The sequence below is a fragment of the Numenius arquata genome, chromosome 11 (genome assembly GCF_964106895.1).
Source record: "Numenius arquata chromosome 11, bNumArq3.hap1.1, whole genome shotgun sequence".
Classification (NCBI taxonomy): Eukaryota; Metazoa; Chordata; class Aves; order Charadriiformes; family Scolopacidae; genus Numenius; species Numenius arquata.
This window is the reverse complement of record NC_133586.1, coordinates 23,494,634-23,549,037: the sequence shown is the minus strand read 5'-3', so window position 1 is coordinate 23,549,037 and position 54,404 is coordinate 23,494,634. Positions and strand designations below refer to the sequence as shown.

The 54,404-nt window shown below is 52.3% G+C and overlaps 1 protein-coding gene across 3 annotated transcripts; it reads right to left on the bottom strand.

Moving 5' to 3' along the window:
* Positions 1 to 20,335: 20,335 nt before the first annotated feature.
* On the bottom strand, positions 20,336 to 50,874 carry RBPMS2 (RNA binding protein, mRNA processing factor 2). Of its 3 annotated transcripts, XR_012463480.1 has the most exons (9): positions 50,495 to 50,858; positions 36,620 to 36,697; positions 35,915 to 35,953; positions 35,278 to 35,340; positions 33,506 to 33,656; positions 33,203 to 33,351; positions 30,176 to 30,338; positions 21,847 to 21,920; positions 20,337 to 21,581 (listed from the first exon to the last, which is right to left on the bottom strand). XR_012463480.1 is itself a non-coding variant. In XM_074155686.1 (8 exons), the coding sequence occupies exons 1-7, from the start codon at positions 50,552 to 50,554 to the stop codon at positions 21,858 to 21,860; spliced, it is 603 nt and encodes a 200-aa protein (XP_074011787.1). In that variant the 5' UTR covers positions 50,555 to 50,874; the 3' UTR covers positions 20,336 to 21,581; positions 21,847 to 21,857. The 3 variants fall into 3 exon arrangements, 2 of the variants coding, with proteins under 2 accessions (XP_074011787.1, XP_074011788.1); XM_074155686.1 differs by lacking the exon at positions 30,176 to 30,338 and having other exon boundaries at positions 20,336 to 21,581; positions 50,495 to 50,874; XM_074155687.1 differs by lacking the exon at positions 30,176 to 30,338 and having other exon boundaries at positions 20,343 to 21,686.
* Positions 50,875 to 54,404: the final 3,530 nt, after the last annotated feature.

Genomic DNA, 54,404 nt, shown 5'->3' with positions numbered 1-54,404 from the left:
AGCCTCAGGTGTAGTGTTGGCCTGGGCACCCTGTGTGAAGCCACCAAATACCTGCTGTTAAGCATCACATGTCAGTGCAAACCTCTGCCTGATCCAAAACATAACCTGAATTCCCTGTAGCCTGAGCCCAGTCTCTCCACCTTCATGAGTTCTCCACCTCCATGCACAGTTCAAGCAGGATTTACATTGGAGGCAGTTACTTCTATTCACATCCCCTTATTTACCCTATAAAGGATTTCCATGTTTGCCTGGGAGGTGTTGTCACCCTCAACAGGGACCCTCTGAAGCTGCTTACACTTCCCAGCATAGCAATTCTATTTCTGACCAACTAGATCAACTGTTTTCTCCTAAATGTAGGCAGAAAATTTGAAGATGCCTGCCCAGATCTACCAGGACTTTTGACAAGTTAGAAAAGGAAATAAATTTAAAAATAGAGTAATAACTTCTTCTTTCTCCCAAAGAGAGGAGATGCCATAACAGCACCTCAACCGTAGAGCCACCATCCTGCAACAGCCTCCCCTCTCCTCCAAATCAAAGTGAGCACAAGTGTTAGGGCTGAGTAAGGTAGGTCACAGCCACTCGACCTAGATTCAGATTAAATCTGCAAATGAAGTTCAATAATCTGATGGAACAGCTCCAAGTATGGGCAACTATATTCTGAAATAACAACACTGGTTTGTATTTTGAACTATTAACTCCCTGCAGAGACAAGCCCTCAGATAATTTTATCTTGAGAGGATTTGTTCCAAAAAGAAGAGCCTCTGTTGCTCAACCTGCCAACAGGGATGCAGCTCAAAATACCTATCAACAATCCTTATTTTTAAATATTTACTCATATCCCCAAACCCCTTTGCTGTTTTGGGGCTTTGAGTGCACCACCTTGTCCTCTGAGCACTTCACAAGATGCTCTAGTGGGAACATAAATAGAGGAATATATTGGGATCCAGCATTTCCAACTGACCAGCTGGTTGAGGGCAGAAGATCCTGGGAGCCTTTGTTGCTGCTGGTTATAAATTTTTGCAGCGTTGTCCTGTTCAGGGTCAAGAACTCCAGCCATCCCTGCACGTACGTGTGGCCACTCACTCCACCTTTGTAGGGACGCCGTGATTTGATTGATCAGACATTTCCTCGACACGTAGTTATTTGCATTGCTCAGATTTATGATTTCCAAAGAAGCCATCCTCAGCCGCTGACTTCCTCGTACCTGCTTGCATCCTTGCACACTGATAAGACACCACACTTCATATAATCCCTGGGCCTCCATATCATATCTGGGACATGTGGTGTTGGTGCTGGCGCATATGTCCACCTATTTTCTTTTGTGTGTCCTTCCTTGGAATATCCCAAGGCCACATACACAGTAGTGTGAGTCACCCAAGAGGCTGTCCAAGGGCAACGTACAAACTGCCAGGTAGTCACCCAAGACAGTTTGGTGGAGTTCAGGGTTTTGAAGCCAGGGCCACAACCCAGAGAAACTCTGCTTTACTCCGTGAGTAACTCCAACTTTGCATGCCCAGAAACACCCCTCTTCAGACAGATTTGCTAAGCCATTGGACAGTGGCAGAGCTCTGTAACTTTACATACGTGCCCCGTTGTTAAAGCACTGGCTCAAGTACAAGTATGGAGGGGACAGAACCCAAGGCTGATGGGAGCAGAGAGCCTTGAGCTCTGGTCCTGCTCCCGAGACCTTATACGGACAAACCATTCTCCCATACATCTGCAGTCATAAAACAGCTTTGCAAGCTGCAAGATCTTCTTGTTCATGTATTTTGAAGTTCCCTGTACCAATTCCTTCCTTGCTTTGACATTGCTGCCCCAAGAGCAGGTAAATCCCACCCTACCATATCCATGCAACAGCTTCTTTCTGTTAACAGTGTTGCTGTGCTCCCATCTGCCTGCTCTGAACCCCTTCTGTTTGAAGTACAATTTTACTGACTTTATGGCCACTTTTTACTCAAGAGCCTACCTGAAAGGAGAGGGACGTCAGTCTCCTCTCCCAAGTAACAGGCAATGGGACAAGAGGAATTGGCCTCAAGTTGTGTCAGGGGAGGTTTAGGATGGATATTGGAAAAAATTTCTTCACCCAAAGGATTGTCAAGCATTGGAACAGGCTGCCCAGGGCAGTGATGGAATTGCTTCCCTGGAGGTATTTAAAAGATGGGTAGATGTGGTGCTGAGGGATGTGGTTTAGTGGTGGACTTGGCAGTGTTGGGTTGATGGGTGGACTGGATGGGTCACTTCCAACCTAGAAAATTCTATGGTTCTACATCTCCTCTGTCAACTGCCTCCCCAGCCTTGCTACCGTTCCTGGGAGCCAAGTGCTAGTATCAGTTCCCTGAGCGAGTAGTCTGCCTGCGTGTGCTCGTGCTGCACCTTGGTGGACCATAACCAGATCTGATGGCCCAAACCAACAGAACATAGCACTTGGGCAGCAGGTGTTTAATACAGGAAACTTGTCTGGATTAATCATTAATGTTTAATCTGTGACCCCCAAATGCCATAGCCATGCAATAACCTACTGAAATTCCTTCCTGAATTTCAAATGTGGTATTAACCCTGCACAAGTGAGCAACAGACACCAGCAGTCGTGTTTTAAATGCCTAAGAGACCTAACTAAGAGACCAATGTCCTTTGCCCATATCCCCTTTCTAGCTGTGGCTAATCTGCAGTGTATCACAGCAGTAAATAAAACCCAACTATCTGACCCTTTCTGGCCCCACAGGGCCCTTACAAGATAAGTGGGACAAAGAAACGCAGTCATCGGAACCTGTCACCATATAATCGCAGAGATTTAGCTTACAAGGACCTACTGGGGGGTCTTGCATCCATCTCCTGGCCAAAGCAGCGTTAACTTCAAAGACACATGAGATTGCTCAGGGCCTTGTCCAGCCCAGCGGTGATGTTCTTATGGTTGGTTATCCCTTTCCAAATCTTTGGGCCCGTCGCACAGCTGCACTGTGCTTACGGTGAGCAACTTTTTTCCTTTCCTAGAGTGTCCCTACTGCAGTTTGAGCTGTTGCCTCTTGTCCTTTCTCTGGGCATCTCTGAGAAAAGTCTGGGTCTGTCTTCTGTATATCCTTCCTCTAGGTAATTAAAGGCAACAATTATATTCCCTAGAAACCTTATTTTCTCCTGTGAGACAAGTCCAGCTCCTTCAGTGTCTCCTCATATTCCAAGTATTCCAGTCTCAACCATCTTAGTGACCCTCCATTGGACTTTGCAGTTGACCAACCTTTCCAACATCCCTCTGGAAGGATATACGTAAAGTCTTGCTTCCATGAACACGGGCGAAATCAAGTGGTCAGTGATGTCACTTCCCCTCCATTGCAGCATCCCTTTCTCCCTGTACCACCCTGAAGCCATCTGTCTGCAGAAGTATGACTATCTTGTTCACATTTTTGACTTTTTCTGGTTTTTTATTGCTACTTGTCACACACCATTGACTCCAAAATGGCTTAAGACCCAGCCACATGGAACTCACATTCAACTCCAGAGAAGTGGTTTGGTCCAGACTCACCAGTGCAGTCAATGGCCTATGTTTTGGGCTTCTAGTATTTCTGTTTTTTCCATAGGAAAGGACCATGACTTTTGATGAAGAAAGGACAGAGAAGCTCCCTCGATGCTTCTCAGAACTTTTCCCAAGTTCATGATGTAGCCCTCTCTGAAATCACCATTAAGTCCTTATGGGCAGCTGGGCCTTGATAGACCTATGTGGGAGAGATGAGGCCAGTTTTGGGGGAGCTGTCTCCTACCTGGGGGACCGGCTGAAAGGGCAGCAAGCTCCCTGTGGGTGAAGCAGAGAAATGGGACAACAGAGGGGCTTGGTGAGAGATGTGAATCAGTAACTGGAGAAGGACTAGCTACAAGGAGGCCTGAAGGCAGAGGGGACCCTGAACCATGCTGCGCTGGAGACAGGGAGGGTAGTGAGGAGCTACAGTGGAGCTTGGCTAATGCATAAGGAAGCTGCTACGTTCTCTACGCAGGCTATGTGGGAGGTCCAGCTACTTCTCAGCAGGGATCAATACTCCAAGATAGGCTCCTGGTGATATGGCATTTTTACACTTTGTCTCTCTCTCGTGCTGGGTGTGTTTCCTGGCCTTATTTAGCACTAGCAGCACCGGGCTGGAGGCAGTCGTTTGCTTTGGTTTGGTTTGTAGCCATATCTAATCAACGCCTCCACCATCCACCACTAGATTCAGTGCCAGCCGTATGAAGGAATACTATGAAAAAACCCACACATCTTTAAACACATCTCAAATAACTAAGCACTGTGGAATGAATCATAAACCACACTCCCTTGACAGATGAGGAAACACAGAGAAACAAAAACATCAAATGCAGCAAGGAAGGTGCTACTAGCTTGTTGTCCTACCCTTCAAGGTTTGTTTGGGAAGTTAATAAAAATGTGTTGACGTTCTTCCTTGTTAGACAAGGTGACCTATTTACAATAAATCTGACCACCCAGGGCTAGAAATGAATGCTCAATCTCACAGGGGACTGAGTAACTTCCTCTTCTCAAGGGGTGAAGTTCTTGTTTCTAATGTGGCATGGACCCCATTTCTGAGACAGGTATGAGCAGGAGGGCAAGTATTTGTCCCAGTGGAATTTCTCTATCTCGGCCCTTGGATAGCATTAATAGCCCATATGGGCAAAAGAGGTTGAGACTTAGGGTATTTGGGTGTATGTCTGGGGGAACATGCTGGGAGAAGAAACAAGGTCTGCACCATGATTAGATGAGATGAATGCAAGTGGTCCATGCTGTGAACATCTTTGTGCCCAGCAGCAGGGACTTGGATACACCAGGAGCAGGGACAGGCTCCTGAATGCCTCCTGGGTTTAGTGGGGACAATACCAGGATGCCACTGATATAAAAATCTATCCAGACAGCAGGAGCTCTGCTTGGAGAGTAAAACCCAAAGACAGACTGAAGACATATTGCAAGTCCAGTAATAACCTGGGGAGCTGCAGTGTCCAGGTTTCTCCTTCCTCTGGCATCACCAGATGCCTGGAGAGCTTGCCCAATGTCACCAAAAAAGGCCTCGGACAGCACAGCAATTTCCTGTTCACTGGTCTTCCCAGAAACCTGGGGAGCCTAGCAGTGAAGTCTCCCAGGAGGGTTCTCCTCCTTGCTTAATCTTATCCTGAGTACATAGAGGTGTGACATTCTTGTCCTTCTCTGGTCTCCTCCGAAGGAGGGAAAAGATTAATCAAACATCATCTATAGTAACCATTGGGGTGGATTGTGGCAATGCTCATCCGTGCTCCAAGCCTGATGGATGTCAAGAGCAAAGGGCACCTTATGACATACATTTCTGCAGAAAGTAACCAGAGTTGCTCTAAAATTAGACAAACATGGACAAACCCTGGTGCTACCTTATCTCTGCCTCATTGCTGCACAAAACTCCAGTTCCCAAAGCACCAGAATGACTTGGAGAAACCTCTCTTACTGATGAGAATAGTAGGACTTGGGGAGAAATAAACTCCTCCTTTCCAAAGACTGTGGATCGTCTAACAACAGATGTTTATGTAGTTCTTGCCTGCTGGCCAAACTGCCAACGACTTGAGGAGCACCGCTGCCAAGGGAAGGGAGCAGCCCAGGGCGATCACAAAATCACTGCCCACCCTGAAATCTTCCGCCACAGAGGAAACATGGTTCCCATTCAGTCCCTCTCTTATCTACTGCTAAAGGGCCATTCCCATTTATAAGCCTGGGATGATATCCTAAGGACAGGAATGGCCTGTCCTACATATTTTTCATAAAAGTAATGCATAGTATCTGCCACCTCCTAATGCAAACACCTTAGGAAAAAAGTCGGTATCAGAATGAACAAATGTGTAACAAAGCAAATATGTGAGAGTTCAGCAGCTTCTCACCTCTAGAGGTGTTCAGAGGAGAACATGGGAACAGTAGGAGCATCCCACCCTTCCAGATCTCACCCTTGGACAAGTTCTTCCCTTTCCAGTCAGCCCCAAATGTCCTTCTTGGCAACCTCCTCTTCTCCTTCAAGGCCTCCTGCTCTCCTTCCTCTCAAATCTTTTGCCCCTTTGGGGTTGTGTATAGAGTCACAGACAGCCCTGTTCCTTGCCCTCAAGACTAACACCCACACAGTAAACATCTGTCCTTGCAATCACCCCCTCCCTCATTCCCCATACCTGCCAGACCTCTCCCTTGGCTTACCCTTTTGGTTCCTCCTAGTCTTGTCACCTACAGGCGTTGGGCAGGCTTCCTGTCCCTTCTGCAAGAGGTAGGGAGTCCCCATACCTCAGTGTCTCTACCATGCAGCTCAGCATCACTGAGGGCTACAAAAAACCTCTGCTGTCTTCGTCTTGGGTGGTTCTTTACCAGTCTGTAGGGATCATTGATTAAATTTTCCCCATCCAAGAGCTGTTCAACATAGTATCATTTCAGACAGTCTTGGGGTATCTCTGGTTTTTGGAAATGGCCATGATGAGGTGCTCTGACATTCCTAGTGTTTCCATGTTCTTCTCTGGATACCTGAGGTGAGAAGCTGCTGAACTCTCACATATTGGCTTTGTTATGCATTTGTTCCATCTAGTGCTGACTTTTTTCTAAGGTGTTAAGAGGTGGAGCAGGCTACACATTACTTTTATAAAAGATGTAGAATTTGCATACTCACCCTCACAGTGTGAGCAGCCGGCATCCTTTTGTGGCCAAATAACTAGCAGCTGGGTGTGGTTTGAAAGGCATGCTGGGCTTGGCATGACCAGCTCACTGTCTGCGTAGAATGGCATTCCTTCGGAAATGCAATGGAAAAGCAACGACTGAAGGAGGAGGCTGAGCATGGAAAGCCATCTTGAGTTGAGCTGGGGAGAAAGCCTAGCACGCCAGAATGTTAGAGCAAGAGCTCTCCCAAGGTTGGGAGCGGGCTAGAGCCCATCAAGCCACAAGCCAGAGATGTTGGACTGCCAGACAGAATACAAGGTAGCTCCTCTGCACCCACCTGAAGACCAGTGGGGCTGCAACTGAGGAATGTTCAGCTTTTTTCCGCATGTGTGCTACAGACTTTCTCCCAGTGGCGGAAGACATTCATGGGCTGTGACTTCTCTGCTGCTGCATGGCTGAACCTGTTGACCTGCACATGCATGCTGATACATCCTGCTCCGAAACTTGCTCTGGAGACCAGTCTAACAACTCATCTAGAAGGTTTCCCCCAAAAACCTCTCAGCCCTGTGCAATTTGCTTGTTCTAATTTTGCACACCATGTTCCTTTTGGAAAGCAGTGACTGGTTGGCTCCTTCCCTGAGGAGCAGCTGAGCCCAGCTGGGGAGAAAGCCCAGGAGTAATAGCCACAACAAGGAGATGAGAAGTTGCATCTCCAGAAGGAGCTGCAAGGAGGAGCAGGTAGCAGACGTTGGGGTGATGGGGAAGTACCAGTGGCCTCACACAGAGTTGAACTCAAAGCCATGGATCTGTCTAAACCCAAGTCTGGAAGCAGAGATACCTCCAAGGACACAATGCTGGAGGAAAATTTTTATAAGATTCTTGTATTTCTATTCCAGCCTTGCTAATTTGAGTTCCTTTTAGTTGAAAAGTTGAAAAGCTCTAGTTTATACCTGGCTTTGTTATGCTAGCAGTCTTTGTGGGGTGTTAGGAAGTCTGAGATCCACGCCAAGGGTTTGGCTGACTCGGGGTCGCAGCATGCCCTGGCAAGAAGTAGAAGCCTGAGGCCAAGAAAGAAACAGGGTGATGCCTTGAGAAGCCCCATAAAGACTACATCAGACTCGATTGTTGTCACAGGACGGTGACTGCTCTTTTAACCTGTAGCAGATGGCCAGCCTTTCCTTCCCTGGGCTAAGATGGAAAGAAGCCAGGAAGATGTCAAGTCTGGCCCTAACTTGCAGGCTATAGACAATTAATTTGCCTTTAGGATGCTGAGTACAGCCTTCTCATTCCCTTCTTCTTTCCAACATACCAGTTGCCTTACACATGAGATTTCAGAGTTGACTCAGTCCTGCATTTTCTTCTCTTCCAAAGCAGTGATTGAGTGGGAAGTTGTTGGTCCTATTAGAGAAGCTGTTTTGTAATTGAATGCTAAACTCCTTCCCACTCCTTCCCAAGACCTGCTCATTTCTGCACACAGGTATTCTTACGATCTTGCCCATGACCAGCTCTGCCAAGAATTCAGGGGGAAATAATTTATTTTTCTGCCATTTTTGTTATTACAGTTGTCAGGTGTTTCAAAAGACTGGTTAAAAGTGCACTTTCGGTTCCTTTGGACTGGATGACCAGCTACCCCCAGGGAGTTCAGCTTCTTGGGCTGGAAGATAAGAATGGAGAACAGAACAACTCCCCTGTAATCCATGAGGAAGTAGTTAATGATTTGCTTATGCACCTGGACACGCATAAGTCTATGGGGCCGGATGGCATTCACCCAAAGGTTCTCAGGGAGCTGGCAAGAGAGCTCACCAAGCCTCTCTCCATTATTTATCAACAATCCTGGTCAACAGGAGAGGTGCCAGATGACTGGAGGGTGGCCAATGTGACGCCCATCTACAAGAAGGGCCGGAAGGAGGATCCTGGAAACTACAGGCCTGTCAGCCTGACCTCGGTACCGGGAAAGATCATGGAGAGGATCATCCTGAGTGAGCTCTCAAGGCACGTGCAGGGCAGCCGAGGGATCAGGGCCAGCCAGCATGGGTTTATGAGAGGGAGGTCCTGCCTGACCAACTTGATCTCTTTCTATGACCATGTGACCCGCTTTCTCGATGAGGGGAAGGCTGTGGATGTTGTCTACCTGGACTTTGGTAAGGCCTTTGACACCGTCCCTCACGGCATTCTCCTGGAGAAACTGGAGAATCATGGCATAGACAAGTGTACCCTCCGCTGGATAAAAAACTGGCTGGATGGCTGTGCTCAGCGAGTTGTGATTAATGGAGCAAAATCTGGTTGGCGGCCGGTCATCAGTGGTGTCCCTCAGGGCTCAGTTTTGGGGCCAGTCTTGTTCAATATCTTCATTGATGATCTAGATAAGGGGATTGAGTGCACCCTCAGTAAGTTTGCGGATGACACCAAGCTAGGTGGGAGTGTTGATCTGCTTGAGGGTCGGCAGGCTCTACAGAGGGACCTGGACAGGTTGGACCAATGGGCCAAGGCCAATGGGATGAGGTTTAATAAGGCCAAGTGCCGGGTTCTGCATTTCGGCCACAACAACCCCAAGCAACGCTACAGGCTTGGGGAAGAGTGGCTGGAAAGCTGCCCGGCAGAAAAGGACCTGGGAGTGTTAGTGGACAGCCGGCTTAACATGAGCCAGCAGTGTGCCCAGGCAGCCAAGAAGGCCAACGGCATCCTGGCCTGTATCAGGAATAGCGTGGCCAGCAGGAGCAGGGAAGTCATCGTGCCTCTGTACTCGACACTGGTGAGGCCTCACCTCGAGTGCTGTGTTCAGTTTTGGGCCCCTCACTACAGGAAAGACATTGAAGTGCTGGAGCGTGTCCAGAGGAGAGCCACCAAGCTGGTGAGGGGTCTGGAGAACAAGTCCTATGAGGAGAGGCTGAGGGAACTGGGCATGTTTAGTTTGGAGAAGAGGAGGCTGAGGGGAGACCTCATTGCCCTCTACAACTACCTGAAAGGAGGGTGTAGAGAGGCGGGGGTTGGCCTCTTCTCCCAAGGGAATAACGACAGGACCAGAGGAAATGGTATGAAGCTGCGGCAAGGGAGGTTTAGATTAGATATTAGGAAGAATTACTTTACTGAGAGAGTGGTCAAGCACTGGAACAGCCTGCCCAGGGAGGTGGTGGAGTCACCATCCCTGGAGGTATTTAAGAAACATGTAGACGTGGCTCTTCAGGGCATGCTCTAGTGCCCGGGATTGTTGGTTTGTGGTGGGGTGTTGTGTGTGGGGTTTAGTTGATGGATGCTGCTTTTTTTTTTTTTTTTTTTTTTTTTTTTGGGGGGGGTGTTGTTGTTTGTTTGGTTTTGTGTTGTGTTTTTTTGTTTGTTTGTGTGTTTTTGTTTTTTTTTTTTTTAATGTGGTTGGACTCGATGATTTCAAAGGTCCCTTCCAACCACTAAGATTCTGTGATTCTGTGATATTTACAAGTGGCTTTGTGCAGCTAGTACTGTGCTAAGTGGCCTCAGAGGCAGGGAAAACCATTGCATTAAAATCTTTTAAATGCAATTAGCTTCACTCAGAAATGGAGCAGTAAGCATTACATCACTAAATTTCATATTTTCAGGTGCAAACCTGTTTCTCTCAATGATGCATTTCTCTGTGAGGTGTTTTAGGACTGCACAAAAGCTGTTAAGTATTGCTGATAGAGAAAATGTAGCCTTAGACTTGAGTACAGTAAGGTTCAAATCTGAGTCAAACCAAGCACATGTCATACCAAGCTTTAAAAGCCCACATTGAGCTGCTGAAGGTATTACAGCTTGAGTTTTTCTAATGTTGTTCCCCAGCCCTGCCAGGAACCCATTTGGTAAGGATGCTTGCATATCCATTGCTAGCTGAGCAGTGGGAGAAGATTTCAACAGGACAATAAAGATGATTTCGTGGGTATTTTTTACCACAGGACCTGGCATTCAACAGGGCAATCCTTTGTTCTCTGTCCAGGACTTTAGCAGAGTTTTTTTTACACAGATGATAGCTCCTAGATGAAGTCCACGTTGACATGGACGTTACAAGGACTGTGTTTCTTAGCTGGGAAAGACCAGATGGGGAAGGGGAACCGTGTGGTTTTGGAGGAGCAAGGCCAGGGAAAACCTCAGGATGCAAAAGAGTTGCTGGGTTGGAAGAAGATGAGAGGATCCCAGTCTTGCTGCAGGCAAGGATGACTCAAAGGGAAAGGCATGGTGTGGCTCCATGGGTGGAGGAGGGTGCTCCCCTCCAAGAAGGCAGCAGAGGTATTTTTTTGTTGCTACTTCAATCTGGGCTGAGTTGCCTGTTGTTTTTGTTGGACTGAAGTGGAAAGGTTGTTTTGAGACACCCAACAAGCAAGGTGGCAGCTGGGAGGCAGCACCAATCTAAAAATCTGCCATTCCCCATCACCGTCCAAGTGCTTGGCCTCCGTCAGGTCCCACCTCCTCTGGTCCCTACAGATCCTTTAAAACCTCTTGTTCTTGCAAGATGCCACCGCTGACACTAGGATGAGCATCTTGAGGGCAGAGCTTTCGCTCTGGTGCTGGAGCCTCAACAAGGAGGGTAAGTTCTGGTCTGCCAGGGCAAGAAAGGGACAATGAGAGTAAGGCAGGGGGCCGCATAAGTCACAGAGACATACCAAATTGCCTGCAGCAGTCTGAGAGTGCTCATCTGTGGCAAATGAGACCCAGTCCTTTAGTTTTGTATTTTTTTCACACTAGAAAGTATCTAGAGTGGCCACTTCTGTGTAAGTCAAGCATGACCTCGGTCCTGTGCAATGTGCCTGACTCACCAGCTCAGCTTCTGCTCTCTGCTGGAGATCTTTGTGCAGTTATTAAGAGAAATTTGATTTAGGCACATAATAGCACAGAGAGGGATTTTTGTCCTAAAATGAGGAAAATTCATTCTGTGTATTTGCTTTTACCTTTCTATTCATCTTCTTATAAGATTATTTTCAATGACCTTATTTAGAACCAAATTGCCCCTGCAGCATTTCCCTATCAAAATGCATGTTTTCCTACACAACATTTGGTCATTTCTTAGCCCAGGCTTTGCTCCTAATGGACTCAGTCATGCAAGCATCAATGCTGCTACCAAGTACCTATTCCCTCTTCCCTAGAAGGACATTTTCAAAATTATTTAAAACAGCTGACCATTTTTCGCTACAAGGGGTTAATAGGCATTTAAATAGTGACCAGAAAAATCCACAGTAGCTGGAGGTCCTAGAAAAAGAATAAAAGGGTGGGATGCAGGTGAAAATCTGTCTAAAATCCATGGGAGGGAGAGGTACGGAGGAAGACGTACATAACAGCATTTCAAGGTTCTGGAGACGAACGTGCGCATTTCTTTAGCTCCGTAATCATGGAGCAGGTTGGTTTTGCCCATGTTTACTCTCAGGCTCTGCTTCAAGCAGCAGTGGGATTCTGTGGGCAAGTCAGGACACCTCAAGGTACATCTCTGTAAGTAGAAGCAAAGACTGTCAAATGCTTTCTTGACACCAGTTGCATTTCTGAGGAGTGTCTGCCTTTGAGATCTGTTACCAGGTAAGAATCAGGCCACATACAGCTTGCTGGGTTGACATGGAGCTGGTTTCCCCCAGTCAGCTCCTCTGTTCTTTCTGGGACGGTTTTGTGGATCATCTTGTCCAAGGAAGGGCATGCATCCGTGCTCCATTATCTCAGGAACGCAGATGTCTTCTCTCCTAGTATCTCTTCTTTGTCACAGGCTCTGGAGATGATGTTCCTCACAAGTTCTTGGCAGTGCTCCGTTACTTGGGTTTTCTCCCGCAATTGTCCCAAAACGCCGCCTCTCATCCTGCCTCATCCATGCAAGAGGGTTAAACTGGGAGGAAGAAACATCAATTTAAATGGAAGTAGTTCTAACAATATTATTTTCCTCAGTCCACTGCAAAAAGCATTAGATATGGTGGCTTGGGGTTGTTTTTACCCTGAACAGCAGCCCAGCCCAACTCTCCCCTTTCTCATCTTGACTTTGACTTTGGGCAGTTCCTCTCTGTCTTTTGGAGGTGCAAATGCTTCAGATCTAACATTCATTCATGCCTAAGACTTTGCCCAGAAATGAAAGGTCCATAGGTCTGACTATCCCAGCTCAGAAAAATGGGAAAAAAACCTGTCCTGTTTTTTCCAGAGCTCACCCAACCCCATCCTCTGTGAGCGTCACCAATGTTTGCTTCCACTTTCTAGTTCAGGAGCCTCCCGTGCATCGCAGCTTTGCTCTGATCCGATAGACAAACACACACCTCTGGGAGATCACCTTTCTCTTAACCACAGCATATTTTCTTTAGACACCCAAGGTTTCCTTACTGGCTTTGGATTTGTGTGTGTGTTTACAATAATCTTTTTTAAGAATATAAACAGTTCAGAAAGCTGTTAGCTTCCAGTTATCTTTCATAAAGTGTTTTTTTTTTAAGGGCAGGTGTAATGAGAAGCAATCACCAAGAAGTGCTTTAACACTAAGAAATGCTTAAACTCTCTTGTAAAACATTTGCTGCATTCAGCAGGTGTAATAAATTCAATAACTAAAACAATCAGGGTTTTTTGTTCTGAGCCAGAAACTTACTTTTTTTAAAGCAAAATCTGTACATCCACAGATGAACTCAGCGCATCTTCCCAAAAGATGCCCTTGTAACCTTTCAATCTGTAACAAGGGCAGATTTTTCAGAACTAGCACTTTTTTGAGAAAAGAAAGCAAGACAACAGGCCCAGTGGTCCCTGGGATTTCCAGCTAAGCCTTTATTAAGAAAAGAGATCCATGTCAAAGTGCTCAGTTCAAGCCAAGAAACCTGCATTTTAAGATGCATCTGTTGAAATCCAGCTATTGCATTTCAGAACAATACTCGCACAGCCAGGCTGATCCACAAAAGAGAAATATTTCTCTCCAGTTCCCCCAAACTGCCCCAAAAGAGGCAACACACCTACAGGGAGCAACTTCCATGGAAAAGTAGTATTTCCTTACTGATTCCCAGGTGACGTCTAAGTGCCTACACCAGAGGCATAACACAAAATTAAAGGTATTTAATTAAACTTTAATCAAATTTTACCCTGTTTTGTCCTTGCCAGCATTTTGATGTGCTCAGGACAGAAACGCAAGGGCTGGTTCAGGAAAAGGATAGTCATGACTTGTGGTCAGTGATTTGTTTGGGAGTGGTTTTCCTGCAGAAATGAGCCCCTGGGATTGGAGGTGCTCTTCTTAATTAGTACTCCTGTAAAGACTGTGCTGCGGGGTGCGGGGTGCAGGGTGGTGGTGGTGATGTTAACAAATGCATTCATTTCCAGAGGAAGAACTTGCTCTGTTTTCAAAGACAGAAGTTTGTGGGTAAGACTAGTTGGCATAGATGGAAAAAAATAAACCATTAGAGCTGCAGGAGCTCTGTTGAATATTGTAACTGTGGCATCCAGACACTTTCTGAGCCCAAGATGCATTTCTGAAAGTATGGCAACTGAGAAATCAGCCAGGCAGTGATTCCCATTCCCAAAAGTCTCAGCTGCTTCGTCTGTAAAGCCCTCATCATGACTCGTCTTCATTCACCCAAGAGTGAGGCTGAAAACCAAAAGGTTTTTGTTGAGCAGTCTGGTGACAGACAAAGCAGTGATCTGCAGAGGTGATGGGTCCCCAGCAGCCGGTCAGCGAGCTGGAGTGGGTTTCTCCAGGTGGAGGTGACACCTGCTTCCCCAACCCACGGCATCTCCTGGCGAGCACAAGGGACACATGTTCACACCCCTGTGCTGCAACATCTCAGAAAGGAAGATTTATTCCAGGAAGCCGTTTCCACCCAGGTCCCACCGCCTGCTGTTCAACCCTGCTTTTCCAGGAAGTCGTCCTCTAGCGCAGAAGCCATATTTCCTCATTAATCAGGTCTGGGTTGGGAAAGCGAAAACGCTGGCTGCAGGTGCCTGCCAGGAAGATGGCTGAAGGCACAATGTGGGGCTGTCCATCAACCCATCGGGGGCCCCTGTCAAGCCAAGCATGCGGAAGCAGCGCTGAACACTGTTGATTTTGGCCAACGATGGCACCTGTGGCTCAGACTGTCTGCATCGGCAGAACCTGTTCCCAAGGTAAGGTCCTGGGATGAATTGCTTGGCATCCACCTGGGAGCACTGGCAGAGATGAACCAGCCCCTGGCCCCTGGCAGGGAAGAGGTGGCAGCTACTTGGTCTTCCTGCAACTGGGCAACAATGATGCTTCTTGCTGGGGGAAGCAGGGCATGATCCAGCTCAGGGTGAAACCAGGGATGCTGTGGACAGGGAAGAGCTGACAACCTCTCCCAGCCACTTGCAAGGTTCAGGCTCTTCTGCCAAAACCCTTCAAAGCTCAATCGTTCCCTGCAGCTTCCTCTCCCAGAAGGCCATATGCAAGACATGGCCACTGCTGCTGGTGCTGAGAACTCACAGTAACCTGAAAGTCAATGACCACCCTAAGATGTAGGGTGCCTCCAGGCAGGGCAACTCTGTACCACCCCTGGAGAAGCAGCACTAAGTGCCATCGTCCAGACCAGTGTGCACAGCTTTTCCCCTGCTGCCTTGGGGAAACATCCAGAAAAAACAGTTGCAGGAGGACTTCCAGCACTTGTTATCAGTATCCATGATTTCCAAACTGGAAACACCCATCAGGCAGTAGCATGAACTGAGGCCTTGCTCATGACCCTTCCCCCTGCCCTGCCCCAGCCCCTAAGGCTGTCAGGTCCCATGAGACCCTCTCAGATCAGATTCTGTCTGCCTTCTGGTGGGGCTGGCAGAGCTGAGAAATTCCAGCACACCCTGCATAAGCTCAGTTGGTGGGGGACAGAGGGTTGTCTTTGCTGCCTTTGCCGGCAGAGAAGGGAAAGCCCTTGTGGAGGACAGCAGGAACCCACCTCACCAAGAGAGCATGAAGGGGACCATAGTGTCATCCACAGACCCTTGAGCAACCGTCCCAGTACCATGCCAAGGACAGGCAAAGGACAAAGGGCAGATGAAAATACACTGGTTATGGTACCAGCATGCCCTGAAAGTCAGTAATTGCTGCACCAGCCATTTGGCTTTGACACTTGGTGCAAGCTTGCATCCTCCCTTTGACTGTTGAAACTCCTGGGTGAGTAGCATTGGAAATTTGGTCCTCGGGAGAGGTTCGGAAGTTCCTACTCACTCCTGTGACCCAGGGGAGGATGAAAGGAATGTGTCAATCACAATGAAGCCAGGTGGATGAAGCCCAGCAGATGAAGCATACTGGGTCTGTCACGCCTAGAGAGCCTGGGAAATGGAGGGAAGGGGGCACCTGTGGATTCCTGTAGCAGGACAAACACCCTGGAGACTCCAATCCATCTATATCACAAAGGAAAAGCTCAGATTTCTCCTGTTTTGAGTGCCCCAGACCAAGGGAGCAGGACATTTTGATGTATTTGGAGACACTTCTAGGTTTTTACCAGGAGCTGATGTGTCCCTGCTTTTCCTGTCCCAGGGGCCTGGGTTGCTGTGGCTGTTTCTTTCCTCTTGGTCTCCTGTCCAGCAGCTCTACAGACTGTGGCAGGCTGAGATCTGCAAGTCCAGCGGTGGCCTCTGCTCCCTCCAGACATCCCAACTTGCCCAGTCCTTCCTGAGCTAATCTCCTAGTGCCATCTGCTGTCTGACCCAGCACCATCGTAGGCTGGTGGCAAAGCTCCTGGCCACCTCCATCCTCAGCCTCACTTGCAAAAAGAGCTGGACCAGATAGCTCACTGCCAAGCGTGGGTGGCCCCCACTGCCCCAAGCCTAGTAAAGAGCTGAATGTGTCATTGCTGTCATCAGATAAGATTGTTACATTTTTCTTCTTTTTTAGTTAAATGAGTAATTCCACAAGAGAAGCATTGGCAGAGGAGCCCAGAAGAGGGAGTTTTCCAGCCTCAGGGGTTTCCCAGGCTCATCTGGACCAAGCCATGACTGGCCTGAGTCGATGCTGGTGACAGTCTCACCACAGCCAGCTTCAGCTATGGACACCCTCCCTCCCCAAGCAAGCCCCCTGAGATTCAGTGTATTTTTGGTAACAATGCTATAGCTGACCAGAAAAGTAAAAACATTTTCCTATATTAACTTAATACAGAGATTCTTTGCCTAAAGTACATACACACTCCCCATCCCAAGGAGGAGAAGAAAGTGCGGGACAAAAACCTGTGCATGTTTTCTCCACTGTCCCAAGCTGCAATCTCCTGTTAAGCTTTTGCTTGGGAAAGTGTTCTGGTTTTGTGTGCTCAGGTCTCGGATGCCACCTCCTGGCTTTGCCACTGTACTGTGCATCTCGGTAACGCACTGTGACTCCACGCAGACTGGGAGGACCGTTCCCATCACAGTATCAGAAATAACAAAGCCGTGTAAAGCCATGCTGGCTCGGAGCAGCTTTTATTCTTTGAGGATCTGACCCAATCCCATGTATTTTTGAGTAAGGATGGAGGTAACTCCTCCAACTAATGACCCTCCAGCCACCTGCTCACTGTTACGGTATTACAGGCTTTTGTGCAGGATCCCATCGCAGCAGCACCTTGACTCCCAAAGCCTCTCTGGATTCTGATCCATCACTTTGAGGGTGGGTCATGGTACCTCTCGCCTTTCACCAGCAGATATTGTGCAGGGTGTATTTTGTCCCTACAAACATATATGACCTCTGTGCAGTCTCTTATGCATCACCTGTGTCTTCCCATGCCCGCTGTTTGGGGTTTTGGGATGCTGTTTCCAAATCTCCATAGACTCCTTGCTGGGTTGGGGAAAAATTTAACTGGGTGGTTGGCAGGGGGATAGGAAAGGTATTTTTGGAACTGTGAGACAGTGTGGTGATATCTGAGCCTGGTAGGTAAGAGGTAAGCAAAACTCATGAGAGGGGGCACTATGCAGTGATGAATCGCAAGATTAGGAGTAGACAGTGTGCTCTTTCCTCCCTGCTTGTTCTCCATCATTTCCTAGCTCTTTCTGCCTTCCTGGTGATGTTTCTAGCCTGGGTAAGCCTACTGGTGCACCTGCCAGCCAGAGGTGTGCTGCCAAGTTCATCCATCATCAAGCAGCTTGGTCATTCATTTTATTTGGCCATGTGCCACGTCCAGGCTGGAGCTCCATGGAACAGTATATGTGATGCTCCCTGCCCGCAGCAGACCTGCTCTTCATCCCCATGGGTCTGGGCCATGCACGTTTTCCAGGGAAAGCCCAGCAACATTACATGAGCTGCAGCTTCTTGGAAGTCAGCTGTGAGCGGTAGCTGCTAAAGGCAGAAATTTTGGCGCTTCCTGATGGATCTGGGGTCATCTGAGGTACTTCCTCGTGGTTGTGGCCATTGACGTCTGCCAAATGTATGAACAACTGGGAGGACACCAGTGGTCCCATGTTTGGCTTTCTGACCAGCTGGGTAGAGATTAACTGCAGGAAGGAGTCTACCAACAGGACTGGAATTAAAGATGGAGAAACAGCACTGAAGGCAGAGTTCAGGTGTGGAGACACACCTGCCTCTGCCCTTGGAGACTCACAAGAGTTGTCGTCCAGCCTGAGGCCAAAATGGTCTTCAACCATGACAGGCTTCAGCCCGAGTGAGGAGGGATGCCTTGGAGAAAGGAGATGGTGGCAAAAGCTCTTCTCCCTGCACTGCCAGTGCAGACCAGCAGATGGAAGTTGCTGCGGTTTGCAGGAGCTGTTTGAATCACTCTTCATCAGCATTTGCCACAAAAAATTGGGCTGAAGGCACCAGATCAATCAACTTGTACAACTGAGCTGCATCTGGGTACCCTTAATCATCAGCAAAGGTATGCAGGACCATGAGGAGAGCATCAGTGCTGTGAAGCACGCTGGACCTCGGAGACAAGAGCTCTGTGACCAGCAGGTCGCTGGGTGAGTGCCAGAGTTAAACGACTTGCCTCCCTTCCTACATCTCTGGTTTCAGGCACGGATTTTTACATCTGGGCTTCCCACTGGCCTCCCTGAAGATGCCCTGGCCTGGTGTGAGCACATCTAATGGGTTCAATGGGGGCCCAAGTCAACTCTGCAGCAGCTTGTCTGGCACAGCCGTGCTGAGAGGCCGTTTTGCATCAGAGCAGCTGGATTTTCTGCTTCCAAAGTGCTCCTTGCTGCAGCACCTGGACCACATGCCATGGTGGAGCACAGCACTTTTGGGAAAAAATGATCTGAAAGCTCACAGATTTATTTATTTTTTGTCCAAGGTGGGATGAAGTCTACCCAAGCCAGCCTTTTCCCCTCTTCCTTCCTTCTTCCAGCCCTGATGCCATCTCCTCACTTCTCTGGCCACTTTCTCCTGCGGACACTGCCCAACTGGTCCAGACAGCACCAAGGACCAAAGGACCTGGGTGCCAGCAACCTGTGCCCTTTTTCCTGGTGATGCAACCAGGCTGTGTCCCATCCAGAGCTGCTCTCTACCCTGGAGCTTCATCCCACCCAAAGACCAGGGACATTCCCTGTCCCCAAATCACTGCCCAGAGCATGTCCCTTGGCACGGGGCACAGGCATGAGCAGACGCAGAGGGGCAGAGGCAGCAAGCACACACGTGTGTGCGCACACGCCTGCACCACACTCGCACCGGCCTGGGAGGGGGATGCCCAGGGACCCTCGGAGCAGACATGACCTACTTTATCTCTGAGGTGAGCCGTGTTGCGCGGGTCCCAGTGTAAAAGCTTAATAGAGCTGTCCGTAAATTATTCATTGCCTGGCCATGTTAATGCATGTGCTAAAGGCTTTTTTCTTAAGGAAAAAAAAAAATAATCTCCTCTATAATTTAAAGCCTTGCACGCTCCCATTGCCAGGCCCCTGTTGGTCTCCAGGGTGTTTCTGCTTGGGTGAGCAGAGGTGCAAGATGTGGACGGACCCAGCAGGACCAGGGATATGGGAAAGAGCTGGGATGAACACAGGCAGGAGAAATCTTTACCTGGACTACAGGCGGAGGGATGCCACGGGGAAGGGGATGGCAGCACTGCTCTGGCACAGGCAGCCCAAATCACTTCCCAGAGCAGCAAAGCTCAGCCGGGTCCGTTCCCAGGCATGGTGGCCAGCAGGGCTATTTTTAGACCTGCCTTTTGCTTTTTCTTCCCCCCCCTCCCCTCTGCTCAGCAGTGCCCTCAAAGCCCTGAGGAGAGAGGAAAACACTGATCTCTGGCGTGGGAAGCTGCACAGGAGGACTTTAGGAGCTCCCCATCACAGGGACCCCCTGAGTGCAGCCACGGGGGGACCCCGGGCCACACTGCTGGGATTTGAGCAAGCTGCCCCTCCATCACATCCCACTGCAGCATCCAACCTTGCTTCCACCCAGCTCCTCTGCCCCAGGGCTGTGGTTCCCACAGCTATTTTAGCAGGTACAGATAAGGCCACAAAAAGACACGGGCAGCCCTGGCCTGCACCAGAGTAGGAGCTGGGCAGGCATGAGGCGATGCTGCAGCTGCAGAGGACATTTGCCTTCTATGGACATCTCCCCTCGCTGCACTGCTGGCAGGGAGGAACAGTGCTGGCACAGAGGAGAGGCCCTCCGTCTCCACAGGGAAACAAAAACACCCAAAAAAGCTCACAGTTGCCCTCTCAGAGGCCTCCAGAAGAGCTCAGCATCTACAGCCCCTTCAGTGCACACCCATGCAGGCTGGGGGGGGGGGGTGTGTGTGGACCCAACCCCACCTGTGGTCCTCAGCAGCATCCCAGACCAGGCTGCATCCCTGTAGGAGGGCTGGGGAGCAACTGTAGGTAACACCAAGGCTGAAGCATCCCAAGAAAACACAACAGACCACAGAAGAAGAGTCACAGCAGCCTCTGGGTATATTTTTTTTTTTGGTTGCATTTCATATATTATCCAGTTTCACATTCTCATAGGATCAGCAATTATATAGCAACTTATTCTCAAATCTTTTAATACAAGCGAGACAGCCATGGTCATATAATACTTAAAGCACTTCAATACCAAGCAATAAGATGCTAAAACAAAAATTGCACAATCTTTTGTTTACTATGCCTGACTGAATCATTGTTACAGAAGACAACCCTTCTCTTTCAAGCTTTTAACTAAACATTAACTTATCTTACAGGATTACAATTTCTCTTTAATAATAATAATAATTAATTGCACACAAACACACAAGAAATTCTTTATGATGCATAAATATTTCCTTATTACACATGGTACAAAAATACTCGTACTTTTTTTTTTTGTTCAGTATTCCCATAAAGATGGCTGATTATTTGGCAGGACTGGATGCTCTCCACTGAGAAGGATGTGGAAAGGAAAAAAAAAAGTTAGATATTTTACAGCCGTTCTATATATAGAAGTCTGAAGGAAAAGAAATAATATAATAACCCTGACTTTAAAACTGGAGAAGAATGGATAAGAACAGAAACCCAGTGCATCGTACTTGGAAAAAAAAAAAAAAAGCAAAACATTTCTCAAATTTTTCTGGTCATACTGGGAAGGGGAGGGCAGAGGTGGGAGAAGGGGTGAGACAAGGACAGTTAGTATTTCTCAAAGCCAAGTCTTCACCAAAGCAAGATGAAAACCTTGATGGATCAATCTGTTGGGCCAAGACCTGTTGCTAACGGTTACACAAATGCTAGAACAAACAAACTTACACTCACACATACACAAGTTAAGTGTTTTAATTCATGCCAGAAAACATGCAAAACCCATTGCCTTTCGTTTCCTTCAGCCGAGCCACCGGGGCAGGGCAAGCCCAGGGAAGCCCGGGACCGAGCCCCCCCAGCTGGGCTTCGGCACAGGTGGATGGCAAAGCTCAGTGGGGGAGGATGTCCTGGGAATGGAGGAAGGGATGGATGGAGGGATGGAGGCGGTGCACGGCCCGCGGCAGGGGGCTGCGGCAGCTTCACAGTCCGGGGAGGGGGAACACTGGCAGCCCCGGGGGGGGAGCACACTGGGGCCGGGCACCTTGTCCGCTGGCCACAAACCAAACCAAGAGGGGTCCAAGCGATCGTCCCTGGCACATCCCTCCACGTAGAGGCAGTGAGGAGGAACAGAAGCTGAGGAGAGATGCTGTGGGAGAGGAGTGGTGGTGAGCGGGGCTGTCTGGATTCATCGCCGAGCATCACCCAAAGTCCTTTTCCCCACCCTGGGGCTTGGTGGGTCTCCCTGCTCCTGCTGGGGTGGATTTGGCCCCATCACCCATCAATGTAACCCAACTGCATCCTTGGGTGGATGCAGGGGGCTGAGCCCAAGCTCCTATCCCTCCACCCCACAAAAGCCCAACGAACCCAGGAATGAACAAGACAAGAACCAGGCTCCAAGAGCAATTACTTACTTACTAACGAACTAACAAAACTGACGAGACTTCCATCCTTGCTGGGTAGCTTCAGAGGGAGGATACCAGCGCATCTGGAAAAGAAAGCCATGCCAGAAGTCCATGACCCAGGATTATCTCAACCAGAGCCCAAACCTTCAGCTCCCTCGGACCACATATGAGGTACACCAGCTAGAGAGGTTTCCAGCACGGAAAAGGAGGCTCCAGGATGAGCCCCAAGTACTACTTGAGTAGCATCCCAACCCGGGGCTGCACCATGCCAGCACTACCTGGTGTGGTGGCTCTGGTGGCTCATGCAAGGCCAGGCTCAGGCTCACCAGGCACTGGGACCTGGCCGGATCCTCCCTTAAGGAGCACAGCAGGATCCCACACGTCTGAAAAGGAAACTATCACCCGATCTCAGGGCTTGCCCCAGCATCTCAAGTACTTCTGTCTATTGGCATAACCAGAAGACAGCCCCCAGCTTCACACCTATGCCTGGCCCCAGCTCACTACAATGTGGAGACCACCACCATTCAAGCTAAGAAAGTTCCTCACCACCAAGCTTTCTATGATGTTTACCACTGCAGAAGTGTGCACAAGGAGGGGCTGTTCCCCCTGCAGCAGGCTCCCACTCCCACACACCCCCCAAGTTTACATCTTTCCCCCCTGATCAGGCTCAGGGCAGAGGTGGCTCACTTCGGGCACACAGCAACCCCAAGGTGGTGGCCGCTCCACCCTCAGCCAGCAGAAGGAGGCATCTCAAGACCACACATTTAAAACAGACAACCTCTACATGACACACACAGGGTAAGGACTGCCTCATCCACCACAGAAGAGACCCACAAAGATTCCTAAACCACAACCCAGCCATCAGAGGAGGCTCCAGACAGACCACATCATGGGAAGAGCTTGATAGTGCTGCAAACCAGCAAGAATTGGAGGCTTCCCAGGCAGGTCGTTGCTGCCACTTTTACTGCTCAGGCCTGCTCCTTGCTGAGGAAGAACTGCTGGATGGGCACCCAACAAGCAGACATGGGAACAGTAGCTGAACAGACACTTTCCAGCCTGCCAGCAGATGCAGCAAGCTGGCAACATCTAGTAGAATAGCATCAGACATCCAGGTGCTCCCATTTGGTCTGCAAGACCAGTGCATCAGGCTGGACTGAGTTAGCAGCTTCATGCCCGAGAGCAGCAGGAGATGAGTCTGCGCCACTTGACTGAGCACAGATCCAGCAGCAGGAGCAGCCAGTGGAGCTCGGTCCTGCTGCTGCTTACAAAGGGAACTGAAACACAGCGGCCATCCCCACTCTCCTCTCTCCCCAGCTGGTGGGAGGAGAGCACGGCCTCAGTGATGACAGGCATCAAGGGCAGCAGGCACAGTCAGGGCTCTGGGTACCAGCAGAATGATGGACTTTGCTCCAAGATAAGTAGAAAAGAGGCAGAAAGCCCCCTAGAGCCCAGTGTGAACTGTTCCCCTTGCCAGACCATCCTGCCAAGGTTGGCCCCTTCCCTGAACAAGCCTGGCTAGAGGCTCCCCTCCCAAGCACATGCTCCCCTCTAGGGCCAGAGAGAAAACACAGTATTCCCAGACCAGCTCCAGCCCCCGTGCCTGGCACTCTCCTGTTAAGAGGGACTCTTGATCGAGGACAGGCAGACTTTCTTGAAGCAAGGTCCCAGGTCAGTTGGGCAACAGAAGAGTTGGAGTTGCAGCAAAAGCATGTAGCTTGGCAGAGGCTTTACACTTCATCTAAGCCCCACATGGCAGTACCCAGCAAGGGCTATTTGCCAGCCTCTTCCTAACAGGGCTCTTTCCAGAGACAGGTCTTCTCCCCTGCAGGCTGTAAGCATGCGAGAAACATCCAGAAAGCCACCCCAGGTTGAGACGATGGCTGGCAATGAGGGGGAACAGGGGCTGGCTCTTTGCTAGCTGCCTAGGCATGCTGCCCAACTGACACACAGGATGACATCTGCAATGCGAGTCTGGCTGCAGTTACCCAGGAGTGGAGATGCAGACCTGTGTCCTCATCCCCGTCTTCTTGAGACCTCCAGAAGCTACACACAGCTCTTCAGAAGAGACAGAGCTGAAGACCAGGACACCCAGAGACTCCGTGACAGCCCTTGGATTACTCTCCAAGCTAGGCACATCCTCTGGGTCCCTTCAAATCCTGCTCCGTTTTCCCCTGTAAGAAGCAGGAGTCTGACACCCAATGGAGGTGTCTTTCCTCATGCAGAGACATGCTGCAAACCACCAAGACCTTGACACTACAGCCTCCTCACAGGAGCTGGAGGGGATAGTAAGCACACCAGAAAGCACAGCTGCCTGCAAGGGCCAAGTCCTCCTTCTACCAGCAGAAGGGCTGTGATGCCAGTAACTGAACAGTCCCAAGGGACCTCAAGTCCTTCTTCTTGAGATAGTTACTACAGGGAGGAGCCCTGCAAGCTTGCAGAAGCTCTGTCCTAGCAGGAGCCTCTCATCAGGTTAGATCTGATGGATCCAGGCTCTTGTTCAGGCACCAGCACCACACTTGAGGTAGCTGTCTGTGGCCAGGCACACTGGGCTGGTCTGTCTCCTTGCCAGACCCCTTCACAAGGCAAGTGGATGCCACCAAGTCAGCTCCCAGCAGGCCCCATAGCTTGCTCCATGACACAGCAGCCAGCTGCATCCCAGTCATTCCAGCCTTGGGTGGAGGGAATTGAGGGCATGGACATTCATAGAATCACAGAATGGTTTGGGTTGGAAGGGACCTTAAAGACCATCTAGTTCCACACCCCTGGCATGGGCAGAGACACCTCCCACCAGACCAGGTTGCTCAAAGCCCCATACAGCCTGGCCTTGAACCCCTCGAGCGATGGGGCAGCCACAGCTTCTCTGGGCAACCTGGGCCAGGGTCTCACCACCCTCACAGCAAAGTATTTCTTCCCAAGATCTCATCTAAATCTCCCCCCTCTTTCAGTTTAAAACTGTTCCCCCTCGTCCTATCGCTATATTCCCCTCATAAAGAGTCCCTCTCCATCTCTCCTGTAGCCCCCTTCAGGTTCTGGAAGGGGCTCTAAAGTCTCCCTGGAACCTTCTCTTCTCTAGGCTGAACAACCCCAACTCTCTCAGCCTGTCAAGACCTTCCTCCCTGTTGAGGGGTCCCATCAAGTGCCATGACCAAAGTGCTATCCTGGTGCCACACACACCATGTCTTCACTTCTCCATTAGCCTGTGAGAGGGCTCCAGCTCAGCTGCACCCTTGCTTCCGATCCTGGGGCCATCACACTGCTCCGGGACGTGGCTATCTCCTTGCCCTGACACAGGCCAGGAAGGCTTGCAGCCTGGTGCAGGCACCAGCATCACTGACACCTTATGGTCAGTGCCAGGACAGGGGTCACTTGCTCTCCCACCAGCCCTGTCACTGCAGCATGCTTGCTCAGCAAAGCCACATCTCCTCAGCAGCTAGCAGTCCTCCTCCCTGGCCAGTGTCTCCCACGCCAGCATCCCTCCCCTCAACAGCTGGAATGAGTTTCTTCCTGCCCAGCAGCAACAGGAAACTCCCACTGCATTCACAAAGCTGCAAGTGCTTAACCCCAAGAGCCACCTCCGTCCCACGCCAGACTTGGCACGAACACATGCAAGATGGACATCCCCTACCCCACTCCCTGAGCCTGGTAGCTCCTCATCCCCTCCTCAGAGACTCTGAGCCATCTTCTGCCCCATGTGCACACCCCACCCCAAGCCTGGCCAGCGCCTCCAGCACCTCCAGTTTCAAAAGAAATCCTGCTTTTCTTCCAAAACATACACTGTTCATAGCTCTGGCACTAATAAACCTCCACTTTTGATGGACCGCCTCTCCTTGCCCTCCTCCTGTAGGTCTCCAATGCTTGTGTGCACAAACCCAACCAGCCTGGCTGGCGGTGGCCCCAGCTGCCAGGAGCCCAGCCCTGCAGGCAGATGGGCTCAGCCTGGAGGCTGGCAGGAGCTCCTGCAGATGCAATAATCCTGAGGGCAGGCCTAGGCGCTCACCACCAGGTCTTTCAGCCCACAGAAAGATTAAGGGCTTGATGAGATGAGGCAGAAACACCCCCTCACTAGGAGGGATGTTTCCAAAACCAGCAGGAAGTGCTGTAAGAACTAGACTGGAGGTAGCAGCTAGCCAAGAGGACGTGCTCTTTAAGACAACAGCACCTGCCAGGACAGTTTTCTCTTCACTTCCTCGAAGTGTCCCTGGCACCTTGCTTTTGCCAGGGAATAGAGAGGTTCCACAAGCAAGGGGGTCCAAGAGCCATCTGGAAGAGGAGACCAACACCCCAAGAGACTGCATAGGGTTGTCCCAGAAGATTGCAACCCAGCAGGCCAAGCCAAAGCACTTCCCTGCAGGGAGCAAATTCCTCAGAGGGCTTTTGGAAGATCCGTTATCTCTCAAAATACTGCGTCTGTCACAGAGAAAGCTGAGAGTGAATGGAGACATCCAGCGCTGGGTGAGAAAAGCGGAGCAAGGGAGGCTTTTACTGGAAGAGACACAGTTGTTTCCGGAGCTGCATTAGCTCACTTTTGGAAAGGAGTCTGGCCACATCACTGCAAACATCTCCTGCTCACCCATCTGTAGGGACGAGACAGACACCGCCGGCCAACCGCAGCCAGCCTCGTACTGCCATGTCCAACATCTGTCCCAGAATACATCTGGTGAAGAGAAAATTGTGCCTCTGCCTGCCACCTTCCAGAAACCAGTTGGAACATCCAGAAGTGAAAAGCCTCTCCCTTGCTGCAGCACAAGACCAGGGCTACCTAAAAATCACAACGAAATGATAAATGGTGCAGATAACAAGGAGAGTGAAGTACCTATATGGTGTTTAAGTCCTCCATTGTCTCTCCCAATTACCCTCAGAATTTAAGTTTCATTTAAGTTTCCTATCTCACCCACCATCCTTATGGAAATCAATTCCTTCAGCAGGAAAAAGAGATGGAGGAAGGGAGGACTGAATACACAGATCCATCCTCAAGTCACCTTTAGCTTGGATGGCCTGCCTTTCCTCCTTAGTTCTAGGTCTGTCTATCCTTGCTCTGCAGCCAGCTCCAGCATCTCGTGGTGCTCAGAGCTATCCCTACAACTGGAATGGATCCAGCCACCTCCCCAGGTACCAGAAAGGGTCATTGCGCAGACAGGGACAGAGCACTCCATTGTGCTCCTGGGGGCTGGTAGGACCCCAACCAGCATGTCCAAGAGCTGCATCTAGTTACCAGCTGCTGACATGCAGAGTAGCATCTTCAATTGCGCTGCTGAGGGCCTCACCCCGGCAAGCCACAAGCACTTCATGGTCACTGCTTCCACCTGGCTGCAGGTCACTGGGCGCAAGCCTTGGGCAAGACTACAGTGGTGGCCAGCAAGTGCTGCACCGCTCCAGATGGAAACACACCTGATGGGAACACGACCCAGGGCAGACAAGGACAGCCTGCAAAGGGGCACCTACAAGGCACTAATGTCATCTATTAGTGCCCTCTGAACACACACTTCCAGCCTCAACAGCAGGCACTTCACCCAAACCACCCACTTCCAGGGTCCTTCAGGGGGCTGGGTTGAGGAGATTAGCATCCCAAAGCTTGCATGTTGTGTGAGATCCAAGCAGCTCAAGCCCATCACCAAGAAAACCTTGCCACAACTGAATCAAGCGCACACATCTCCCCGGGCAGCTACAGCCAGAGAGCTGGAGGATGAGCGCATCATATCACACCACATTGAAGAGCACGCAGAAGACAACAGGCATGGATCCATCCTGTTGTTTAGAAGGGGCATTTCAACAGGCATCTGTCTTTTGCCTTGTACCCCATGCCTTGGGTCTTGAGGCAGCTTGTGGGGACACACCCATCCCACAGACCTCAGCAAACAAGTGTTTCTCCTTTTCCCAGAGCAGAATTGAGCTGTGCTGCTTTTATTTGGGTTGAGCTAGCCAGGGAGAGCCAGTGCTCACCACAGGTCAGGAAGTCACTTTTGACACCATCTTGGTCCAGTTCACTTGTCAGGTGTGATTTAGTGAGAATTGCTGCCCAGCAGGTACCTGGAGGAGCTAAGAGCATGTCCTGCCTGCTTTTCTCTGGCTAGAGGCAAACAGCTGGCTTGGGGAGAGCTTGCTGAGGGCTGCTTGGCCAGCCTGTGGCAGCAACAAGTCACTCAGGTTTTGGAAAACACCATAACCATGAAAGTCTTGAAGAATGCTTCACTCCTCCGGGAAGCACAGAGATTGCCCAGGAAAAAAAAATAATCCTGGCAAGTCCTACCTGACAGCAACAAGTTATTAGGCACAGAAAATCCATCACTGTCTCCAGCCTTCCATCCCAGAGAGAGCTCAACTGGCACAACAGGAAGTCCAGAAAATTTTGCAAGCATGACTGAAGTCAGTCCAGACATCAGTGGTACACAAAGGCAGGATCTCCACTGTCCAGCAGATCCACCATGGTGGTCATTGCTTGGTGCTCCAGAGCTTAGACAGGCTGGTGTCACCCAGGTGGTCACGCACCCAGAAACAGCAGCACTCCAACAAGGAGACGGTACTTGAGGAGGAGCACAGTGCCTGAGCCCACCCCAGCAGACCTTCCCACATTCCCAGTTCTCTAGGGTCAGCACCAGATCACAGGCACTGGGATCTGCCTTGTGTCCATCCACAACAGTAGCCACCACTTGAGATCTGGCTTGCCCTGAGCTAGTCCAGGCAACCAACAAGAGGGAAAGATTTATTTGGAACACTGACCTCTCCTTCCATCGATGGGCTCTACCTCAGCTTGGTGCGGGAAGCCTCAGGGTCCTGCTGGGCTGTGTACCACCATCACATAGCCATGAGCTAGGACTGCTCCTTCCGCCTACCACTCGCTTAAACAGGTCCCAGCTTCAGAGGTCCACCTTCACCATCTCCTCAAAGCCTCTAGACAAGGCTGTTGCCAGCAGCAGCAACATGGAGGCTCCAAGGGCACTTTTGGCAGCCAAGGCAGTCAGTCCCAAAAGGATGGGCAGTTGTGAGCTTTCAGTCCATGACCTGCTCCCTGCCTTGGAAGCATCTACCACAGACAGTTTCCCAAGCTCTGGGTACCCAACACATCCTCCTCATTCCCTATAAGCACCATGTGGTGACCACCACCAGCCTCACCCATGCTCTTATGAAACAATCCTGCAAGTCCTAGAAAGCACCAGGGCAAGTCCTGTCCTCAGAGTTGCTGCCATAGCTGGAAGCATCTCTTTGCAGAAGAGATCCAGGAGCATCAATAGCCCCTGGTATCTCCTACTGTCCACTCAGAGCCTGGCTTAGAGGCACTCCAAAACAAATGCTTTTATATCAGTTGTAAAAGAGCCCAATTCCATCACACTGGTAGTAGATGAAACTTCACCCGGTCCAAGGAGAACAAGGCAAGCTGTGTCTTTGTGCCAGTGTCAAGCTTTCCCCCCTCTCCCAGTAGACCAGCTCTGCACATCTTAGCACCCCTCAGTCTTCCAAGGACGAAAGCAGAGCAGGGTCCCCATCTTTGATGTCGTCTTTCCCCAACATCACTACTACACACAGGAAAAAGCCTACCCAGAACCACTGCAGGAAGTGAGACAGGACTCAGTTCCTTCAGGGCTAACCACAGAAACCATCCTCCCTACCAACCAGTCCCATCTTGTAAGCCAAACCATCTTCCCTCTTTACAAGCTCCCAGTTTCCTACGCCGCTCCCATGTCTCCCAAATTGCCAATTCCCTTCATTATGGCTCACAAGACCTGTGTCCTGTCTGTGATTTCAGGCTGAAAGAGAGAAGCCAAGCTCCAGGTAGGAACTTGCTCCATTTCCAGTAACTGGAGAGGAAAGAGGTGAGATTAGACCCATGATTAAGGGCAGGGTCTGTCCCGGTATGCAATTCTGGAATAAAGTGACCGGCAAGTGCTGTTGTCTAAGGTGCCCACTAGAATTTAGTTGTGTGCTATCGCTATCACGTCACTCACCTCCCCCACCATGTGCCAGGAGTGAGGTCAAGGTGTATTTCTGGTTGCCCTCAAAGGGTCGTGGTTGGGGAGAAACCAGTTTTCTTTCACGCCAAGTGGCAGGGTTGCCTCTGCCCCGGCTCAACCAGGCTGCTCCCCTCCCACCAGCAGGACCTGGCTGAGCCTGGCTCAGCTGGGAGGAGTTGATGTAAGATGGTGCCATGCTGTGTGTGCCATGTCATGTGCTGCCAAGTTGGAGATGTGGGTTAGAAAGAAGGCCTGGTATCTCATTCCCCAGGCTCTGGTGGGTGGATAGCGTGAGGCCCATGCACTGGGTTGCCAAGGAGATATGGGCTACAGAGATGGGCAGAAGCTTGCAAATCCCATGGTGCACCTTGGAGGAGAGATGGTTACCTTACCAGTCTTTCCAGACGTGGCTGCCATCATGCTTAACACTTCTAGGAATGGAGCTGTAGTACAGCCACTCCACTAGCTGCAATAAGGCATCACTAGGGTGTCCCATCTCCAGGGACAGCTCTGAGCTTCAGGGCTAGCCTGCGCTGGCATCATGGCTGGAGTTCACTAGGGACATCAAAGGAGGGATTTGAGAGAGGGTGGGAGGGAGGGAAGGCAGACGGGACAGTCTTAAAGTCAGTGTAGTCCCCACAGATAGAGGCTCCTGGTCGTGCAGGGTCAGACCACGGTCACATCTACAGCAGCCTGGTGCCCGCAGGGAGCATGACCATAGCATGGCAGCTCAGTAGTGCCCACAGGGAGCATCACCATCGGTCTCGTCTGCGAGCAGCTTCCCAACAGCTGCCAGGGTGTGAGCCAAGGCCAGGGCTAGCCTCACACCATCTCCTGCCCCTCACCACTCCTGCCAGCCCTCTGGGCAGCCCTTTAGGAGGTTGGACTGGTGCATCACAGAGGGCAGCCATCTCCTCTCCAGCTCACTACCAGACTTGAACACAAGAGCTGCGAGAGGATGAACACTTCAGGTTTATGCGACAAACTCTCAGCTTAGCTACTGCTTCCAACTTCATGCCCCCTCCAGGACCAAAGGCTATGGAGCTGCTAAAGCTCTGGCCATCCCCATGAACATCCTCCAGCCAACACTCATCTCAGGAGGAGGAACTAGCTGTTCTGGAGAATAATTCATGTGCCCACCACCCCACCAGCAAGGTGAAACAGCCCCACCAGCGAGAGCAGAGGGCTCAGCACACTAAGAGCAAGGTTACAGTTTTTAGCCCAGTTTGTGAGCAAAAGTCATCTCAATGACTCACTCCACCCTGCCTCAGCTCTGCAAGGGAGAGGGCTCCAGCATGGAGATCGGGCAGCTCTCAGCTGCCAGCCTAAGTAATGTTTAACCTCATAAAACTTTATTGGTAACGTATACTGCACCAGAATGTCTCCCTGTGAGGTCACTGCCGGCTCAAGCACAATGCAAGCAAGGAGCAGCTGTAACTGCTTGGCCAGCCTTCCTGCTCTTCTTCTGAAGAGAGCTGGATCCAGCCATGGCCACAGTCTGGAGGGGCTACACTTAGAGGCACATAACCATTTATGGAGCTCCTTGGGCAGGGAGTCCTACCTATACAGGGAGCTCCTTGGAGCCTCAGGGTCATTCTTCAGACCAGAAGACCTCTTTGAAAGCTAAGCTGTCTACCTAGAACAAATAGCTTGCCAACTGGAGAGCAGGAACTAAGACCCCAGAGGGAAAAGATCTGGCTGAAGGACTCCTTGACACCCTCCACTTTAGGAGAGCAGAGTGTTTCTCCCCCACCATGCACCATAAAATTTTGGTATCTAACCCTTACGCTCAGGGTCCCCATGTCACTGGTGATCATCCTTGAAGGACGTGCAGAAGTGGTTTCACCTCCCTCAACCACCTCAGCCAGACCAGAGAGGTTTCTTCTTGATCCTCCCTGCCAGGGGTAATTCAACCAGCAACAGCCCTTTACTCCACCACCCTATGCACAAATGGCAGGACAGGGAAGACATCTGCTCTCCTGGGCTGCCCAGGAGCAGGGCACACTCAAGTGCTCCTGTAACTGTGGACATCATCAATAACTTTTGGAGAACACCAGCAAGAATAACCCTCCTAGTGAGGGACCTACTTGAAAGAGCAGCCTGGCTCTGGAGACCAGCATCAAGTCAAGCCAGTGTCTAGTCCTACCCTGGGCCCTACATACTTCTTGCCTACTCTGCAAGAGCTTCAGCCCAACACCAGCTCACCAGCTGAAGGGTAAAAGCAGCAGAGGCCTGCGAGTGTGTGAGGGGCAGGACAGACAGGCCTACATAGGCCAGGAGCTTGCATCCATCCAGTGCCTCCATATTGTGTTTGGGAAACAAGCTTGGGTTGAAGCTGGACACTTACAGTCAAGGCGCTTGCAGGAAGCAAGAGGATGCCAAAGGGCCAACTGAGCTGACCATTGGGCAAGTGGACAAGGTGAAGGGACACAAGTCTTCTTCCTTTCAATTAAAATAGGGAAGAGTGGAGCTAAATATCCCATTTGGCAGGGCAGAGAGCAGAGGTCTAAGCCCAGAGCCCCACTGCCCTACTACCCCATGGCACTACCATAGGAACAGAGATGGAAGCAGGCAGAGCACAGCTGGCTGGTAACACCAAGCCGGGTGGGGATAGGGACTCCACATTCTCCTGTACAAGCCCTCCAAACCAAGCACCTTAACCTGGAATTAGGACACTACCTCCCTCTTTTGGTCTTCTCTTTGCATTTCCATGGTTTCAGGCACATCATGCTCAGCAGGTGCGTTGGCCTCACTACATTAAAGCATTCCAGTTTCAGACCAGTACAGGCATCCCTACAGCTCCACACCCTGGGACACCAGGTGGTTGCACAGGGCATTTCCACAGGCCCATACAGAGTGATCCTCTCTAGCTAATGCCACTGTCCCGTCAGAGCTCCTCACTATGGCAAGGCTCTGATCGCTCATCTTCTGTAGGACATCCCCCTTTGGCTTCAAAAGCCTTTGAGTCACTTGGCCCAAGGGATTCCAGCTGAGCCCTTCGGCTCCAGCAGGGACTCGAGCCTCTTGCCTTCGCTACACCTTCAAGGAGGACATTGTGTAGCTATTTTAGTTTCTGGCACGTAATGTTTCCTCCCAGCAGTCCCACAACAGTTTTCTGGCCATGGGGGACCAGCAAAGCCAGCCAGAAACTGAGCCCTGTCTTTCCCCATCTGCCCACCTCTAGCAGAGATGTGGGCTGGACCTGCAGGGTCAGAAATCATCACCCAGCCATGTAGACCTCTCCTCTGCATCTTGTTGGGGACTGGGGGGGGCCCATGCACTTCAGCCAGGAGGCGGCTTTGCCCAGGAGCCAAGGTGCGGAGGCCAGGGTCAAACCAGCCAAGCAGAGACCCATGGGAGCGAGCACCAGGGGCAGGGGAGAGCCCGGTTCCTGGCAAGGGACACAGGCAGTGACTCACCTGAGCATGAAGAGCAGCAGCTGCAGCGGCAGCTGCTGGGTAGGTGAAGGCGGCATGGGGGATGGCAGGGGTGAGCTCCGTGGTGTAGAGCGGGTAGGGAGTCCATGCTTCTGGGGACGCTGGAATAAGAGCTGCTCCAGTCAGGTCATCTAGACAGGAGGGGGCAAGGTGATAGCATCTCAGTAGCTGGCCCCCAACAAACCTGCGGGCATGGTTTCCTTTCCACCCTGGCAGCATTCCCAGGTTTGGGCATCTCCCAGGCTGGGCCAGCCATGACCTCAAAGTCCCTCCCAGCATACTCACAGGGGTCCCGTGCAATGAAGTGTGCGCCCAAGGCAGGGTGGATATTGGTGGGGTTTGGCGTGGCCATCAGCTTGCTCTTGGCCATCTTTGTGTTGGCTTTAGCAAACTCTAACCGCAAGGTCTGGGGGTTCTCTGGGTCGAAGCGGATGCCCTGTTACAGAAGAAAGCACAGGAGTGTCTCAGAGGTGAGATTTCCAGTCTAAGCACAGGCTGTGTCTCTCCATGGAGCAAAGCCCAACCAGGGAACCAAGGCCATCACGCTGCAGCCACATAGCCCAGGATTTTTGTCACCTCATTGCATCCCTCAAGCTCCCACATGCTTGTATTTCTATATTTAGCTGGCCTAGGACCACTGCTTCCAACATGAGGGACACAGCTTTGCTCCTTATGTGCAGTGCACCAACCAGCACAGCAGTGATGGCCACCAACACTGGTCAGGGAAAAAAAAAAATTAAAAAAAAAAAAAATATCTGTCTGCTGGAACTGGGATAACCCAATCTATATTGGAGCTGCATCTACTGCCAGCCTGGGCAGAGACACTAGCACTTGCCCCAATGCCCAAGGCATGGTCTGCAGCAGGGCAGAACCAGATCAGCGTGTCTTGCTGCCTAGGTCCCACTAGCTTTTGCAGGACCACATGGGACAAAGACAGTTTTGAGCTGTGCCTGTCATGTTGACCATCTGCATGTGTTTTTCTTGAGCTGCAGCAGTTTGGAAGTGCTACAAATGTGCTGAAGAGCCTGTACCAGACAGCTTTGGCCTTGCCTCATGTCCTCCCATGGAAACCTCAGCACAGGAAGGTTGGTTTCCTTCCTTTCTGAAGGAAGTACCTTCTACCTCCTACTCTCCAGGACAAGGACCTGCTCTGCTGAACTGCCACACACTTTCCACCAGGGCATTTGGTAAAGCAAGGCTTTAACAAGGCGACTAGCACCAAGCAAGACCGACAGCCACATGATAGATCATATCTGCAATGAGCCTGCTTCACTACCCATATACCCTGGTAAGCTCAACCTAGAGCCTCAGAATGCTGAAGCTAAACACAAGGTGAGCTCCACGTGCCTCATTAAAGGCATAAGTTGGCACAGGGTGCCAACTGGATATCACCCTATGCCTGTATGCACCTCGGAACCACTTATGCCCCCAAATACCTCCCTTCTCATCTGTTTGCTGAGGGCTGGTTCTCCAGAGGAGACCTGCCTGCTTCAGATACTTCAAGCTAAGGTCACATCAAGCAGTCAGGCTAGGACAAGCCCCCACCTCAGCACTCAGTGCAGACGTCAGGAGAAAAAGCTCCTTGAAGAGCAGTTCTGGACACACCTCAACACACATCGGTAATGAACAAGGGAGTCCTCTTAGTCCCCAACTCTTACTCATACAGAGGGGAGCACGTAATGGATAAGATGCAGGATTCACAGCCTGGATCCCATCATCAGAAGCCAACTGCTGAGTAAAGGGGTGCATGCCAACTCCAGAAAAGAAGTAGCTGATATTTCCCCACACCCTCAGAGGCCCTGGAGCAGTCTTCCAGTAGTCAGAAACTACACCTTTTTGCATCCGTTTGTTCAGACTGGTGGCAGCCGTAAACAGCTCTTCTGCTTGCCTGGTGGGAGGCTGCAGGACCATTTAGCTACCATGCTCAAGGGCACAGCTGAGACACCCTCACCCTTCCTATGATATGGACAAGCTCAGAATCACTCTAGCCCACAGCTCCACGCTGAGCTACAGCAGGGCCTATGGACCCCAGCCCTGCCGGTACACCGGGTACTCACATTCAAGGCGTTCTTCGCTGCTTCAGCACCAGCCCGGCTGTCAAAGGTCACAAAACCAACTGGCTAAAAGAAATAATGCTGATTTCAGTTTGGAAGCCTCTTCCAGCTCCTCAGACTGCCCTGTCACCCTCTCTGCCCCAGAGAGTTTACTGCAAACAGAAGAGACCACCTAAAGCTGCAAAGGGCCTTCAAGCAGAGCTTGAAGTCATCATCCCAAGATGATGATCCACGTCTGCTCCCACCACACCAAAAAGCTTTGGTGTTCTTACATGTGTGGGCACTGCTCACTCTAGTAGCCCCCAGCAAGAGGGGGGAGCCCACAAGGGGAACCACTGCCTAGATTAGGATGGGTCTGGGGAAGGTTTCTAGCAGCACAGTGTTTGAGGCTGAAGCACCAGGTCTCCCCAGCCCACATGGTCTGGGCAGCAATAGAAGATATGGAGCCATTTGGCACATGCTGAGAGCTTGGGGCCACCAGGATGGTGAGTGTGAGCAGAACCCAGCTGTATACATGGTGCTGAATACAGACAATGCTTTACACAGTGAAATGGTGTCTGTCCCCTCTCCCCTTCCCTCCCATCACGTCTGGTTTCCTAGCAAAAACAAAAAATACCCAAGCACTGGAAGAAGGAGGTACCTGCTTTGAAGTTAGCTTGATCAGTGACCCTTCATAACCCTGGAGAAGGGAAGAAAGCAAGTTAGCATCAGATCCCCAAAGGAGGCAAGCTACAACCAAGACATGACATGACACCTCCAAGAGTTACTGCAGCACCAAACCCTTCACAAGGCAAGGTTTCCAGCAGTAGCTACATTAACATGGCTCTTCTTTCCCACCAAAAGAGAAGACTGAGATTAGTCTAAGGGCAGAGCAGGTATCTCAGCTAGCCCTTTGGGAAGAAATCCCATTTTCTAGCTTTTCATCAAGCTACTAAGATGAGCACCCTCCCTGGCTAGTGCCTGGAGAGCGTAGAGCACCCTGTGCTGGAAGAGGGGGAAGTGGGGTTCCCTTGTTTGCCTAAGGACAGCTCATGTGGTGCCCTAGTGAAGGACAGACAGTTAGGAGATCAGGATACATCCTCGAGGAAGGGCTGGTCCAGCTGGGCTGCAGGGCTGACCCAGCAGCCTTCATCAAGCTTGGAGACAGCACGATTTCAACAGGCTCCAGGAGTTACCCAGCTGAGCCATGGGATACCATTCTGGTTTCATACCAGGTTCCTCAAGCTTTCACAGAAGGCCTACCTTCCCACTTCATCCTTGCTCCCCTCTGACAGAGATCTTTGCTGCAAGGTTGGCCACAAGACAGCATCTTTCCTACCAAAGACCATATCTGAAGCCTTCTTACCTTGAATGGTCGGAAGAGTAGGTAGAGCTCTCTGGGCTTGATGTCCACAGGAAGGCCACTGACAAACAGCGTCCGTACCTAGGAGAGAAGTCAACGAGGTCTACTGAAGGGAGATGCTTAGTACCAAAGCAGGAGTACAAAGCACAGCTCAGAAGCTAAGTGCAGTAAGCAGGACACCTCGCACTAAAGGTGGCCCTGCAGGCACTAACCCTTCCCTACATTAGAGCATTGTCCAGGATAACATACACCCAGTCCTTTCCTCCCTGCTACAGAGGATTTAGACCTTTACAAAAATCCAGTCTCTAGCAGAATAGTCTTTGTTGATTGGGGCATGGACACCAGGCCCCACAGCTTGGACCTTGGTGACTCAAACTTGGAAAGACTGCTAGAGGACCATATACTGCCGACAGCACTAACGCAGAGTTTGAGCCATATCAAAGGTCCAGAAGAGACCAGTACAAACCCCAGCTGTCTCTCTCTAGCTATTTCTAGACAGCATACACCAGATCCCCTTTCTTTAGCCCATCCTGGCACTTCAGTTGCTGATTCAAAAACAGCCCTCAATTTTGAAAAATACCTCACTGCTATACTCATCTTTTGACTTCTGCAAGAGCCCCAGAACTTCATTGGAAGGATGATTTTTGAGTTCATCCCAGCTCCTTCACCAACACGCATCAGACCGTTCAGAAGTTGCTCCCATATGAGCTCTTACAGTGATTGTTCTATTGTGCCCAAAAGCCAGCTCTGCTGCACCAAGTCCACATACCAAGTCCAAATGCACTCAGCACGTGTAAGTAAGAACAGAGTACCAGAGGAAGACTTGAATAGTCTGTTGAAATTATCTACAATAGTTCACAATAGTACAATAGCCAAGAAGAAGAAACAGTGCTGAAGGCTCATGGCCTGGGACAACTCTGCTCAACAGTCAGACCATCATGGCCACCTTCTCCCTACACTGGGAAATATTGGCCAGCAGCCTGTTTCCATAGGAAGCAGCATGATGAAGCTGCCAGGACTTCTTGTAAATAGCACAGAGCTGGAAAGGGAAGTTATGCACAACAGAGGTCACCAAGATACTAGTGATCATTAACAAAGACCAGGAGACCACAAGCACAGCTCAGCCAGCACTGACAGGTGAGGGAAGACAGAAGACTATGGGAATGAGCTCTGTGTTCCTTGCTTTCCATTGCATGGGGACGTCACCCACTGACCCAGTCCCAAAGAAGCCACGAGAAGGTCATGGGACAGCACTGATGCCCAAATGCTCAGAATAGCACCTAACAGACACTTTTGAGCTGCAAAACATGCAGCAGGACCAGACTTTCTAAGCCAGAGCCCATCTCCTGGCCTGCTCCCAGTCTGGAGTGACCACATTAACCTTGCAGGACAGAAGCACTCCACTCCCACATTTCAGTTTTTGCTCAGCCCTTTCTCCTTCCCCAGAACTCCCAACATTCTACCTTGTTAAACCTCTTTTGCCACCAAAGCGAGCAGCACACGGTTGCCCTGCTCCTGGGCTGGAGACATCAGACACAGGAGTATGCAGCAGAGCCTCTGCACCTCTTTGGGGGCAACAGGATTCAGAGTCCTCCAAGCAGGGAAGGGAAGTTTCTCCCAGGAGAAAACACACACCTTCTTAAGCTCCCATACCCAAGACAGTCCTGCCAGGGCAGAGAGATACCCTTTACATCAACTCAGGGGCAGCTTAAGCCCTTCAGGACGGACAGTGATCATGAAAGTCTTGAGGTCCTCTGCCCCTCTTGCTCTCCATGCATGCTGAGGCTAAGGGCTGCCATGACCCGGTGAAGACACCAGTGGGCTGCTACCACCCTCCATATCGGCATGCAAAGCCCTTCTCCAGCCTGGCATCTCTCAAGACTGCTGCAGAATGCAACCACCGAGTGTCTTTCCCTCCAACTCTGGCATCGTTCCCATCCCCTTCCTGATCCCTCAGTATGGATGGCCCTACCACATCCCCCCAGCTTCTCCTCAGCATCCTGCTTCCTTAGACAGGGAAATCTGGAGCATCCAGAAACACTTTCCATGCCTACAGTCTCCACACCCAGCCTCGCCCCTATTTGATGCATCACTCCAGGGCCACCTCATGCCCAGAAGAACAGGCAATGGCATTGTCTCTCAGCTTGCCGGCTGCCTCGGAGACTTTGGCGCCTGTGCTTCAGCGTGAGCTACATGCAGTGCGTTCCCAGAAGACACACGGCAATCTCTTGCACAGGAGGACTGTGCAGAGCCTGGTGGCACACATGTGCCTTAGCCATGTGAAAGCACTGTCCCTTTTCAATATTTCAGGATCTGAGTGTGCTCAGACCCCAGAATGGATGTTTCTTCCAAGCAGATAGAAATCTGCATCCCTGTTGGGTCTCTAAATGGTCCCGTGATGTGTTGCTTGGTAAGTCCATGCGACAGGCATGACAGAATGGAAGACGCACAGTTGCTCAGGGAAGGGGAAGTCAGCTACTCAGAGCCCTTACAACAGCCTGAACAGAGCAACACAGGTGCCTAGGAAAGCGCTTTATCAGAGGTAAAAAGCTCCTAATGCCAGCCCCATAAGTTGCTGCCAAGGACAGGAGCAAAAGTCCTTCTCTCATGGGCCAAAAATCTTCCCTTAGCCTCCAGGTCCAGTCTGTCATGTGGCATTGGAGAGAGGTTCCGAAGCAACCCACAGCAACCACCAAGGGCTGGCATCACCCCAAAGAAAGCCTGGGCAATCCCAAATGCCACCAGCTAACATCTCCAGACATGGGTGGTTTTGTCAGTATTAGGTTGATGGTTGGACTAGATTATCTTAAAGATTATCTTCCAAGCTAGATGATTCTAAGATTCTAAGGTTTCCCCAAGGGTCTCAAGACAGACTAAGGAAGGTCCCTGCTCAGAAGAGCCTGTTAGAAGCGATGAGACCAAGTGGTTGGCTTTCTGAGATCTCTGCAATTAGCACAGCCATGAGTGATGTAGAAAAGGGTAAAGGGAAGGTGAAACCAAGCTGTTTTGGGAATGGAGGGTGAGGCTGGTGAGAGACCTGGGTGGTACAGTCGAGGGACAGAGCGAGGTAAGCCACGGGGAGATCACTGCTGAGACCAGGTGTAAACGTGGGGTCAGCAGCAACTGGAAAGCAAAGGAGATCCCACAGGAGAAAAGCAGGAGGCAAGTTGCCAGCCTGAGCATCCTATGCACTGTGGGCAGTCCTGGTCCAGCCTCCACCCCCTGCTCCCAAAAAGAGGGAGCTGTAGACGAGAGTAACAGGGTCTGGACAAGCATCTTCCAGTGGATTAACTAAACTGGGACTCTCCAGTCACCCCTGTGCAGCACAAGTCCTGCAGCCTTTGAGAGACCCCTAGGACAACTCAGGGCTGATGAATCCAGGTTTCCAGCCCTTGCACTCAACATGCCAAGACAGAGTAGGCTTCTGCTTAAATATATTTGCTCTGCTTAAACTTCCTGCCACCAGATCTGTGTAGATATTCAGCCTCCCCCCAGAGCAGCTGGAAAAGCCACAGGACAAACAAGAAAATACATATATCTCCATCCAGGGCTAGATCAGGAATGCCTGGGCCACACTGCATGTTCAGCAGGAGCTTAGAGGAGACAGAGTTGAAGGAGATCTCCAGGAATATCTTGTTCTTGTGCTCACTCTTAGACTCTGCTACCAGCCACTAATGAGATGCCAGGCGAGAGCACCCTCATCTCGCCCAAGGGTGATCTGAACTAGCCACATGGAGAGAAGCAGGACAGGGAGCAGCTCTCACCTAGGACAGCCCAGCAGGGTCATGCTGCTGGAGGCCCTGCAGAAAACGCTTTCCCTTCTCTGTCCCTGCTGCCTCTGGGGATGTCCCCAGTCCAAACACCCGGCAGAGATGGCAGAGTGCCATGGAAAACAGGATTTGTTCCAGGAGGGACAAGACCATCTAGGCCATCTCTTCAAGAGGGAGGATCCCAGCATAGCTTCCCACACAGGAGGGAGGGAAGGACAAGGACAAACCCATTTAGTGCTCAAGTCTGGGGAGGCTCTAAAGCAGTCCTTACGCTGCTGTGTCTCCCAGAAGAGACACACACCTAGTGTGAGTACAGCCAGGTACTTCGCACCAAGGCTTTAAAGAAGCCAAGCAGCAACACCTGCCTCTTCCTACCACAGCTCCAGCACTGCCAGGGGGTTACCTTGGGTCTTACAACATCCCCATCTCCTGACCATGTCTGCTTTTAAATAAGAGCTCTTGAAAGGGAGTCCCAAGTGGAGCCTAAGACTGACCCGCAGCCCAGCAAGGGTCAAGTTATGTCAGAAAAGTTGGATGCAAAGGCACCAAGTACCCATCTCCAGAAAGGCTGCTCTGGTAGGCCTCCAGTGCTAGCCTTTTGTTAAGGGACTGCTTCTAATTGTCCCAGAAGAGCTGCATTACCCACAGCCCTGCTTTAGTACAGCCATGGCCACCCCAGCCCCCCAAAACTGGCCAGGTCCTGAGGCCATGCTCCCAGCACCTGGAGCACACAAGCCTTTACCACCAGCGGTTAGGAGACACCCGAGGACACCTACAGCAAGAACACGCTCTGGTGCCGCATTCACACCGTGTCACCAGACATCCCCTCTCTCCAGGAAGCCACCCCCAGCTACATGCCATTTTTTCCTGGAGACAAGCCATCTCCCACTCGTTCACACCAATACATCCACTAAGCCTTCTTCCTCTGCCACCAGCAGAATGCCACCACTGTGCCATCCTGCTGAGGACAGGGACAACCTCTGCCACTAAATCCCAAAGGTGGTCCCCACTCCAAGCAGCCACCCTGAGGTCCCAGCAGCCCGGGCACATGGGCTCCAGCTCTTCCCATGGGAGAGGATCCCAGTGGGTGCCCCTCAGGCACCCAGGGCCAGTGTCAGACCCACAGGGGGGAATACAGAGCCCAGCCCCAGCTACTGCGATGCGGCCAGGGCCACTTGACGCAAGGCTGCTGGAATGCAGCAAGGCTGCTGGCTGCCCCAAGAGCCGGGACTTATAAGGCACGGCAGTGGAAGGCAGGGAGGCGAGCTTGCAAAACAGGGTTGCTGGGAGCGAAACACTGGGGAGTCTAGTCATGGGGCTTAAAAACATGACAGCACCCTCGTCTCACTGCCCCATGTGGGACGTGGGGCTGCAGAGATCCTGTCACTGCGCCGGGTGGACACAGCTCTGCACAGTTTTGCTCCTCAAACTCCCAGGAAACACGTAGGAGGGGAAAACTCGGGGAGAGAGGTGTCTGGTCTGTGCTGGGGACTGCTCAGCAGGAAAGCGGGGCAGCCTCAACGTCATAGAACATGCCTCCCAAGGGGAAGGGCTTGCCAACAGGCTCCTTTGCTGCTCCGTGCCTCAGTTTCCCCCCAACAGGAGGAGAAGCTGCAAGAGTTGGCTGCCTGCTGGCAACTCCAGCGCTGGCAGAGCTCCGATGCCCTTGAGCAGCTCCCGGGGCAGGCAGGCAGGGCAGCAGCGAGCCCCAGGGCAGGATCAGACCAGGAGCTGCTCCATCCAGGAAGCCCCAAGCAGCCACAGGGCATCCCCCTCACACCAGGAACATGTTCCCCCACCCAAAGAGGGGAAAGAGGGCCTTGAACCTCCCCCAGCACTTGAAGCAAGGGAGGGCTTCAGGCATTTCTCTCCAAAGTCAACCTCTTGCACGAAAGGCACCCAAGGACCAACATCCTGCTTGCCCAGAGGGGAGGAAGATAGGCTGACCACAAGTGACCCCAAGCATTTTGTCCCCCAGGCTGGGGCATTTCACACGACACCACTTATAGCTGGGTCAGCCCCTCCCCAGCACTGCTCTCCCCCCCGTGTCAGGCAGGGGGATGCCAATGGGGCTCAGCCACCCTGCGGTCAGGGCAGGAAGGTGCTGGAGCGAGGAGGAAGCAAGGAGAGGCACCAGCCCCTGCCCAAGGCAGCAGGAAGCACATAGGAGCCGATAAGTCCAGGCACAACGATGCAGAATCCAAGAATAGTCCAGCAGAGGAAGCGCTGCTGGTGTGGCTTTGCCATGGAGACTCCCTCCTGCTCCCCACTGTCAAGTCCCATCCCCTGCATCTCTGCAGGATCTCATGGAAAGGATAGCACCTGCGGGCAGGGGGGACAACAACACACATGGGCCACAGCAGGGGTTCAAAGCTGCTGAAACATTTGGGGAGCCCATCCCCACAACTCCTAAGAGAATTGTCTCAACGGTGCAGATCCCCAGCTCAAAGAGACACTGGTTGAGCATCCTCAGGATGCCACCACAGCCCTCCATCTTGCCAAGAGGTCTCCTAAGCTAGAGGAGACATGCACAAGTACCACAGGCAACGTGCTAAAGGATGTTCACATCCATGCTTACACTACCCAGCCCACTGCACTAAGCCCTGGGCTCCAGGGACCCAGCAGCACATCTGCCACCCTCTGATGGTTGGGGACCTACAGACATCATGACTCCAGCTGATGGTGAAAGGACTTCACCCATGGGGACAGCTCACAGCAGGGAAACCTCCTGCAGACCAGCTCCTCCTGGGTGCACCCACGCATCCGTTCCCCTGGCAGGAGACATGGAGGCGTGTTATGGTTTAGGGAACCCACAACAATTTATTGTCATTTAGACAATTATTCTATCACCTGATGACCTCTCCCTACCTCAGAAGGGGAATTGGGAAAAAACAAAGAAACCCAAAGGTTGAGATACAAACATATTTAATAGAATAAGACTAGATAATTAACATTAATAACACTAAAGAACCAATATTGATCCTGATACCAATAAAATATATATGTATATAAGGATTATACTCAGCCCATTCCATCAGCAGGAAGCTGTGCACTCGCAGCAGGGGACAGCTGCGGCTTCGGGAGGAAGGGAAGGGCTCAGGGCTCCAGCACCAGGGCAAGTTCTCAGGGTGGCAGCCATCAATGAGCAGAGAGAGAGAGAGAGAGAGAGAACTCCTCAACAAACTTACTAATTTGTATTGAATGTGACGTTCACTGTATGAAATAACCCTGTTGGCAGCTTGGGTCAAGTGCCCAGGTCTCGCTCCTCCTTGTCCCTGCACCTGGCAAGGCTTGAAAACACTGAGACCTTGAATCCCACATGCCAGAGCTGGCTGTAAAGTAAATATTTTCACAAGCGCAGACATTAGAGTCTTCAAAAACTGCAGCTTTCCCCAGCATTAGAAGATAAATTAGTCCTGCGTCACTCAAAGCAGGAAAAGATGAGACAAGTTCTGCTCAGGACAGAGACTGGCAGCAAGACATTGGTTTGGATGCAGGACCCTCATGAGGTATGTTTCCATCTCAGGTCCTTAAGCAAGTACATGTGTCTCTGCTTCACCCTGCCAACAAGGCGATTCCCAGGCGCTTTTCAGCCCTACACTTCCTCTGCCCACAGAGCCAGTCCACATCCACAGAAGCACATGAACCTCTCCTCAAATCAACCTGATTTGGGGCAGTGTACTACTGGGCATGCCACAGCCCCATGGAGCACATCTGGCATCTCCACAGCCCAACAGCAAGCCTTTCACAAAACCCAAATGCTTATTGGAGTGTCACCCCAACCACCGGGAGACCTTTGGGGACACCAGTAGGATGCCAACCACCCACAGGGCTGAATCACCATTGCGTCAGTCCAGCTCTTGGCCAAACAGGGCCACTAGGTAGTGGGGAGGGGCTGGGCTACCCAAAAATGGATCAGAAAAGCCAATCCCAGCCAGCATCATGCCCTGATCTTCCTCTGCACCACAGGGCACTCTCCCCACAAGACCCCAAGCGGGCACCCAGCCTGTACAGTGTGGAGGACAAGGCAGAAGCCAGCCCATCAGCCCAGCAGAGCCTGGGGAGCCAGGCAGAGCAGACAGCAAGGATGGATATGGCACACAGTCCAAGCTTTAACGCCAATCTTAGAAACAGGTCATGTCCCAGCCAGCTCCCCAGTGGCATCCTACTGTGGCCAAGGAGACCCCAGAGGTGAAGCCTCCTCCCCTCCTCCAGGGCCTCCCAGAGGAGCTGGGTGTTCTCTCCAAGTCTATAGCTTTCTCCACACATCCAGCCACTGCTATAAGTGACCCAGGAGAGTCACCCTTTCAGACAGACACTGGCGTCCTGCCCTTGGAAGCAGAAGGGAAGGCCACACATCCCCAGGCCAGCAGCTTCTGACACAGCCACGTACCAAGACCTGACCCCACACTAATGCAAGAGCCCACCACCATGTCCTTAGCAGTGCAGCAGGGAATATACCACCCCAAAGTAGGAGGTGCAACATTTCCATAGGCTCTTCCGAGCTATGCAGCAGGGCTGGAGATCCTCCACATGGGTAAGACTGCCCTACTGGGTCCTTGGGTTTCCAGCAACCACAGCCTGCAGCCAGGTAAGCTTGGACTCCATGATCAGGGAGATCCAGAAAGGGTGTGCAAGGCCAGCACATGTGGTCCCATGTGACTCATCTAGAGAAAGCCACTCCAGCAGCCACTGGGCACATCAAGGCAAGGCTGTAGGCATGACCTCATATCTATGTCCTGCCACCGTGCCCTACAATAGAGACAACATTTGGCCAGTCGGGCTTGAGACTGTTCCTTCCCATAGGGCACACAGACATCAACATCTTGTCCCTGTTCACAGGGCCAGGTGTAGGAGATGATCTTCACTAGACAGATGGACAGAGCAGCACCTCAGCACCACCCCTGTTCCCATCTCCAAGCAAGAACCAGTGGAGAGCCCTGGGGCCAAGGAAAGCCTCACCACCCCAGACACACCAAGCGGAGCCCAGACCTCATGTAAACCTCTAGCTCCACACTTGCCTGCCATCCAGCCATCATCCAAAGCATCAAAACACAACACCCCTCTCTGGTGGGGCTGAACCAAGGGGGGATAGCAGGTCTTGGGACACGCAGCCTCTCAACCACGCCATGACCCTGTAGTGCAATGGTCAGTGTCCTTGCCAAGCCTGCAGCATCCACTTGTGCCATGTCAAGGGCAGGGTCACCTGACACACATCCCCTCACAGCACTGGTACCACTGCCCACCCCAGGGTCCCTCCCCACAGATGCATGGGGCTGGCTCAGGATCTCAGCTACCCTGATGCACCTCAGGGTGAACAGGTTCAGCAGCTCCAGTGCTGTGGCTGTGTCCTACTGCCCTGCTCCCTCACCAGGTCCAACTGCCCAGCACTCGGCATCAGGAGGAATTCTGTTTCAGCCATCCCACGATGCACATGGTCTTTTAACATGAATGTTAAATGAATTCTCTCCACTTACAGCCTCTGCCATCATCCTCACATAATGGTGGCTGTTGCTGCAGAAGATACTTTCCTGCTCCAGGCGTAGCCTATGATGTACAGGCATCCCTGGGAACACGCTTTTGAGACCACTCGCCTCCAGATTCGTGAAGGCTACTGGGTCTCAGCTAGTGCCTGGTACTCCTTGAGAGGAGGTGCTGACCACCTCGCCCTGGTGAGGCTTCAAGCCCGAAGCCTTTACTTGAGGCACCTGGAGGGCCAGGTCAGGCAGAAGCATTGCTCTGTGATCCAAGCAGCTCAGTCTTCATGACTTGGCAAGGCCAAGACCAGCAAGCTCAAAGGATCTTTTGGCTCCAAAGCCATCCATATCAGTTCCAGCAAGAGTCACATTTGACTTCATACAGTGACAGTTCCTCTACCAGAGGTGTAAAAAAGAACAGCAAAGCCCGAACCACTCTAAACTACCTTCCAGACATCTCCAAGGGCATCCTTCCTTCTTTGCCCATCTTGATGAGGGGAAACTAGAGTCCCTTGCTAGCAAGATAGCCTTTGGGTTTGGCCCTTCGTAACTTCTGCAGGCACCACCAGAAACCCCTTCATTTGGGGGCCAGGCAGGGAAAGCTCTGCTCAGCAACTCCTCAGATCAGCCAAGGAGGAAGACTCATTTCTGAAGGTGGGTCATGTTTACTAGACCAGCTACACAGTCAGGTAGCAGGAAGAAGAACAGTTACTCCCTCATGGAGACTAGGTGGGATATTGATGCTCAAAACAACTCAAACTCCTGTCTAAAATTCAGATTTGAAAGATTAAGAAAGGAAGCTCCTTTACAGGGTATTTACAGTCACCAGGACACGAGGAGATAAACGGGGAGATTCCCACATCCCTCCCAGAGTAAGAGCAACTCACTGATAGACCAAGAGGAGGTCTGGGAACACACCAGTTCCCAGAACCTCTGTGGACATGGTAACTTCAGGCTACTTGCTCAGCCAATAATCTGTCACTAACAGAAAGCTGCATCTAACACTGAGGGGACTTCTATGATGCATGAAAACAGCTCTGAAGCTGCATCCTGGTTCAGCCAGACCAAGTTCAAGATTAGCAAGTGGTGGCCATAACTGCTACACCCTCAAGTTCTTTATAGCAAAGAGCAGCATCAGAGTCATTTGACTTCAGAAGTTATATTAACCTTATTTGTTTCAAGTCAGAGCGCTAAAATCCATGCATGCAAGAGGTATCTAGGTCCACTCAAGCAGAGATTACAGAAATCAAGAGATGCCTGGCACCGGTCCATGAAGTCCTACAGACATCCAGCACGTAACACAGGCTGCTCACCAATGGCATTCCCGGGTGGTTCTGGCAGCCCCGGCATGCCACAGCTAAGAAAGGCCAGGGATGAAGAACTGGCTACCTGGGAGGGTGCCTGGGAGCCAAGAGCCTTCTGCCCCCCAACAGGGCATTTTCTAACTGGTGGCTGACACCACAGTCTTACCACTGACCAACAGGAAAGATGATCCTCTCCCAGCAGAGCACAGGCAGGTCAATTGTCCTGGTCCTCATTTGGGCTCTGCCCACCCAGCACAACCTCAGGTTCAATGCTTTCCGTGTTCAGCAGCCCACAATGTCCAAGCGCTACTGCAAGAGCGGCAGCCACCACCCACAGAGCTGCAAGCAGGCCTTTGAGGCTGGCCACTCTGTCATTCAGAGGGAAGGTGCCCAAGAGGACAACATGGGACAACCACAGACTTCAGCCATCCGCTTTGGACGTGGACAGCCAGATTCCCCCAGCTACCTACAACTTCCCAGCAACCTCCAAAGAGAGTAAGGATGAACTCCCAGAGAAGAAGCAGCACTTCCGCATGGCACACCCAACACAGTAGGGTGGACACACGGCATCCTTGTTGCAGTACATCCACAAACACAACAGGCAGTGTCCATGCCAAGCCAGCAAGCTCCTGCGGCTGTCAGAGAGGGGCTCTGCCCGCCCAGGGGTGGGCAGCACCTACCCCTGGGGGCGTCAGGACAGACACTGTCACGCAGATCCACGGCTGCCTGGAAAACCAAGCAGCCGATAGCAGCAGGAGGGGAGGGATGGAGTTTGGGGAGGTGTCTGGTGAGGAACAGCAGGGACTGACATTCGGCCCTGTTTGTTTAACATTCCCGCTAACGACCTCGAGAGGCATTCCTGTCCTCCCCATGTCACTGGGCAGGAAGGGGCTGCGAGATCCAGGGGCTCGCAGATAAGATAAAAGGGAAAGGCTGAATTTGGGAGCTTCACCCCGCTGTATCTGGGGCACAGGCGCCCTCCTACCAGCACTGGGGGAGGCGGTGAAGGAGGCTCACAGGGAAGGGGGGGACATGGAGGAGTGTCCGCAGCACCAGGATCCACACAGTGTGGGAAGATATTCCAGCACACCCTCCTGCACACGCTGGGACCAAGGGATCCAACTTTGCACTAAACGTATTTATCACTCTGTATTGAGGGGAGCTTTCGGGAAGAATTTGGGTGGGATGCGGAATTAAACTCCCCAGAATGTGCCGGGACCCTGAACACAAAGTCACTCCTTGTGCTACCATTAGCTTCTTCTGCAGCGAGGAGCGGCTCCTAGTCAGCCAGGAGGACACAGGAAAAACAAGCATTCGGAGGGCTCCCACAGGCTCAGAGTGGCCACCACGGCGCCCAACCTGCAGCTCGTCACCCACAGCATCACCCACAGCATTATTTGTGATGGATCTGGGTGCAGAGAAGGCTTTCCAACAGCAACCCCATCCAAGAAGGGGACATCCCACCACCAGTCCCCGCACACCACCTCCCAAACATCCTCAGCCACCTCCTGGGTGGTTGGTCCTTTGCTGCACCCCTGGGTGCCGAGTGACAAATGCATCCGGTGAGGCTGCAGATCATCTAGCAGGATGGACTGGGCTGTCCCCCTCCCCACACACACCCAGAGGTGGCACAGTGGAGAGCAGGGGCTGCTCCTGTTCAACCCTGGCCCCATTCCCCAGGGATGCAATCTTTAACTTGGTTTTCCAGTCACCAAGAATCACTCCAGGGAGTACCAGTTTCCCCAAAGGAATAGGATTTCCAGGCTTCCACTTTGCCAACCCACCCCCCAGCAGCGGGGAACAGGCTGGCTCATTCCCAGCACCAAGAGCTCGCCTGGCCACCACCCATGAGGAGCCAGCCCAGCCAGAGCAACGCCGCTGAGATGCACCAAGCGGCATCACCCTCGCTGAGCTTTGCAGGCCAGTGAATAATTGGTTCAAAGAGCCGCATTGAGTCTTGTGCGCACGCGTGCACAGCCTGCAAACCCCCTGGTACCAACCCTCCCCACACCAGGGAGGTGGCACAGGGCCCCAAGTGCTCTGTCTCCCTACCAACCCATACCAGTGCCACCCAGCAAGGCTGGGATGCGTCAACAGGAGCATCACAGCCGTGTCGCATCGCATCACCTCTCTGTGCAGGGGAGAGAAACACTACAGCCACCACCTGCCAATCCATTCCACCCCGTTACCCAGGTCCCCACACTGGGGTTGGAGACCAGTGGGCGCAATGTCCCCAAGCCAGCTGGTGCATGGGGACTGCCCGGCCCTGGTGGGTGGCGGAACAAGCCAGGCGCCATGTTGCGGCAGCGCGAGCGCACGGCGCGCTGGAGGAGAGCGAGGGGAGGGGGCAGAGCATCTCCCCGGTCCCCAGGGCCAAGCGTGGAGGACTGCAGCAAAACGCTACCAAGGCCAGCTGTTTTCCAGAACCGGCTCCAAGATGGGAGGGATGGCTGGTGACCCCCTGCGCCAACACCTGCTCAAGGGGCACAATGAGAGAAGCACTGTGCTAGCAGCAATGCTAGCACCCAGCCAGTGGCTCCGATGGCAAACACACAGGGCTGTTTGGTTGGCTTTGGCAAACGGCTATGGACAAGCGACCCTTGCAAGCCCACCCAGCACAGGGTCCAGCAGCATCCAGGGTCTGGCTTGCAACGGCCATCCAAGGGAAGGGGGCTGCTGGGATGGCAGCTCACAGCCCTCCAGCCCCAACCGGGCTCCCAGCACATGAGAAGCAGGGCAAGGTCTCCACCACTGTGGTCCAAGCGCATCCCTAGCGGCTCACACGGGCAGAGCGGTGCCTGGATGCAGGAGCAGGGGCTTAGGGACAGGACATCGTGACCTCGGGCACTGCTTGGGCTGGAGGGAGCGGGGACCTGCCCATCTCCTGTCCCGCAGGGCTACAGGGACACGGGGCCAAAGAGGGGGCTCCCAGCAGGGGCTCACCCTGCCCGGCCCCGACCCAGCCCCTACCCCTTCTCCGGGAGGACCCGCAGGGTTCCAGCCCCGACAGCCGCTCCCAGCGTCCTGCCCGGGGTGCTCCAGCCCCAGCGCCTCCCTGCTCCAGCTCTCCAGCCCGGGGCGGAACCGACATCCCGTCTCCAGTCCCCCAACGACCCGAGGGTCCAGCCCCGACGCCGTGTCCTCAGTTCCCCGACCACGGCGCCACACTCTCCGACGCCCCGATGCCAGTTCCCCGCCGCCGTACTCCATCCCCGGTCCCCCCGATGCCCCATTCTCAGTCCCCCGCCGCCGTCGCGGTCCCCCGACACGCCGGTCCCCCAGCCCCGCCGTGCCCCATCCCCAGTTCCCCATCCTGGTGTCCCCCACCTCCTCCTCGACGTTGCCGCCGCCGTTGGTGTGCTCGGTGTCCTTGTTGAGGTTACTCATGGTGGGGTGCCGGGGTAGGGGAGGACGGATGAGTGAGTGGTGAGCAGACGGATAGGTGAGTGGTGCCGGCTGCTCCGGAGCTCCGCAGGGCCGGGCCGGGGGTGCCGGTGCGGTGCCGGTGCGCGGGGGCGGTGCGGGGCAGCGCTGCCCTCCCGGCTCACATGCGGCGTCCCGGGACCGTGCCGCCGTTAAGGGCAGGGCCGGGCCGGGCCGGGCCGGGCCGAGCGGAACTCAACGAGCCGCAGCTGCGGGGCCGACGCGCCCCAGCCCCCGCTCCCGGTGCCGCCGCCGCCGCGCACCGAGCAGCGGGGCCGGGACCCGCCCGCCCCCGCCCCGCCCGCCCGGGGCCGCCCCCGGCCCGCCCGCGCCAATCCCGGCCCGGCCCGCCCCCCCCCGGGGGGGTGCGGGGCTTTTTTTTTTTTGTTGTTGAGCTTGAGTTATTTTAATTATTTTTCCTCCCCCCCCCCTTTTCCACGAAAAACTTTCTCAACTTTGATGAACTTTCGGGCTTCGACTTTCTTAAAGGGCCCGCCGGCTTCTCCGCCCGCGGCGGGGCCGGGCTGCTCCTTCCCGGGCATCCCCGGGGCGGGGGGGGCTGTGGCTGAACCCCGCGGGGGTCCGAGCGCCCCGGGACTGTAGCCCCACAGCCCTGAGACGGCAGCTCCGTAACCCCCGTGATGAAAACCCCCAGCCCCAGGAACAGCAGGACATGGGTCCTGTAACCCAGGGACAGCGGCCCCACATCCCCCAGGACAGTGGCCCTTCGAGCCTGGGGCAGTGGCCCCATATCCCCAGGACAGTGGCCCTGTGACCATGGGACAGCAGGCCCACATCCCCCAGGACAGTGGCCCTACAAGCCCGGGACAGTGGCCCAGAGACCTCAGGAGAGTGGCCCTGAGACCCCAGGAGATCCACCCCAAATCCCCCACAACAGCAGCCCCCCCATTCCCTGGGGACAGTAGCCTGATTCCTCCTGCTGGAGCCCCCCCGTGTCCCCCTCAGGCAGCCGGTGGGTGCCAGGACCACAGCCCTGCTCTCAGGCCTGGGAGCAGGAACAGGGTTGAGGCACGTCCATCTTCTTGCCCTTCTACCTGCCTGCTCCAGTGCCTAATTAACCTCCTCCTAATGAAGCAGGCAGGTTGGCCAGGGTTGGAGCCAGGCTCTGGCAGGGTTCCCACCTCCCTGATGCCAGCCTACACAGATATCCCCACCATGCCCAGGCACCAGCCTGACTCGCTCCCATCTCTGCTATGGCAGCTGGAGAGGATGAAGAGGGTCTCGCCTTTTTCCAGACCTTCATGCAAAAGGGCAGCCCGCAGATGGGGATGCAAAATGGGAGCAGAAAACGGGGAACGCGGCTCATCCCTGCAAGCTGCATCCCACAGCATCGTCCCTCTGGGAGGTAAAAGTGTAAAACCCCAAAGGTTCAAGGTCAATCCTCCTAGAGGGAGATGTTCAGGGGATCTGAGCCACATCAGTGTAACCAGTGTTGCTTGTACCCAGCTCTCGCTGCTTCCTCAGCTCCGAGGCTGGGGGAAAGCGAGGGGAAACATCAGCCCTACCCTGCCCCGGTGGTCCCACATCCCCCCCAACTCCCCAGGCTGCAGAAGCAACACGTGCTCCCAGTCCTTGGCTCGCCAGGTTTAGCCCTGGTTGATGCTCTAATGCACCCATGGCCCATGCTGTCCCAGCCGTGTTGAACATCGCTTCAAAATCAAACTGAGTCCACGACTGGCTCGGGGCCACCATTTGCTCCCAGCAGCAGCTCAGGGATAACATTTTGCTCATGTTCCTGTTGTGAAGAGGTGTGAGCCTGGCTGGCGGCAATCTCAGCTGATTTCTCCACCGACACCTGGGTTCACTGCCCTGTTGGAGCCCCAGCCCCTGACTGGCTTTGCCACCTGGTTATGCAGAGGCTCCCCATGAAGATTTAACCCTAAATCCAGCCATCCCTGTGCACAGCCCTCTTCCACCACAACCCAAGGAGCTTTGGGTGCTTCACCATCACCGAGGGGGTTCCCATAGTCAAGGAAATGCCTGCCAGGCTGCGTGGTTCCATCACAGGAGGTGTGTTGGAGGGGAGGAAACGTGCGCATCCTCCCGGGAGCATCGGCTTTGCATTTCCTCGCTTTCTAGGTTAGGGCTTTTAGCAGCAGCAGCTGTTTGCATGCGGTGCAGTGGGTTTGCGTCTTGAGTTCTCACACAGACAGCAGCAAAGCAACTATTTCTTTTTGTGAGGCTGCGTAACAAGCCACTAAGCTAGAGAGCCTGATCCCTACCAGGTCCTGCAGGAGGCAGGGGGAAAAACCTTTACTTTTTAATTAAAAAAAAAAACATTTGCTTATTTACAATGTTGTCCTCCAGGGTGTTTTTTTGGAGACCTTTCACACAAAGGATGCACCCAGCCCTGCCAAACCATGGCGAGAGACCCCAGTCCACCCACGGTGCTCGGCATGGCCAGATCCTCAGCAGAACAAGGGCTTTCTCCGGTCTTCGGTGATGCTGCGCTTCACCATAACTTCCCCCCCCAACATAAGGCTGCACGGGAATAACTCCCAAAAATAATGTTGCCTGCTGTGCCAAAAAGACTAGGAGCAAGCCTGCCCTGACGAAGACCAGGAATATTTGCTTCCTGTGATAATTAAGCAAAAAACTGCATAACCTCATGGAGCTTTCTTGGTATTAGAGGTTGGGGTTTTTTTTATTTTCTACAGATTTTGGGTCTGCGGAGCCTGTGGCAAGCAGAGGAAGACACAAAGGGGTAAGAGTCAGAAGCGGCAGCGGGTTTTTGTCAGAGCCCCATGGAAGCTGCGCCATGCACACACGCAGAGGGAACGCCGCCTCTTCCACAGCGGGACAAACACCCCCCGCAAGCAGAAGATCTGCTGCATCCATCACGCTGGGGCAACAATGACGGCAGGTCCACCACGTCGCTGCCAGACTGATGGCTTTTCACCTGTGGTTCCTTCTGTTGGCAAGTCTAGTGTCGGGCAAGAGAGAAGCATCCTGCTTGCACACCCACCCCTCAGAGCTGTACATGGTGGCAGCTCCCTACATCCCAGCGTCTTGTGGCTCCTAAGTCCCTTTGATGTCTCCAAAAACATCCCACCCAGGCATCCCTCTCAGGCTCTCCATAGAGCACAAAAGATCTCAATCCCAACATGTAGGAAATTGGGTAAGGAAGGCAAGAAACCACCATGGTTGAGCCGGGACCTGCTGGTCAAACTAAGGGGTAAGATGAGGCTACACAGGAAATGGAAGAAGGAACAGGCAACCTGGGAAGAGTATAGGGATGTTGCCCAGCTGTGTAGGGATGAGGTCAGGGAGGCCAAGGCACAGATAGAATTGGACTTGGCAAGGGACATAAAGAAAAACAAGAAAGGCTTCTACAGGTACATTAACCAGAAAAGGAAGGTTAAAGAAAATGTACCCCCCCTAAAGAGCAGCAATGGGGAACTTGTATCAACGGAGGAAGAGAAGGTGGAAGTTCTCAATAATTTTTTTGCCTCAGTCTTCACTGGCAACCCCTCTCCTCCTAGCTCTTGTGTTGATGGCCCACAAGTTGAGGATCCAGGTGACAAAGTCCATCCCACTATAACTGAAGGCATGGTACGTGATCACCTAAGGAATCTAAAGACATACAAGTCCATGGGACCTGATGAAATCCATCCCAGAGTCCTGAAGGAACTGGCTGATGAAGTTGCAAAGCCACTTTCCATGATATTCGAAAAGTCATGGCAGTCAGTTGAAGTCCCTGCAGACTGGAAGAAAGGAAACATCACACCCATTTTTAAAAAGGGAAGAAAGGAGGACCCTGGGAACTACCGACCTGTCAGCCTCACCTCTGTGC

Bases quoted from the DNA above. Each gene is read 5' to 3' on its own strand.
- RBPMS2 (XM_074155686.1), bottom strand. From the start codon at position 50,554: ATGAGTAACCTCAACAAGGACACCGAGCACACCAACGGCGGCGGCAAC. The intron at 35,341-35,914 runs GTACCTCCTTCT...TATTTCTTTTAG, and splicing joins TCAAGCTAACTTCAAAGCAG to CCAGTTGGTTTTGTGACCTT. The intron at 21,921-33,202 runs GTGAGTCACTGC...TTTCTTTTCCAG, and splicing joins CTGCTGCTCTTCATGCTCAG to ATGCGCTGGTATCCTCCCTC.